The 72,089-nt window shown below is 36.6% G+C and overlaps 2 protein-coding genes and 2 pseudogenes across 2 annotated transcripts in view; 1 reads left to right on the forward strand and 3 right to left on the reverse strand.

The window, feature by feature from the left end:
- Positions 1 to 5,623: 5,623 nt before the first annotated feature.
- Positions 5,624 to 9,095, forward strand: LOC131399235 (olfactory receptor 2L13-like; annotated as a pseudogene).
- A 7,149-nt stretch (positions 9,096 to 16,244) lies between these two features.
- On the reverse strand, positions 16,245 to 17,183 carry LOC131398982 (olfactory receptor 2L8-like). Its single transcript, XM_058532873.1, has one exon. It carries the CDS (start codon positions 17,181 to 17,183, stop codon positions 16,245 to 16,247), a length of 939 nt encoding a protein of 312 aa, XP_058388856.1.
- Positions 17,184 to 34,784: 17,601 nt separating this feature from the next.
- Positions 34,785 to 39,368, reverse strand: LOC131399236 (olfactory receptor 2L5-like; annotated as a pseudogene).
- A 32,281-nt stretch (positions 39,369 to 71,649) lies between these two features.
- The window catches only part of LOC131399292 (olfactory receptor 2T8-like), a 938-nt gene continuing 498 nt past the window's right edge, over positions 71,650 to 72,089 (reverse strand). The window contains 1 exon segment of the mRNA XM_058533462.1: positions 71,650 to 72,089. This exon segment is cut by the window's right edge and continues 225 nt beyond it. Coding sequence (XP_058389445.1) covers positions 71,650 to 72,089 — 440 coding nt within the window.

Here is a 72,089-nt window from a genome sequence, read left to right on the forward strand (position 1 = left end):
ACAAGTGGTGCGTCAGTGCATGCCCAGGATCCAAATCCAGGCCGCCAGTAGTGGAGCGCACGCACTTAACCGCTAAGCCACGGGGCTTGGCCCAGGATCGCCTTTCTAAAGCAGGTTTGGAATCATGGCTGTGTGGAGCCTTGAGACAGGACCACTCTCAAATGCCTTAGAGAACACACTTTCTTATCCTGGCTTGTAAGAAACATCTTTGTTTCTTAGAGGCAATCATTACTACAGCTGAGTTAAAATTTGTGTAACACACATTCCTGGAAGTAACTTCATGCCCAGTCTTCCTTATTTCCAGCTCCTAAGGATTGCCTTCCCAAAGTGGGTTTTGCACAGGGCCATTTAGGGCCTTGAGAGAGAATCTCACGCACATGTCTTAGAGAAATCACTTTCTTATCCCAGCTTATAAGTAGAGGGTTAGCAACATCTTTGTTTCTGAGTGGCATGATATCCAATGTCTGTCAAGCATATAAAAATGTGGGTACAGATCAGTCACCTTCTGAGAAAGAGAAATTAAATCTACAATGGAAAACTTCACATGGTAATAGCTAAAATTAAAAGGACTGACAATACCAGTGTTGGCAAAGATGTGGAAAAACTGGCATTCTCAATTCTCAACTGAGCATTGCCTATTGGGTGTAAATCAGCATAGAAACTTTGGGAAAAACTTTGGTGTTATGTGGTACAGCTCAACATTCTTGTAACTTATGAGGTAATAATTCCACTAGGGTCTACTTACCAGGCAGAAACAAAAGTTGAGTCCATTAAATGACAAGTATAGAAATGTTATAGCAGTTTAATTCATAGTAGCCACAAACTGAAAACAATCCAAATGCCCAACAAGAACAGAATTAATAAAGAAGTGTAGCATATCAATACAATGAAACATGACATTATAGAGAACAGGACTATATAAGCGACAAACCCAACATATAAATGAATGGAAATAATGAGATTTCCATGACTGCATTTACTTATGTCAATTTCATCAATCTTAAGAGAAGAAAACATTCTTGATGGTGTAATTGGCAGAATATTAGCAATTATGTTCCTTCTTTTCATCCTAACACTAGGTGAGGAGAATAGTAAACAGTTTTACAAAGGTTATTCTGCAACTCAAAATTCACGTGCAAAATACCAAACACATAATAAATATAACTAATTTGAAATGACTTCCTAACATAATGGAAAAATAATTCTGAAACAAATTGAACTCGTCTTCATAGTAGAGAGTCATAATCCATGAGACATAATCCATGAGACATAGTACTGGATCTTGCCAATGGTTTGGGTACAAATGTTTGCTTACATCAGTGTTGAGGGTACTGCTGTCTGCTCCGGGCCTTGTGCTGCATTTATTGAGAAGTCCTATAGGACCACTTAAAGTTTCCTACACCTACAAAATACCTGTCCCGGAGGAATGACACTTTCAAAGGCAAATCACCTTTGGCAAAGGAACATGGATTTAAACATTTCTTAACAGTAAATGGTGCTTACCTAATTTACCTCCCAGGTTTTGCTAAAAGCAAAAGAACCCTGAATGGGAAAGTGAATAGATGTGTCACTATTAAGGATAACAGCAAATGAATGGATTTATCAGAGGCAGTAACTGGAATCCCACTCCTTGAACTGAACAAATGTGACTTAATTGCCTGAAATAGACAGATTGTCCATTTTTCCTAATTGTGTGATAATAATAATAGTAGATTTTATTTATTAGGCATTTCTACATGCTAGCAAATATGCTCAGCTTTCTAAATGCATTTACATGCATTATACTTAAACTTCAAAACAGCCCATCAGTCTATGAGCTTTTACATTCTACAGGAATGCAAACAATGTTAATGTTTTAAAGAAAGATTTAACTGTCCTGTTGTAGCACAGTGGAAGAATTTTTGTCTAAATCACCTTAGATTTCAGGTTCTTAAACTTTAGGGAACATCTGAATCCCTCAAAGGGCTTGTTAATTACACTTTGAAAAATACTTCCTTAAATAAACCATCTGAAGAATTTTTACTCCACCCAGAACTGGATGTCAATACTCTGATAGCTATAAACTCACCAATTCCCAATTTTGTGTGTGTGTGTTTTAATCCTGTTTCTACTCCTTACCCATGTTGTGATATTGGATTACCATTATCAACAAGCTTCATGTCCCTCTTCTATAAAATGTGCATAATAACATTGCTTATTTTATAGCATTATTGGAATAATTCAATGAAATATTTGTAAACTACCTGGAAGAGTATCTGTCCCGTTGAAGCGCTGTATCAATGCTCATTGTTATCATCATCACAATTGTTTCTAACAGAAAAAGTCTCTAACTGAGATTTTATGTTGATTCTAGTCCAAGTGTAATGAAAAATTAACTACAAGAGAAAATAAGGCAAAGGGAGAGCAGTCTGTCCTTTCAGTGTTATTTTGGAGCGTTGTTTAACAGGCCTGCTCAAAGGTCACTTAGTTTTTGAGTAAACACATCTGTGTTTGACTTACTATTTACCACTAATCAGAGCACAGAATCTGTGAAGTTGCATGTTAACATGTATATTTGTGTCCAGTAATGAAGTAAGAAATCAACCAGTTTTACTGTAGCTGAAAACAAAAACCCAAGCAATAAGAAGTTTGTTTTTTTCTTTCTCCTGACACCAAATGTTTGGCATCTTCTCAGGCTTCCAGCTGTGGGAGAGGAAAAAAAAAAATTTGAAATGCACCAGAGAATTCTGTTCTGCTTAACAAGCCTGCCTTCAGCGAAAACTATTAACCAGAACCTAACCAGGTGGGGGTAGTATCAGAGCCTCACTTACCTGGGAAAGGGAAATACCCAATTCCAGATAGCAATAGCCTTCCATGGGTTAGAAAAGAAATATACAACTCCAGCCCAAATATTTTTCATATTAAGCAACAAAGAGAAAAATTATAAATAAAAATCAATAACATTTATTTAAGTGTGGCTTTCTCAAAAGTTTATAAAAAGCCCTGTTCAACTCAAATGCTTTTTGAACCAGTTCTAACACCCATTTGTTCCCTCATGGGTAAGTTAAATAAGCCTTTGATAGATGTTCATTCATTCCATATCTGTGTAAGAGTCACGTATTTAACTTTGGGAAAATTATACTTTTGCAGAACATTCATCTAATCACGTCTCAAAATGCCTCATTGATTTATAAATTAACATAACCCTATTTACATATATTAAGATAAACCTATTGAAATTATATGAACCTATACAAAAATTTGAACTCAAAGAAATAGAGAAAGAAAATACTATGTGAATACTATTTTCTTTTCTAGATTTCTGTACTCATTAAAATACCAGGACACAAGTGGTCCCTGGAGGACCAAAGGAAAAAGTGAACTTGTCTCTCTTTACTAAACATGGAATACATAGACTTAGAGCCAGCTCTCTCCATTCAGCGCTTGTTCTGGGAAACACTCCTCCTGGGATGACTGGTTGATATCTTTCTTCCCCTGAATTTAAATCTAGATTAAACAAAGGAATTAGGAAAATACTCCAAGAGGCTCTTCTCGTGTATTTGCAGGACACCTATGCTAAAGACTGATTTTTATTTTTATTTTATTATATTTTTTTGTGAGGAAGATCAGCCCTGAGCTAACATCCATGCCAATCCTCCTCTCTTTGCTGAGGAAGACTGGCCCTGGGCTAACATCCATGCTGAGCTTCCTCCGCTTTATGTGGGATGCCACCACAGCATGGCCTGACAAGTGGTGTGTTGGTGCACACCCGGGATCTGAACCTGGGCTGCCAGCAGTGGAGCATGCGTACTTAACCGCTATGCCACAGGGACGGTCCCTAAAGACTGATTTTTAGACTAAACTGGCCACATTTTATCAGTATGAATTATCATATTTATTTTGCTTTTTAAGGCAAAACTTTGGTTCATTTTGTCAGGCAGATAAAATGCTGAGAACCACTATGTGACTATATTTGTTACCAGACACAAACACAGTTTCTTCAACCTGTCGCACAAGGGGAGCCAAAAAAAAAAAAAAAAAAAGGAACTCCAAGCTTATGGCAAGGAAAGGGTTTTTTATTATTGAAAGGCAGCCAGATGAGGAGATGGGAGCTAAAATTCAAATCCATCTCCTCAAAGGGAAAAAAGGTAGTTGTTTGTACTAGGGGTTTAGGCGGGGGGGAGGAACGTGTGGCCTTACAGGTGGGCACCTTCCCACCAGCCTGCATTTGGCTTTGTGAGGCTGCTTGCAGGGAGAGGAAAGGCATGATGAGGGAATCTGCAGGTGGGTCTCCTGGGTTGTCTGCCTCCGTGATGGATGGTAGATTCCAGAGCCAGGAAGCCAAGAAGTTGGGGTCTGGGAAGCTTCAGATTCTTGATATTCTCTGAACATCAGTTTCTTTGTAATAAACTTCAAGGACCCATAATTAGCCAAAGTTTTAGTGTGAGCCCAGCATGAGGCCACCTGGGCTTTTATAGTTTGTAAGTTCTATTTTCTTCCTGAAGCTCAGGGATACAAAGGTTTAAGAAACTGATATTTTCATATGAATTTAACTTAGAGAAACAGGGAAAGGGCATGGATGCTTTTGATTTTAACCCCATAAATATTGAGTTTAATGTAGGGGAACCAATACCAGAGCTGGGATCAATAGTCACTGCAAAAGGCCACAGAGAATGAACGTTTCATCAGGTATTACCCTATCTGTGAGTGGGTGACCAACCATCCTGATTTGCCTAGGCTTTAGGGCTTTCTGTTTTAAAATCAGGACAATACCCAACAAAAATGGACAAACTCTAAAGTCAGGTGAGAGAGCCAGACATGAACAAATAATGAGATGTGCAACTATTTCATAGATGTCCCTATATCAGCACCCTAGCAAAGGTCATAATAGGTTAGAATAATGATTTCTAGGCGCACTGCAATCACAGCCATGGTCTATGCTAAGGGATGTGCATTTATTATCGAACTTTATTCTCACAAAAAGAAACATCAACATTAAATGAGTACAGAGTATATCCCCCATGAATAACTCTGATGCCCCCGCTTAGACACACTGCTGTAATCTCTGTCCAGGGCTGTTTTGATTCCTTCCTAACTAGTACCCTACACTCTCCTCCTTGCAACTCTCTACTCACCCAGAGCATCTTGTGTGAGTTCCAGACATATACCTAAAATTGTGGCACTCTCACTGTCTTTTTGTCTTACCCATAACAAAATCCAAGTCCTTCTCATGGTCTGGTATTTCCTACACAAGTGCCCTAATGCGCTGTGCCTCACAAACACCGGTCTCGTTGTTGTCCTGAGAAACTAAATAGGTTTTACTTTTTATTTGCTTTTCAATCTTAGGTGATAGTTCTTTAACAAGAACTGCTTGAATATTGCCTCTGCATAGTGGCTTCTTTTGAGTGCTCTTATCCACCTGTCTCTTAATCCCTTTATTCTACTTTTTTTCTAAAGCAGTAATCACAATATGACATCAGATTTCAAGTTAGAGTTTGTTGGTCTATTGTTTGCACACTCACTAAACTTTAACTACATAGTTGTAGAATCTTCTGTTTTAATCATCAAAGCATTTTAATACCCAGCTGCACTGCCATTAAATAGAAGCTTAGTGAACATGATTTGATGGAATGATTGTGTTACGATGATGGTGACTACATGTTTTATTTTTATCTGTTAAGTCATCAGTTTTTATTTCTAGAAAGCTATGAAAAGCAGAGGATGTCTACAATCCCATCTACCATCCATGTCCAGTGATATTGTGCACATTTATTTCTGACTACGCATTTTTTGTTGTTAGCATTTGTCAACTAAACACCTACAAAAGTGAGTTTCCATTTCTCCATGGTAAGTTCTTTTTCACAGTTTTATTCATGCTTACAAAAGTTACATGATATAACAGTTGATGTTAACGTATTAAATATGGATAATTTCAACAAATCATAAATTTTTATTTACTATAGAAAAATAAGTAACCTAAGATTATTACTCAAATCAATATCTTGGACATAATATGGCATCAAGTGCTTCCCTCAGAGAGATGTGCACAAAAAAAGCAGGAAATCCCATATGGAGATGGAGTAAATGAAGAAATCAAACATATATTTGAAATGTAAGAAGTGTCAGAGTCACAGTTTTTGCTTGTTTGGGAGAGTGAGTGAAGGAAAGAACAAATTGCTAGAATTGAGGTGAGAAAGAGAAAAGGCTATAAAAAATTGAGTTATACATAAAAATTCCAAGGAAAGATGTAGGCATAAAAGCTAACAAATACCATATGATTTCACTCATTAAGTAGTAGATAATAACAACAACAAACAAACATATAGAGATAGAGATTAGATTGGTGGTTACCAGAGGGGAAGGAGGAGGAAGGAGGGCAAAAGGGATAATTAGGCACATGTGTGTGGTGATTGACTGTAATTAGTATTTGGGTGGTGAACATGAGAATATGATGTAATCCATGCAGAAATAGTATAATGACATACCTGAAATTTATACAATGTTATAAACCAATGTTACTGCAATAAACAACAACAAAAAAAGCTAGAAAAATTCTCAAGAAAGGAAAATTTATTCATTTTTACCTCTTTTTGATTTTTTTATTCTAAACTTAGTGTATGATTTTAGTTTTGCTGCTCTACTTAAGCAATTAAGTCTGAAGAAGATAAGTACACTCGTATCAGCTATAAATCAGGAGCCTCCTCTTGCTCACACCTGATTTTCTAGTGGACCATCTCTGCACTTGCTTTATTCTGCTGCCATCTATTGTAAAAAAAAAACAACAAAACAACAAGACACTGAACCACAAGCGGAAGAAATAGACGTCCCCTCTAATCTCAGTATGATTTGACCTACTCGGAAATATGAAATTAAGCCTGATCTTTTGCAAAAGAGTAATAATTACACTATTTCATTTGAATAAGGCATGGTACACAGAGCAAGATATTTACCAAAAAATTAGCAAACTTGGAATATTGTCATAACTAGAAATTTGAAGCAGTCACACAGGCCTCAAATCTGACCCCATCACTAACTGCTTGAGAAGGTTATTCTCTACATCTATGAAAACTACTTTTCATATTGGAAAAATGGAGATGTTAATGCCTAAATTAACAGAATTTTGGTTGGGGAAAATTATAATAAATGATGTAATATGAAGAAAACCTCATGTAATTGATGGCATCTCAAATATAGATGAGTGAGATGGGTAAATATAGATAGATAGATGATAGATGATAGATAGATAGATAGATAGATAGATAGATAGATAGATAGATAGATAGGGACAGTAGATATAGAGTGAGAGCAATGGCTATACCCCTATTATATATTCATTATCATACTAGTTATTGCTTGAAGCAGTGGAAAATGTGATGCAAAAATAGATACTATGTAATCTGTGAACTTTATCATGTGGAATTTACCTAACGAATAAAAGAAAATAGTGTATTAAAATCTGTCCATTTGATTTTGAGTTCTGTAGGGATTCAGAAAATGGAAGCATCATTATAGAAGAGAGAATTTTCAAGTAATATTTTATAATTAAGGTAGATCTTGTAGGGCATGCAATACATACCTTTATAGTTCAAGGATATTGATTTTGGATGATGGGCATATTTTTAGGAAATGCATGGAAGTTATAAAAAGCATGAGAGAGAGAGAATTGAGGTTTGTCTGGCTGGAGTAGTAGGGGAGACATCAGGAATTAAAAATATAGAAGAGGGCTAGCTAGTAAAGGACTTAGAATTTAAGCATGCAAAATTTCTGAGTCATGTATGCCAGTTGCTGTTGTCAAATTACCTTGTTGCATTGACAGATGTTAGGGAATACAGGGATTCCTGTGACTTGTTGATAAATCATGAGTGATGTGCCTGGCCAGTTGTTATCTGAAGAGGAATACTTTAGTTATCCTGTTTATATTTACTGGCTATGATGCAAGACTTTATACTTAAAGATCACTTGCTGAAATGCTCGCCAGGGAAATTAGAAGGGGAGCTGCAATTCAGATATTGAAATCAATTGAGTGAAAGCTGCAGTATCGAGGGAAAAACAATTCATTCTAAACAAATATTAATAAAGTCAGAGTTCCTTTTTATGCACCTGTTTTGCTTAATTTAATGTTCTGTGCTTTGTTTTTGTTTTTATTTTTCTTTCAAGGAAGTTAAAGCAGTGAGTTTTCCTGGAGAAATGGAATCTAACTTCAAATGATTTCATTTTACTGGGGTTATTTCCCACAAATCAAACTGGACTGCTTCTCTTGTTCTTTATCACCCTCATATTCTTTCTCACCTTGGTGGGTCCTCAGCCATGGTTCACCCCTATGCTTGGATCCTCAGCTCCACACAGTGAGGTACTTTCTCCTAGGTCAGCTCTATCTAATGGATCTGGTGTACATCTGCATTACCATCTCCAAGATGGTATTCAACTTCTTCTCTGGACAGAAAGCCATCTCCTACCTGAGATGTGGGGTGCAAAGTTTCTTCTTCTTGATCATGGTATGTTCTGAAAGCTTACTACTGGCCGCCATGGTCTACAACTTTTATGTGGCTATTTGCCACCCTCTCCATTATCCGACCCACATGAGTAAAAGAATTTGTGTAAAGATGATCATAGGATCTTGGATTTTGGAGTCTATCAACTCTTTGGCACACTCAGTCTACACCCTCCATATTCCTCATTGCCAGTCCAGGGCCATTGATCAATTCTTCTGTGATGACCCAGTCACGTTGCCTCTGGCCTGTATGGACACCTGAATCTATGATTACGTGGATTTTGTCAGCGCAAGCCTCTTTCTCCCTCTGTCTTTTCCTTGGCATCACTAGTTTCTAAAGCCAGGTCCCTATTGCTGGCTACCACATGCACTCAAAAGAGGGAAGAAAAAATGCCTTCCCTCCTGTTCTACACATTTAACTATAATGACCTTTTACTATGCGCCTTTTGTCTATTCCTATCTTTGGCCCAGAAATCTCTGCTGACCAGCAAAAGGTAAGATTTTGGCAGTCTTCTTCACCATCATCACCCTCATGCTCAATCCCATTATCTACAACCTGAAAAATAAGGAAGTCCTGGGAGCCATAACAAGAGTATTTGGGATATTCTCTTCCATAAAAGAATAATCATGGGTGCCTTACTTTCCTTTATTTCCCCTTTCCATGTTGATTAGAACACCCTAGAGCAGTACTCTCTGATAGAAATATACTGTGACCCCCATGTAACTTAAAATTTCCTAGTAGCCACATCGGAAAAGTGAAATTGATTTAAATAATATATTGATTGTTTGGCCACATGCGGCCAATGGCTACTGTGTTGGACAGGACACCCTTGGAGCATCTAATAAAATGTTTTAAAAATTATATGTGGTATATAAAATATACTTGTGGTTTATAAAATATAGATAGTGGAATGTGAAGTAACAAACAAAACTAACATGCAAATGTGATGTTTATAAGTTTGTTTACCTGTTCTAGTTTATCTTGATGGTAATTAACATCTGGAGTCCATGCTATCCCAACATCCTTTTATAAAACTACTTTGAGGGGGCTTATTTGATTTAGAGTTTTCTGGTATCAATAAAAATATTCAGATGAAGTGACCCAAAAAATGATGTGAGAATAATCAACAATTTATTCTACATTTAAATTAAGAAAATTGCATAATCAAATGACTGAAGAACTTATTTGTATTTAAAGGAATTATTTACTTAAAGGCATGGAGACGAATGACTAGGTAGCTACAGAAAGTGACATATGAAGTAAAAACAGAAACTTCATGTTTTAACTACAACATGTAAAATACAAATACAACTTTCCACAGGTTGAAATTCTATGCTAATGTAGGGGAGGAAGAAATTTTCCTCTACCCTTCTAGGTTCTTCTGGATGGTCTAAGAATAAAATTGACATGAGGCAGAATAACAGGAGGAAATTAAACTAGTTTAATAAAATATCTACATGGGAGAAACCAAGAAAAATTGAGTAACTTGCTGAAGTGTCCAAAGCCACCACCTTAAATACCATCTTCAGGTAAAGACAAGAGGATGCTGAGGGTAGTGGTTTGGGACTTCAAAGGGGTAATTCCATGGAGGTAGAAGAGCAGATGTTTGGTGAACAAATGTTTGGGGTGCCTGGCAAAGAGAATGGGACATGGAGAGGACTTTGATCAAATGGGCCTTGCTGGTTTCCTCCCTGTCTACCACACTTCATTCATATTATACTATAGTTGTTTATAGTGATATCTCCTTCTCGGAACAGGCCTTCTATCTTAAATTCTTTTAGACAGTTAGGAGGCAGGTCAAAGTTTCTGAGTCTTTTATTCTTAAAAATAATCAAGCCAGGGCCAGCCCCATGGCTTAGCGGTTAAGTGCACACGCTCCACTACCGGCGGCCCAGGTTCGGATCCCAGGCACGCACTGACGCACTGCTTCTCCAGCCATGCTGAGGCCGCATCCCACATACAGCAACTAGAAGGATGTGCAACTATGACATACAACTATCTACTGGGGCTTTGGGGAAAAACAAAGAGGAGGAGGATTGGCGATAGATGTTAGCTCAGAGCTGGTCTTCCTCAGCAAAAAGAGGAGGATTAGCACGGATGTTAGCTCAGGGCTGATCTTCCTCACAAAAAAAATAAGTAAATAATAATCAAGCCAAAGAGACGCATTTTGGGGTAGCAAATTCTGCTCCCCTATACTAATGTACCATAAAGATTTTTTTAACAAAATTTTGCTACTGTTATTTTACTAATATACTTAAAGTTACTTCGAGCCATAAAGGGGGTTATGAAGAAGTTTTAAAAATTGTAGGAAAAAACAAAGGCTCAGAGGAGTCCGTCCCCCACAACTCTATATTGATTGCCCAAGTTCATGCTCCCAGTATTTATTCCTAGCCTTTTTAATACCTTCTTAAGCATTTTTGTGACTAGAGTCCATTTGAAACTTAAAATATATACTACACATTGCTATCTCACTTTTCTCTAAAATATAAATATGATATTTTCATTTCACAATCTATAATTTCCTATTGAATTTACAAAACTTTCCAAACTTAAATTCACATTCAAGTGCTTCTAAAATGTACCTTATGTCTACATTTACCTGTTTCTACCACCTAATCCAAAAACAGTGCTGTGGTTACCGTAGATCTCTAGCTTTCCCCTGAAGCCCTCCACTCCACTGCACATCTGAAACTCAGCTCAGGCCATTTCCCACTTTTAGAAAGTTGAGCTACACATTTTTTAAGACTGCCAATTTGAGTCATACCATTTTATCAAGACATAGGTTAGAATTCACCTCCCATCTTTTAACAACTATAGCCAATATTGCCCTCCCCCACACCTCTACTCCTCTAAGTGCGTATGATAACAAATTTTATTGAGACATTTTCATGTCTTGTCAGTGTGTCCTTTTAAATTGAAGCTCATGGAAGCAATAATTAGGATTGTAATGTTAGGTAACATTTAGTAAGTGTAAAGGCTTCAGCTGCATTATAACTTAGCCTTCACTACACTGCTACTGTTGTAATATTTGCTCCACTTTGAGTAAGTGCATGAAAGATTTGGACGATGAAAAATTCTGCCTTAGTCAGAGAACCAGTGAGAATAGTTCTCTATAGAGAAGATAATTTTTTAATTCAAGCTGAAGTGCTTAGTCTCCGCAGTACCCTGCTTCTGCATGGATTGAAACCTCACCCTTTTGATCTGAGTTTCTGTGATATTGTGATTTATAGTAAGAAATTTGAATTTTGTCTTGATCATTCCCCATTTCTGACACAGAGTTCCTAAAACTCTTGGGATTTCCTCAGTGATTAGAGCTATAAAGATGTCTTTTGTTACGTAAATGAGGTGACATTTAGAAAGTACCCAGTTTATCTAAGGAGGAAGGATGGTTGCCTGGGGAACCAACCATGTAATGAGAGGTTTGAAACTTTCAGTCTCAATCCCCAGACGTCCAGGATGAGGAGAGGGGTTGGAGATTAAGTTCAATCACCAACGGCTAATTATTTAATCAATCATGCCTATGCAATGGAGCCTCCATAAAAACCCCAAAGCACTGGGTTCAGAGAGCTTTCAGATAGGAGAATGAGAATGCATTCCAGATGCAGAGCCACAAACTCCATGGGGACAGAAACTGTTCTGTTCAGCACCCTTCCAGAACTCACCCTATGCATCTCTTCATCTGGCTGTTCAGTCATATTCTTTAATATTATTTGTAATAAACAGGTAATCTACTAAGAAAACCAGTTTTCTGAGCCTCTCTAGCAGATTAATCAAACCTGAGGAGGAGCTTGTGGGAACCTCAGATTTATAGCCCACAAATCAGAAGCAATTCCATGCAACCTTCCAAGACTGAATCACGAAGAAATAGCTATGAACAGACCAAATACTAGTAAGGAGATTAAAACAGTAATCAAAAACCTCCTAGAAAACAAAAGTCCAGGACCTGATGGCATTACTGGTAAATTGTACCAAACGTTGAAAGATGATTTAATATGTATTCTTCTCAAACTCTTTCAAAATTTGAAGAGGAGGGATTATTTCCTAATTCATTTTATAAGGCCAACATTACCCTAATACTAAAACCAGACAAGGACAACACAAAAAATGGAAATTACGGGACAATATATCTAAAGAACAAAAATGCAAATACTCTCATTCAAATATTAGCAAAACTGAAGAAAACAAATTGTTAAAAGGATCATATACCATGATCAAGTGGGACTTGTTCTAGGGATCCAAGGATGTTCTACATCCACAAATCAACCAATGTGACACACTATATTAAAAAATAAAAGATAAAAATTATATGATCATCTCAATAGATGCAGAACAAGCATTTGACACATTTAAAATCAATTTGTAAGAAAAATTCTCAACACAATGGGTATAGAAGGAACATACCTCACAATAATAAAGGCCATATATCACAAATCACCTGATAATATTTCACTCCACAGTGAAAACCTGAAAGCTATCCCTCTAAGATCAGGAAAAAGACAAGGATGCCCACTGTCACCACTATTATTCAACATACTATTGGATGTCCTCACCAGAGCAATTAGGCAAGAAAAAGAAATAAAAGGCATTCAAAGTGGAAAGAAAGAAGTAAAACTGTTGCTACTTGTGGAGGACATGATTGGTTTTTTTTGAGGGAGATTAGCCCTGAGCTCACATCTGTTACCAATCCTCCTCTTTTTGCTGAGGAAGATTGGCCCTGGGCTAACATCTGTGCCCATCTTCCTCTACTCTATATGTGGGATGCCTGCCATGGCATGTCTTGATGAGCAGTTTGTAGGTCCATGCCCGGAATCCAAACCGTTGAACCCCAGGCCACCAAAGAGGAGCCTGCAAACTTAACCCCTATGCCACTGGGCCAGCCCCGAGGACGTGATTTAGTATAGAGAAAATCCTAAATACTCCACAAATATAATTATAAATAATAAAAGAATATAGTACAGTTGCAGAGTACAAAATCAATATACAAAAATCTCTTGGTGCATTTCTATACACTAACAATGAACTAGCAGAAAGAGAAATTAAGAAAAGAATCTCATTTACATACACAGCAAAAAGAATAAAATACTTAGAAATATGTTTAACCAAGGAGATGAAAGCCCTGTTCACTGGAAACTATAAGACATTGTTGAAAGAAACTGAAGAAGACACAAAGAAATGCAAGTATTTCATGCTCATGGATTGAAAGAATTAACATTGATAAAATATCCATATTACCTAAAGTAATTTACAGACTAAATGCAATGTCTATGAAAATCCCAAAGACATTGTTCACAGAAATAGAACAAAGAATTCTAAAATTTCTATGGAACCACAAAACACCTTGAATAGACACAACAAACTTGAGAAAAAAGAACAAAACTGGAGGAAACACACTCCCTGATTTCAAAGTATATTACAAAGCTATAGGAATCAAAACAGCATGTTATTGGCAGAAAAACAGACATACAGTCCAATAACACAGACCTGAGAACCCAGAAATAAACCCACACATATGTAGACAAGCTATGATAAACGAAGCAAGAACGTACAATAGGGAAATGAAAGTCTCTTCAATAAATGGTGTTGGGAAAACTGAACAGCCACATGCAAAAGAGTGAAACTAGCCATTATCGTACACCATGCAAAAAAAAAATAACTCAAAATGCATTAAAAGCTTGAATGTGAGACCCAAAATCATAAAACTTCTGGAAGAAAACATAGGCAATATGCTCTTTGACATTGGTCTTAGCAGTATCTTTTTGAATCTCATGTCTCCACAGGCAAGGGATGCAAAAGCAATAATAAACAAATGGGACTACAAGAAACTACAAAGCTGCACAGCACAAGAAACCATCAACAAAGTGAAAACATAACCTACTGAATGGGAGAAAATACTCTTGTTGTATATCCAGTGAGGAGTTAATATCTGAAATATATAAATAATTCATACAACTCAACAACAAAAACAAACTGATGAAAAAATGGGGAGAGAATCTGAATGATGTTTTTCCAAAGAAGACACAAGATGTTGAACAGGCGCATAAAAATATATTCAACATCACTAATTATTAAGAAAATGCAAATCAAATCACAATGAGATATCATCTCACGCCTGTTAGAATGGCTATTATCAAAAAGACAAGAAATAACAAGTGTTGGAGAAGATGTGCAGAAAAGGGAACTCTTGGACACTGTCGGTTAAAATGTAATTTTGTGCAGCCACTATGGAAAACAGTAAGGAGATTCCTCAAAAAATTAAGAATAAAACATATGTCCAGCTCTTCCACTTCTGAGTATCTTTACAAAGAATACAAAAACACTAATTTGAAAACATATATGCACCCCTATGTTCAGAGCAGCCTTATTTACAATAGCCAAGCTATGGAAACAACCTAAGTGTCCACCAATGGAGGAATGGATAAAGAAGATATGGTATGTATATACACACAGTGGCATACTACTCAGCCGTAAAAAACATGAAATGTTACCATTTGCTACAACATGGCTGGACCTTGAGGGTAATATGTAACAAGAGATTTTCAGATATTGAGGTACATGGGGTAATTATTCAGGTTCAAAACTGATTCAGCATGGGTGTGTGGCCTGTGTGCTTGCATGAGGTCTCACACTCAGAAAGAATTATCACTTGCTTTAATATTCTGTAGTTGAAATCTTAAAATTCATAGTAATGTTATCTTTGAGTATGCATGTGAGCAGAAGAACTAGGGAGATGGCGGCATTAGCGGGGAGTTTTGGTCCAGCAACAGCACCCACACATGGGGGCTCAGGCAGCATGTACATGGAGAAATTGGCCTGGCCTACCCATATGCACACACACATCTTTATTCAAAGCATGACAGGACCCCAAAGGCACTGGCTGGGTTGGGACATGGAACTAAATTGGTGGTGGTGATGTCAACAGCAGCTGCAGATGGAGAACAGTGGTGGAAGTGGCCACTCCCTAGAAGAGAGAAGGATCTCTGCCTGGCAGCACTAATAAGCCACGATGGGGGCAGGGGATGACTTATCCTTCCATCCCAGAGACCATCTCTGTGTCCTCTACAAAATTATTAACTATCTCACCTGATTGCCAGGACAGGAAATGCTAGGGAAATTAGGTAGTAAACTTTGTCACAAAATTATTTTAAATAAAAGTGTACACACAGTCATTGCAATAAAGCATATCAGGGAGTCATTAGAACTCGTCTGCAACATTGCAAAGAAAATATTCACAGACAGAAATACAAATAAAAGTTAAAGATAATAATTTAACAATTTAAAAATTAATATGAAAGATAATTAATGGAAAAAAGCATTCTTTTCATATGAAGTTTCAGAAACCCTTTATTAATGAAAGAGAAAAAAATTAAAATCATTTTAACATGTAATTGAAAATATGATGATAAAATGAATAAACAGGCTTTTGAAAAATGAAGCCACTTCCTGTTTCTCATACAAAGTCCACAAATGACCTGAAATTTGAGAGGAATCATTAAAATGCCATTGATTAAATTTATATTTAAAATTAAATTCAGATTTACAAGAAATTGATAGGTTGAAATTTAGTCATAAGAGAAATCTTTTTAATTAATCTCCTTGAGAATTATTAGCTTTACATATATTTACAAAGTAATTTTGTCCAGACATTAGTGATTTTCTTCTCCTCTTGGTTGATTTTAGTCCTTGCACTCTAAGCATAAAATAATATTTTTAATTACTACATACTGATTAATAAATTTATAACCAAGTCCTGGGTACACATGCAGAAAGCTTTGTCTACATTTTCACAGCACAGATTCTCCGAATCACTCTTCTCAGGGCCCCCATCACCTCTCTGTTTCTCAGGCTGTAGATGATGGGGTTGAGCATTGGGGTCAAGATGGTGTAGAAGACAGCCAGAACCTTGTCCTCTGTTGGAGATCGGAGGAATCTTGGGCGTAGATAAGTGTAAACAAAGGGAGCATAATAGAAAGTCACCACAGTCAGGTGGGTGCTACAGGTCGAATAGGCCTTCTTCCTCCCTTCTGCTGACTGCGTGTGGTAGACAGCAAGGAGAACCCGGCCATAGGAACATGCAATACCAATAAAAGGAAACACAAGGAAGAGAGTGGTGCTCATAAACACTGTGTACTCATAAACCCAGGTATCCACGCAGGCCGGGGTCAACATGGCTGGGACATCACAGAAGAAATGGTTAATGGCCCTGGATCGACAGTAAGGGATTTGGAGGGCATAAGCAGTGTGGGCACAGGAGTTGATAGAGGCCATTGTCCAAGATCCTGTTATCATCAGCACACACACTCTTTTGCTTATACGAATGGGATAGTGGAGAGAAAAGCAAATAGCCCCATAACGATCATAGGCCATAGAGGTCAAAAGAAGTGCTTCCGCAACTGCTAAAGTCAAGAAGAAGAAGCTCTGTACCCAACACCCAATGAAGGAGATAGATTTATTTCCAAACAGAAAACTGCAAATCATTTTGGGGACAATGGTGGAGATGTAGTTCAGGTCCACAAGGGAGAGCTGACTAAGTAGGAAATAAATGGGTGTGTGCAGATGAGTGTCCTGCAGGATGAGGAGGATCATGGACAGATTGCCAAACAGAGCCATTAGGAAAATGAAAACAATGAGAATGAAGAGGAACAGGCCAACGCTTGATGGTGGAAACAATCCCAATAAGATGAAATCAGTTGATGTTTGATTATAATTTTCCATGCGGCATTGATGTGTTTTTTCCTAGAGGCAAACACAACAGTAAATTAAATATAAAACTATAAGCTATTTTCAATGTTATTTTAGTCAGATTATGTATTATTTAAAATTTTATAACTCTTAAATGAAGAACTGAACTTATCAATTTTGGAAAAAAGAACCTTATTTTCTGACCCAGAGATTAAAATTTGAATATGCAAACACTTATGGCCAAAGTGTTTTCTAAGAAATCTTTAAAGTTATTAAAAAACAAAAACAGTTTTCAGATGGAGAAGGTCAAACACCATATGACCGCACTGATTAAGTAATAGATAATAACAACAAGAAACAAACACATAGAGACAGAGATTGGATTGGTGGTTACCAGAGAGGAAGTGGGGAGGGAGGAGGGTGAAAGGGATGATTAGGCACATGTGTGAGGTGATGGATTGTAATTAGTAACACTGGAAAACTTAATTTTATTAAGATGTCAATACTACCATAAGCAAATTTCAGATTCAATGAAATGCCTATCATAATACCAATGATGTTTTTTGCAGAGATAGAAAAATACATCCTAAAATTCATATGGAATCTTAAGGTACCCCGAATAGCCAAAGCAATCTTAAAAAAGAATTAGAGAACTCACTCTTTCTGATTCAAAACTTACCATAAAGCTACATTAATAAAAACTCTGTAGTATTGGCATAAAGACAAACATAAACTGACAAAATAGAATAGAGACACTAGAAAAAAAACTTCACATATGTGATCAAATGACTTTTGACAAATGTCTCAAAACCATTCAATGCAGAAATACTAGTGAGAAAACTGGACATCTACATGCAAATAATCAAATTGTACCATTACTTTACACCATACACATAAAGCAACTTAAACGGTTCAAAGAGCTAAATATAGAGCTAAAATTATAAACTTTTAGAATAAAATATAGGGGAAATGTTTCATGACACTGGATTTAGCTGTGCTTTACTAGATATGACATCAAAGCATGTGCAACAACAATAAAAATAAGGGTTAATTGGACTTCATCAAAATTAAAAAATTTGTGCATCAAAGAACTTTATCAGCAGAGTAAATCAGCAACCCACAGAATGGAAAAATATTTGCAAAATTTATATCAGATAAGGGATTGACATAAGGAATATGTAAAGGACTCCTTTAACTCCACAACAACAGAAAAACTAATTTAAAAATGCAGGAAGCACTTCAATAAACATTTCTCCAAAGAAGATATACAAATGCCCAATAAACACAGGAAGAGATGCTCAACATCACTAATTATTAGGGAATTTCAAGTCAAAACTACAATAAGATACCAACTCTCACCCTACTATTGAAAAAAGAAAGAAAATTACAAGTTTTGGCAAGGTTGCAAAAAAATTTATAACACTGGTGCAATACTGGTGGGAATGCAAAATGATGCAACCACTGTGAAATATGCTATGGCAATTTCTCAAAAAACAACAACAACAGAGAACCACCATATGATTCAGCAATTACTCTTTTGAGTATATGTCCAAAAGAAAGGAAACCATAGTCTAGAACAGATATTTGGACATCCATGTTAATAGCAGCTTTATTTGCAATAGGTGAAAGGCAGAAGCAACACAAGTGTCCATTGACAGATTAATGGATAAACAAAATATGGTATACATATATGATGGACTATTGATCAGTCTTAAAAGTGAAGGAAATTTTGCTACATGTTACAGCATGGATGACACTTGCAGATATTATGCTAAGTGAAATAAGCCCAGTCATGAAAAGCCATACACATAAGTCCACATATATGAGTTACTCAGAATAGTCAAATTCATAGAGATGAAAGTGGAATGGTGGTTGTAGGGGATGGGAGTTGGAAGAAATGGGGAGTTAGTGTTTAACGGGTGGAGTTTCAGTTGGGTAAGCTGAAAATGTTCTGTGGTGATTATAGTCATGGTTGCACAATAATGTGAATGTATTTAATGTTATTGAACTGCACACTTCAAAATGAATAAAATGGTAAATTTTACAGTATGTATATTTACCACAATAAAAATTCAAAAATGGTATTTAAATATAACTTAAATTATTCCATATTTTGAACTGCAAGTATATTGTACCAAACCTATGGCAGCATCCTAAACGTGTGCAGATCAAAATAATGCGTGCCCTCTGACAACTTGCAAAGGAAAAAGTGGGAGAGTAAATATTTTTAATAAATGTAGTTTGGATTCAATATATTGTATCATATCATACTGGTTGCACAGTATACAATTTACATTGTTAATTTAATTATTGACAAGTTAAAAAATGTAATATTTGAAATTACCAATGAAATTATACTCGATCTTATCACGTGTATTTTACATAGGGATGTTTATGACAAAGTTTACATGAGGTAGTTAATATTATCCCCCTCTAAAGGTAAAAAAAAATCAGCACAGAACAGAAATAATGACGGGCACATCAGATCTGATATTTGATGTCATGTATCATGATAGCCAGTGGAGCATGTTTTTGATTTTTCGTGTTGTACTCTTCTAAAATCCTGTCATCTGATACTATTTAAAGGACCTTTGCATCTGAAAGCAAAATAATCTCAACTGTTGAATATCAGCCTTGAATATTCCAAGGTCAAAGGCGAAGAGGACATTTTTCTTAGGTAAAAATATAACAAAACAGCTTATTTTTGTGCCTTTTACTTTGTATTTATCCACTAGAAGAACAATAAACAAACTATTTCCTGCCCACTTACAAAAATTTTCAATCTCTTTGATTTTTTAAATTTCCCTAAATTCTTTGCAATCTAGGCTTCAGCATTAATGACATTCTTTATGGGAGGAAAGAGCTGGCAGAAAAAAATTTGATGCTGGTTTCACAGTGAACAAAAAAGAAACAAGCCTTGAATCTGGACCACGTCACCTATGGAAGAGAAGATAAATGTTAAACTTGTGTTGACCGTTCCCACAGGTTGGTGTGTATAATGTGTCAGAATAAGTTCCAGGACTACATTGTATTTACTAGTGACCACATGTTCTTGAGCTTGATAAGAACACTGACATTTTATAGAAGATAAAATTGAGATTCAGAGATTTTAAGTGACTCTACCTTTAAATAGACAGTTGGAAAGCAAGATTTTTAGATCTATCATCTATCTATCTCTATAAATGCATCTCTAATCTCATCCTTCAAATATTTAATGTTTGTAGGTAATGAATCTGAAATCAGGCTATGTCACTTTTTATCCACCTACACAGAAAAGAACTGAAAAGAAAGAAAAAAAGAAATAGAAGTTAATAAAATAGAAATTCTATATATGTGGCAGAAAGACAATGATGTATGTGAAAACTTCCTTAAAACACAAATAAAATTATTTTAATATTTACAGTTTATTCATTTCAACATATTCTTCTATTTTCTCATGTATACTGGCTTTACTATATTTTGACTTGAGCTCACAATGACCACATACATTATCTTACAAAAATGGTTTCTGAAAGCCTCTAAATGAAATCCAATTCATGTCTTGCCCCCAATACAAAAGCATCCCTCCCTATCAGAGTTTGCTTGCAAAGGAACACCTCTATTATCTCCTGCATAATTTACATCATAGGTTTACATATTCTATATGATGTGTAGTGCCATCCATATGCTGTCCAAGTTTCAAAGTGAATTACTGATTACCATTTTTGAAGGCAATATGCATCAATTTTATTGCAGACCTTTTTTCCTATACTTCTATTTTGAGTTGAAAAATGCTTATTTTAGTGATTAATATATTTATAGAACATATAGTTTTTAAAAATATAGTAGTCTAATTATTAAGAGATTAAAAATTGAATCAGAGATATGAAATGATTCACTCAAGACTGTACCACGACCTAGTGATAGAGTTTGGAAACGCGGAAGAGTGTCCTCCAGAGTATAGATATTGCAGAATTTTCCGTGGATGCATGATTCTTACACCATACACGCCCCTCACTTTTGATAAAAACTATTCCTAAAGAAAGATCATTCTTGATCACAATTTAAGGCTGGTGTGATCATTTACAGAGGTGCAGCAAGAGTGAGGATTTACCTAGGAAGCCTCTTGAAGCTTCTTTGCAGGAAGGGTTATAAGAAATCTCAGATTAGACTTTTAAAAGTCTCTATAGTACAAGGGTATCTCCCCAAGCTTTCATAGAAATTTGGATCACTTCTTCTCTTCTCAAGATGTCTGAAATATCCTAAAATGCTGGACCTTTCCTAAAAGGACCTTCCTTACTCATCTGTAGGGCTGGGAAACCAGTAAACCAGGTCACTGGGTCACTTTTACTGGGAGATCTTTGAACTCATTAACTACGTAAAGTCAAGCTTGGTTCCTAAAAGTTGGCGGATAATACCTCAATCAGCATGTCTACAGTAAGAAGTATTTTACAGTGCCATCAGTGATGTAGTATTTACAGCATCATAAAATGGCTGTAAGAGAATCAGAATCAGATGAGTGTCCCCTGGAGTTAAGACAAGAATAGTTCTCCACAGTGGAGCCCTACATGAGATTCCATGTCCCTTCCAATTTTTCAACACTTTCTACTAAAGAAGAGACAAAGAGTATGTAATGGTCTGTGTTAGTTTACTGTCTTAGGAATTTTAATGATAGTATTCAACATTCAAGCAATATGTATTTCAATTTTTAGAATGTATACAGTTTGAGAACCATAAATTTTTATAGTATAAAGAGATCCATAATACACAGTGAATATCAGTGTGTGTGAATGTTTGTATGCTTCTAATTTATGCATTTCCATGAAATTCCACAATGGAGAATCAGCATTAATAGATAAATAGGTAATTAGCTAGACAGATATTTTCAAAGAGAGAAACTGATTATAAGAATACTTCCTTCAAATTTTGTTTTCCAGTGGGAACGGGTTTATTCTGCCTCATTGCACAAGCACACTGGAGAGAGTTTAGGTTTAAAACTAGGTCTAATTCTAGCTCACATACTTACTATAAATGTAAAGAACTAAAGAATTTAGCTGCCAGAGCCTGTATCTTTATGTAGAACAGATATAAAGAAACATGAATATTCCAAGCTATCTATGAGATAAAACGTAATGAAAATTTAGTGCGCGACTGGGTATAAATTATCATTGAAGTGTAGGTGTAAATTTTAGCATCTTCATCATCATTGTTGTCACTGTCATTTACATTCATCTCACTTGTCATTCACTATAATTGTATGATGATATAGTTTTCAAATCTTTTCTGTAGGCTACATTCATTCGATTCTCACAAAAACTCTGCAAGGTCGTGAATGCAAGTACTATTATTATTATTAGTTCACTGGAAATGTATTGATGTGTATAAGAAACAAAAAGTGAATAAACTTCATTGGTTAAAAGCATAAGACACTTCAATTTCACATAGTATATGTTTAAAAACAAAAAAAGAAAGAAACAAAAATGGGGACCTGTAACTGAACATGTGGTTACCTAGATTATTTCAAAACATTGTCCTTCAAATTATATATATATATATATATACAGACAGGTATTATTAACCATTCTTTCTCTTTAACCTTCACCATATGTTACATTTTATATTTTCATATAAAATCTAGACAAGTCATTTATAGGTTTTAGTTAAAAAGAGTGAATTTGTGTAGGGTTAAAAAAGGAAGTAGGAGGCAGCATTACAAGTATCATGGATGCCATGAAACCAGTATTCATTCACGGAAAAAAATAATAATAAAAAAGCAGAAACTAAGAAAGGCTGTCCTTTACAATCCTTATTGAGGATTTGGATCCTTAAATGTTAGGTTTATTCTTCAAGTATCACTTGAGCACATCCAAAGCAACTCCAATATGATTAGGCCCTATCTCTTCCAGTCACCCTCATCTTTCTTCCCATCCAGAGAGCACATTTATGAACCAGCTTCAGAGCTACTTTCTGTTGCCTATTTCATACTCTACAATTTCTTCTGAACAGTATTGAAAAAATGCAGCCACTCGCTCGACCTTAAACTCAATTTCAAATCTTTTATTTCTTAACTTAACCAACTTTTACATAGATTACATCACTCATTTCTTAAACTGATCACCTTAGTTCCTGCATGATTTCAGTCCCAACAGTAACCAACATTGCCGAAAGGGTTAACACAATGGAATGAACACCTCTGTGATCACATCATATGCTTGCATGAAAACACCTCTACTCCTGAATAACATAATTCACTCTACCTGTGCTGTTTGAAAGCATTCTCAACTTAGCTGCAATCTTCCCCATTTCCAGAGGATACAAAGCAATCTCTTTTCTTTAATGATTATTATTTGTCCTTCAACTTCCCTTTTTTCTATAAATATCTTGGTTCAATTATGACCAAATAAATTCTTCTTGCATTTGAAGTACCGTTTAAATTCATATAAACTTTTATCATATATTTTATCAGCAGGTCATAACCATATTCAATTATATTCCAGGATATGGTATAGTTGAGGTAGGCCCAGGAATTACTCGTCATAAATCCAGAACAGTTCATAGACAATATCAGCACTTGCCTTCATCAATTTTACTGTTTTATTATCATTTCAAATGATACTCACAATCATTTATAAATAGATGAATTCTCAGAATGGTATAATATCACATTTTAGGTTTAAAAAGAGCTTCGTGTCTTAAAAAATGTAAACAAGTGTTCAAGCAGCCCATTCATTTTCTATTTTTAAGGATATATATATTAATATAAATTATTTATATATCTTATTTAAACCTACTTTATTCAAATGAAATTTTCTTTTTGGAGTTCCCTAGTTAATAAGATGCCTGAATGTAGCCATAGTTTATTATAAGCAGAATCACTGAATTCTGAATAGAGTTCGCTTAAGCACTTGCTAAAAAGTTCTTCTTATGTGGTGAATAAAAATAAATATACAATTATGATTAGTACCTTTCATTATCTCCACACTTTCACAAACTTGCTGGCTTGGTTAGCTGACAGCGGTCCAACTTTCATCATATGAACAAAGTTACTTTATGTAAATTTCCTTGACTATTTTCCAAACAAATGTATGTATTAAATTTTAATCCCTAGGCTTGGCATTTTAGATACCTCCAATGAAACTCAGCAGCAACATTGACCCTACACATTCTTTACCTGGAGATTTAGTCAAAATTTTTTTTTTTTTTTTTGGTATTCCCTTGGGAATATTCCCTGAGCCTTGGGCAACGTAGATTAAGTCACTAATAGTCCAGGATGGCCATAAGCCAAGATTGGGGGAGTTCTGATAATTTCTTTAGATGTTTTCACAGGTGTGTTAAGGGTCAGTTCAGTGGAGAAAGAAACAAATATATTTATTCAGATTCTACTGGTTTTATCTCTCTTAAATTTTATGGATCATATATATTTATATATTGTTCAGCAAGTGCACAGTAATGGTGTATCTGCATAAATTAATTTATTTTCTGGTTTTGATTACATTGGCCTACAAATTTAATAAATTAAATAGGATGTAGTTAACTTAATAAAAGCATATAACAGAAATTCTTAAAATATCACACATAACGGGAGTTATCTTTAATTTATTTTAGTGATTATATATTTTCAAGTTGTTCCCATTCTGTTGGAAAAATCCATTAAACTGTAAAACAATTTTCGCTTATTAAACTAAATAATGAAAATAATGATGCCACTCACTTTGATTCAATTATACTTACCAAATATTTAACAATGCATTGTTATTGCAGATAATACCTTAATTGTTCTTATATTTCTCATGGTTTCCAGTAACTGAATTAATTACACCTTTTACTTTGGAAGCGGTTATATTAATTCATTTTAAATTTTTTAAAAAGATTTTTAGCATATTTGAATTTTTTATTATAATATGTCTCAGTGAAGACTTCTTTATATTCAATCTATTTTGCATTCTTTGGGCTTCATGGACCTGGATGTTCATTTCCTTCCCCAGATTTGGAAGATTTTCTGTCACGATTTCTTTATATAAGCTTTCAGCTCCTTTATTTTTCTGTCTTCCTTCTGGGATTCCCACAATTCCACTGGTTTGCTTATGGAATCCCGTGAGTCCTGTAGCCTTTTATTCACTCTTTTTCATTCTATTTTCTTTTTGTTCTTCTGACTGGGTAATTTCAAATTATCTGTCTTTGAGCTCACTGATTCTTTCATCTGCTTATTCAAGTCTACTGTTGAGACTCTGTAATGATGTTTTCACTTCAGTCGTTTTCTCCTTCAGTTCTAGAATTTCTGTTTGGTTTTCTTTCTTCTTTTTTTTTTTTAAGGTTTTCATCTCTTTGTTGAACATCTAATTTCATTTAAATATTGTTTTCCTGATTTTGTTTAGTTGTCTATATGTGTTCTCTTTTAGTTCACTAAACTATTTTAAAATAAATATTCTGAATTCTTTGTCAGGCAGTGTTTAGATCTCCATTTCTTTAGGGTCAGTTGTTTGTGCTTTATTTTGTTCCTTTGGTGGTGTTAGGTCTCTCTGAACCCTTGTGAACCTTGTAGTCTGGTTTTGGTGTTTGCATATTTGAAGTAATTCTTTCTTTATAGACTCGATTTGACAGGGAAAGACTTTCACCACTCAGCCCAGCCAGAGATTTTGGGCAGGCTAGCAGGCAAGCACCATGGGGGAGCTTACTTAGAGAGTTCGTGGGTGAGTGGGTTTGATGCCTGACTCCTCAGTGGTACTGGATGCTTACTTGACACTCTTTTCCCCATGGGAGAGCTCTAAAGCAGAGAAAATCTTTCTCTGCCCTGTGCCACACAGTATTGGGGAAGGGTGACTCAGGTAGGGTGAACTGTCCTTCCCACTCCCTTCAGTGCAGCTTCTTCCATTTCTGCTCTTCACCTGAGTTTTCTAATCTCTCCTCTGGAATCCAGAGCTCTCAGGAAGGTATGTTCATGCATGAAAGGTTATTTATATCTATGTTTCTGTGAAGGGATGCAGGCTAGAACCTCCAATTCCACCATCTTCCTGACACAATGAACAGGTGTGGGCAGGTCGAGATAGCTCTGCGTTCAGTCAGAGAATTACTGAGTGAATCTCTCACAGCCCTATCATGCCCTTGCGCATCCAGGAAATGAAGTGATACTGAAATATCTCTCTACTCCCCAAGAGTACACTGGAGGGAGCGGGGGATTGAGTGCTGCACACCTCCCCACGAGACACCACAAAACCAAGCATGGCATGGGGCCAGGGCATTTGGTTTATCCTAAGAGAAGAAAGAAGAGTATGAAATTTAAATAAAATCCTGAGTTATTTTTTAATGTCTCTGTTCAGTCCTGTTGAATTATTCATAAGGTCACAGAGCTCTTAACTGAATAATCACATTTACTTTTGAGAATAAGTCTAAAAAATGCAAGATTCAATTGATACACACTGTTATATATATTTTTTAAATATCCATGAAATCATAAAAGAAAAACATTTTAATGCTAATTTAATAGAATATGGATGTGTTCTAGCCTTTATAAATTGACATATATGTGGTGAGATATGTTTTGTTAATAAATATAGAGTCAACATGGAAAATATTTTCTCTCCCACAAATTATTATCCACATTCTATGCAATCACATTCAAAATCTCAAATTTTTGGTGGAAATTTCGCAAGCTAATTCTAACAATTATGCTAAGAATAACCAAGACATGCTTTGACGTACCATTATTTTGGAGATAGAACAAGTGCTTAATAATCAAGATCTGGGCATATCAAGAAGAAAAAAGTAAGTCACTCATGGTTAACAGTTAATAGTTCATACATATATCAAATCATCATGTTGTACATCTTAAAAATAACAATTTTTATTTGTAAATTATACTTCATTAAAGTTGAGCGAAAAAAGATAAACATAAATGTGTCCAATGACCCAGAACTTCCACTCCAAGGTCACTTCCAACAGAAATTCTTTCATATGTTCTCCAAAATACATGTACTAAAACATTAATAGCTGTAGCATTTGTGATAGTCAAACCCTATAATATTCACATATGCCTATTAACAAAAATGATTAAGTAAATTGAAGATAGTTACCAAATGGAGTATTCAGTAGCAATGCGAATTAATGATCCAAATGTACAAATAACTGGAGTGAATCTCACAGAGAATGTGCAGGAAAAGAAGTCAGAAACAAAAGGCACGTGATCTACAAATAAAACATGTAAACAACAAAATGAATCTATGCTATCGGTAGTTGTAAAAAGGGCCACTTTGGGGATGATAGATGATGACAGGGAGCACAGGGTTAGTTTGTGAGGCACTGTTCATGTCTACTACCCAATCAAGGTGCCAGTTGCAGTGGTTTCAATTTGTGAAAATCTATCAAATGTTTGTACATTTCAAGAGTGTTTTTTTAAAAGAGGAAAAATACAGTTAATGGTCCGTGAAATGATAAGAAAAAAGATGACTACAATACAGTGAGTATATGTTTCATTAGTAGGAATATTGGGATCTATGAGAGCAGAGAAGAAAGATATAGCTTCCAGAGGCATCATTCCAGAAAGTTTGAAAGATGTAGGCCCAAGAGAGTGATAGAATTTCCTGCATTGCTGCCACCATATTACATTGCATTCATTAATGAATTGTAGATATAGCCTTTCTACACAGTGCTGGGTCACATTAGATCACCAGGACCTAGAGCCACCAATGCTCGTAGACTAATTTCACAAACTTCATGATAGGCACTCTCGCTCTGCTTCCTTTTACTGTCTCCATCCAAATAGGGTCATAGGAAGTCTATGTGGGCTAATCATGAAATAGAGACCAAATAATTTCTATTTTTTCCATTTCTCATGTCTCTTTCTCTGGACATTGTACCTAAAACAAACTTCTCACATATTCCTATATCTCACTCATAATGGCTCATGTAAACAGATAAAGGAAAGAGTGGCATAATATCGGACTTTGCCTACTACTAAAACATTGGGGAGTACTCTTAAAGGGCCCACGCGCAAACTCACCCATTTCAGAAAGCAACATAAAATCACCGGAAAGAAAGGTGCACAGTGCTTTGGTGAAAAGAGACTCACCTAATAGGCCCTGAGTGCATCTCCGTGAAAGGTGAGACCTCTCCAGGGACTGGGACATTTGCGGCGGCAATTGTTGTGGCCTGGGGTGGGCGTGCTGACACAGACACCATTGGAGTTCTCCCTGAGGCCTGCTAGCCCAGGGTCTGCCCCAGCTGCTAGAGCACGGATTTAATCCAGCTCAGCTAGAGGAGGCAGCCCACTCTAGAGACTAGCTCCACCCAACAACAGGCCCTCAGGCAACTTGTGGGCCTGCATAGATTGGTGACTGGATTCTCTGCAGCCTGGCAACTGAGCTGACTTCAGTGGGGCAGGGCATGCACAAGGAGCGGGTGGAGAGTGTGGGGCAGTGGTGGAGTGTGTGGGGCTCCCGCTGTGGAGAGACTGGGTCTGCTTTGGGAGGTTGGGGCGCACACATGGGGCAGGACTGTGTTGACTGTGTGTGTGTGTGTACCTGTGGGTGGCAGGGCTTGTTGGCTGCAGAAGACGTGTGCTTCTCAAAGACCCACATAGGGACTGTGCCCCACCTTCCAAAGCCTGAAACAATTGGGTGCTCCCGTGCCTGAGGCCAGCCCCACCCAGCTGCAATCCTCAGAGAGCTGACAAGAGACCTAAAGGATGGAGGCTTATAGCAATTGTAAGTCCCTGAGCCTAACAACCTGCCGTGCTGGGGGACTACTCACTTAAAAGAAAGACTGCAACACAAATGTGGTATTAGAACTTGCATCCACCTATGCTGGGGCTCCCCACAACTGATAAAGAGACTGATGGGCCCACAAAAACTACAAGCAGATAGCATTACAGCAGCTGGCCAGGAGCATAACTCAGCCTCCCTGGGTACCTACAGGGAGGGCAAACAGGCCACAATAGAAGGACACACGTAGCCCACATAGGGGTCATCCCTGGAATATTAAGAACTGAGGGAAGCACACTGCAGGCCTCCTAAGCCATCACTTACAGAAGGTCAGCTATCCAAGAGCAGGAGACGTAGCTGACCTACCTTAATATGTAGACACAAGTACAGGGAAAGAGGCAAAATGAAGAGGCAAAGGAATACATTCCAAGTAAGGGAACAGGACAAAACCCCAGTAAAGGAACTAAGTGAAACAGAAATGAGCAACCTACCTGACAGAGAGTTCAAACAAAGAGTGTTAAGGATGCTCACTGATGTGGGGAGAAGAATAGATGAACTCAGTGAGAATGTCAACAAAGAAATGGAAGATATAAAAAAGAACCAATCAGAAATGAAGAATACAATACTGGAAATGAAAAATTCACTAGAGGGACTCAAAAGCAGAGTAGAGGATACAGAAGAACAGATCTGTGAGCTGGACAAAAGACTAAAAGAAATTACACAAGCTGAACAGGTAAAAGAGAAAAGAATTAAAAAGAGTGAGGACAGTCTAAGGGACCTCTGGGACAAGATCAAGCACACTAACATCCGTGTTATAGGTGTCCCGGAAGGAGAAGAGCAAAACAAAGGGGTAGAGAATCTATTTCAAGAAATAATAGATGAAAACTTCCCTAACCTAAGGAAGGAAGCAGACATCCAGGTACAGGAATCACAGAGAGCCCCAAACAAGATAAACCCAAAGAGGCCCACACCAAGACACATCATAATCAAAATGTCCAGAATTAAAGATAAAGAGAGAATCATAAAAGCTGCCAGAGAAAGACAAGTGACATACAAAGAAAACCCCATTAGGCTATCAGCTGACTTCCCAGCAGAAATCTTACAGGCTAGAAGAGAATGGCATGATATATTTAAAGTGCTAAAAGGAAAAAACTTACAGCCAAGAATACTCTAACCAGCAAGATTATCATTCAAAATGGAAGGAGAGATCATAAATTTCCCAGACAAGCAAAAATTAAAGGAGTTTGTCACCAAGAAAGCAGTGCTACAAGAAATGTTAAAGGGACTGATTTAAGGGGAAAAGAGAAGACCACAAATAGGAAAAATTATCTATTTCCATGATAAGAGGGTAATGGATACAAATACACAAAAAAGAGGTTAGATATGATAGCAAAAACATAAAAGGAGGGAGGAGGGGAGTTAAAGAGTAGAGCTTTCAAAGAGAGGTCAAACTAAAGAGACCATCAATTCTGTATAGAAGAAGAAAGGAACAGAGAAGGACTACTAAAACACTGAGAAGAAAAAAAGTTAAAAAATGACAGTAAGTACATACTTATCAATAGCTACTTTAATCGTCAATGGACTAAATGCCCCAATTAAAAGCCATAGGGTGGCTGATTGGATAAAAAAACAAGACCCATATATATGCTGCATACAAGAGACACACTTCAGACCTAAAGACACTCACAAACTGAAAATGAAGGGATGGAAAAGGATACTCCACGCAAAGGGCAATGAGAAGTACTCATATCAGAAAAAATAGACTTTAAAACAAAAACTGTAAAAAGAGACAAAGAAGGGCATTACATAATGATCAAGGGAACAATCCAACAAGAGGATATAACACTTGTAAATATCTATGCACCCAATGTAGGTGCACCAAAATATATAAAGCAATTATTAACAGATATAAAAAGAGAAATAGACAGTTACACAGTAATAGTAGGGGACTTTAACACTCCACTTACACCAACGGATAGATTATCCAAACAGAAGATCAATAAGGAAACATTGGCCTTAAGTGATACACTAGAACAGAAGGACCTAGTAGATATATACAGAGCATTCTATCAAAAAACCGAAGAATACATGTTCTTTTCAAATGCACGTGGAACATTCTCCAGGACTGATCACATATTAGGCTACAAAACAAGTCTCCATAAATTTAAGAAGATTGAAATAATACCAAGCATCTTTTCTGACCACAACGGTATGAAACTAGAAATCAACCATAGGAAGAAAATCAAAAAAGCCACAAATACGTGGAGATTAAGCAAAATGCTACTGAACAATGACTGGGTCAACGAAGAAATCAAAGAAGAAATCAAAAAATACCTAGAGACAAATGACAATGAAAATGAAAATACGACATGACAGAATTTATGGGATACAGCAAAAGCGGTTCTAAGAGGGAAGTTTATAGCAATACAAGCCTATCTCAACAAACAAGAAAAATCTCAAATAAACAATCTAACAATGCACCTAAAGGAACTGGAAAAAGAAGAACAAACAAAGCCCAAAATCAGTAGAAGAGGGGAAATAATAAAAATCAGAGCAGAAATAAACGAAATAGAGACTAAAAAAACGATAGAAAAAGTTAATAAAACCAAGAGCTGGTTCTCTGAAAAGATCAACAAAATTGACAAACCTTTAGCTAGACTCACCAAGAAATAAAGAGAGAAGGTACAAATAAGTAAAATCAGAAATGAAAGAGGAGGAATTACAACAGACACCTCAGAAATACAAAAGATTATAAGAGAATACTATGAAAAGCTATGCCAACCAATTCGACAATCTGGAAGAAATGGATAAATTCTTAGAATCATACACCCTTCCAAAACTGGATCAAGAAGAAGTAGAGAATTTGAATAGACCAATCACCAGTAAGGATATCTAAACTGTAGTCAAAAACCTCCCCAAAAATAAAAGTCCAGGACCAGACGGTTTCCCTGGTGAATTCTACCAAACATTCAAAGAAGACTTAATACCTATCCTTCTCAAACTCTTCCAAAAAATTGAGGAGTGGGGGAAGCTCCCTAACTCATTCTACGAAGCCGACATTACCCTGATACCAAAACCAGACAAGGACAACACAAAAAAAGAAAAGTACAGGCCAATATCACTGATGAACATCGATGCAAAAATCCTCAACAAAATACTAGCAAATCGCATACAACAATACCTTAAAAAGATTATACACCATGATCAAGTGGGGTTTATTCTAGGTATGCAGGGATAGTTTAACATTTGCAAATCAATCAACGTGATACACCACATTAATAAAATGAAGAATAAAAATCACATGATCATCTCAATAGATGCAGAGAAAGCATTTGACAAGATACAGCATCCATTTATGAAAAAATTCTGAATAAAATGGGTATAGAAGTAAAGTACCTCAACATAATAAAGACCATATATGAGAAACCCACAGCTAATATCATCCTCAATGGTGAAAAACTGAAAGCTATCCCTCTAAGAACAGGAACCAGACAAGGATGCCCACTGTCACCACTCCTATTTAACATAGTACTGGAAGTCCTAGCCAGAACAATCAGGCAAGAGAAAGAAATAAAAGGGATCCAAATTGGAAAGGAACAAATGAAACTGTCACTATTTGCAGATGACATGATTTTATATATAGAAAACCCAAAAGAATCCACCAGAAAACTTTTAGAAGTAATAAACGAATATGGTAAATTTGCAGGATACAAAATCAACGTACAAAAATCAGTTGCATTTCTTTACACTAACAACAAAGTACCAGAAAGAGAAATTAAGAATATCATTTCATTTACAATTGCAACAAAAAGAATAAAATACCTAGGAATAAACTGAACCAAAGAGGTGAAAGATCTTTACATGGAAAACTATAAAACATTGTTGAAAGAAATTGAAGAAGACACAAAGAAATGGAAAGATATCCGCGCTCTTGGATTGGAAGAATTAACATAGTTAAGATGTCCATACTTCCTAAAGCAATCTATAGATTCAATGCAATCCCTACCAAAGTTCCAACAACAGTTTTCACAGAAATACAACAAAGAATCCTAAAATTTATATGGAAAAACAAAAGACCCCGAATACCTGAAGGAATCCTGAGAAAAAAGAACAAAGCTGGAGGTATCACTCTCCCTGATTTCAAAATATACTACAAAGCTATAGTAACCAAAACAGCATGGTACTGGCACAAAAACAGACACACAGATCAATGGAATAGAATCGAAAGCCCAGAAATAAACCCACACATCTATGGACAGCTAATCTTTGACAAAGGAGCCAAGAACATACAATGGAGAAAAGAAATTCTCTTCAACAAATGGTGCTGGGAAAACTGGATAGCCACATGCAAAGAAAATGAAAGTAGACCCTTACCTTACACCATACACAAAAATGAAATCCAAATGGATTAAAGACTTGAATGTAAGACTTGAAACTATGAAACTTCTAGAAGAAAATATAGGCAGTACGCTCTTCGACATCGGTCTTAGCAACATATTTTCAAGCACCATGTCTGACCGGGCAAGAGAAACAATAGAGAAAATAAACAAATGGGACTACATCAAACTAAAAAGCTTCTGCACAGCAAAGGAAACCATCAAGAAAACGAAAAGACAACCTAACTATTGGGAAAATATATTTGCAAACCATACATCTGATAAGGGCTTAATCTCCAAAATACATAAAGAACTCATGCATTTCAACAACAAAAAACTAACAACCCAATTAAAAAATGGGCAAAAGACCTGAACAGACATTTCTCCAAAGAAGATATACAGATGACCAACAGACACATGAAAAGATGTTCAATATCATCAGGGAAATGCAATTCAAAACTACAATGAGATATCACCTCACGCCCGTCAGAATGGCTATAAGTAACAAGACAGGAAACAACATGTGTTGGAGAGGATGTGAAGAGAAGGGAACTCTCATACACTGCTGGTGGGAGTGCAAACTGGTGCAGCCACCGGAAAACAGTATGGAGATTCCTCAAAAAATCAAGGATAGTACTACCATATGACCCAGCTATTCCACTGCTGGGTATTTATCCAAAGACTTGAAAACACCAATGTATAAAGATACATGCACCCCTGTGTTCATTGCAGCGTTATTCACAATAGCCAAGACTTGGAAGCAACCTAAGTGCCCATCAAGGGACGAATGGATAAAGAAGATGTGGTATATATACACAATGGAATACTATTCAGCCATAAGAAACGATGAAATCCAGCCATTTGTGACAAAATAGATGGACATTGAGGATATTATGCAAAGTAAAATAAGTCAGAGGGAGAATGTCAAATACCATATGATTCCCTTCATTAAGTAGTAGATAATAACAACAATAAACAAACACATAGAGACAGAGATTGGATTGGTGGTTACCAGAGGGGAAGCGGGGAGGGAGGAGGGTGAAAGGGATAATTCGGCACATGTGTGCGGTGATGGGTTGTAATTAGTCTTTGGGTGGTGAACATGATGTAATCTATGCAGAAATAGAAGTATAATGATGTACACCTGAAATTTATACAATGTTATAAACCAATGTTACTGCAATAAACAAAACAACAATAAAAAATATTTAAAAAAATAATAAAATAAAAAAATAAGTTCAACTCTTAGAAAGCAAAGAGAATCATGGTGTTTACCAAGGGCTGTGGGGTGAGGGAAAGGGGAAATTTTAGTCAAAGGGTAAATAGTTTCAAATATGAGGGATAAAAAATTCTATAGCTCTAATGTAGAATGGGGTGACTATAGGTAATAGTACTATATAATATGCTTAAATTTTTGTAATTCTTTAGGTCTTAACTGTTCTAATCAAAAAAAGTGACCATGTAAGGTGATGGATATATTAATTAGCTTGATTGTGGTGATCATTTTGCAAAGTATATGTATATGAAATTATCACACTCTACACACTAAACTATACTGTTCTCTGTTGGATATCAGAGAGATCTCAGCATAGATGGGTGTAAGCAAGAAGCATATATTAGAAAGTCACCACAGTGAGGTAGGTGCTGCAAGTTGAATAGGCCTTCTTCACCCCTTCCACTAATTACATGTGATTGAGACCAAGGAGAACCCAGCCATAGGAACACACAATACCAGCAAAAGTCAACACAAGGAGTAGGGTGGGACTCACAAACACTGTATACTCATAGACCCAGGTGTCCATGTAGGCCATAGTCAACATGGCTGGGACATCACAGAAGAAATGATTGATGGCTCTTGATTGGCCTTAAGAGATTTGGAGGGCATACACAATATGGCCACGGGAATTGATAGAGCCCATAACCTAAGATCATATTATCATCAGAACACGCACGTTTCTGCTCATATGAATGAGATAGTAGAAAGAAAAGCAAATAGCCACCTAATGATTATAAGACCATAGATGCCAATAATAAGCCTTCTGAATCTGCTAACGTCAAGAAGAAGCTCTGAACCTAACACCCAATTAAGGAGGTAGATTTGTTTCTAAACAAAAAATTGGGAGCCATTTTGGGCACAATGGTGGAGACGTAGTTCAGGCCATGAGGGAGAGCTGACTAAGTAGGAAATACATGGGTGTGTACAGATGGGTTTCCAGCAGGATGAGGAGGATCATGGACTGGTTGCCAAACAGAGCCGTTAGGAGAATGAGAACAATGAGAATGAAGAGGAACAGACCTATGCTGGATAGTGGCACAACACCAATAATGTGAAAATAGTAGATGTTTGATGGTTTTTTTTCCTGGGGTTTTCATTTAGATTTTCCTGAAGACAGAGGCAACATTACATTAGTATAGAACAACAAGCTATCTTTAATGCATTATTATAGTCACACTGTGATTTACAACATTGCAGCTCATAAATGAAGAACAAAATTAGCTATTTTGAAAAAAATACTTCACTTTTTGCCTCATAGATAAAATCTTGATGAGACAAAAATCTGTGGCCAAAATATTTTATAGAAATCTTTAAATTTGTAGGAATAAAGCATTTCTTTAATGACTTTATTAGGATATACATATTTTATTTCCAAACATAATTCAAGTACTATCAAAGTCGGAATTTATGCTTTAAATATATGCAAAAAATTCAATGTAAATGCATGAAAAATAGATCCATATTCGAATACATTTTTGACCCTTGGAGGATGATTTTTTTCTTTTATATTTAAGCCCTAATACCTCTGACACTGCAATACCCTATCAGCTCTGGCTGCAGATCTATTTTCTCCTTTTGAGTTCTCCTTAAAAAGGTTGCCAAATCAAGCTTCTTAGATGTCAAGTATCATTATTTGCTTCTTCTTTCCAGAAATCTACAATAAACCTTTAATGCTAAATACCATTTATGCCAAGTCATTCTCTTCTGCCTCCTCACTCAACTTCCAAATGCTCAAGTAAAAGTAGATTCTTTTCCTGAGAATCTGTACTCAAATTTCTTTGTAGCCTCCATGACTCTGCTCAAACTCTTCCAAAAGAAGAATGTGTATTTTGACCAACTGATCTCAATGCTTACATAGCATTATACGTTTCTTTATGGCACCTTTTTTTCTCATTCCTTTTTTTTTTCTTTTTTTCATTTATTCAAAACTCTTCCCATTTCTAGATAAGTGTGGGAGTATAGGCACATATATTTATTAGCTCTCTGTCATAAAACTTAACTAACATCATACCAAATAAGCAAATATGTTATAATTTTAAAAAGTGGGGAGGAGAGCAGAGGAGGAGACTCAGGGAGGAAAGATTTCAGGACCTTTTGGATGAAGGAATTTTGAGAAACAGTCAGTCACCTAAATGGAGAATGGAAAATGGCATCCAGTGACTCTCCTTGGTGGGCATGAGTGGGGGGATTCTCCTCCTAGGGAATACCATCAGTGAGCAAACTCAGCATGCTTTGCCCAAAAAGGGGTTGCAGTACTTAGTCTTTTAATATTGCTCTGAGCAAAGGTCACCAGACTTTTGAGGGAGTCGCCAAATGAAAGAGGGACACACACACACACACACACACACACACACACACACAGAGCTAAAAATGACTAGGAAAAGTGCAAGAAAACTTTATAAAATAATTCACATTCAGAGAAATACAAAAAGCTGTTAAATCCACAGTCCAAATATCATGTAGAATATAACAGGAAGTGCCAGGTAACAAAGAAGGACTTCTGGAAATTAAAAAAAGATAATAATTAATGCAATAGATTCAATGAAAGTTTCAAAAGATAAATTGGAGAAAATGGACCAGAAAGAAAAGAACAACCAAATAAAAGTGTAACAAGTAGAAAATAGAGAATTAGAGCATTAATGTAAGATGACCCAACATATACTTATGGACGTTTCTAAAAATGCATATGACATAATAATTATGGAGTGAATATTAACAAAAAAACATTTTCTCATAGCTGTGATATATGAGCTACAATATTCAAATAGCGTGCAAATAACATGGAAAAATAAGTGAGAAATAATTTATGGAAGGATATTTTCTTGAAAACTCTAAATATCTTCTTGAAAACAATTTCTTGACAATTCTCAATATCAGCTATATAGATAAGATCCTAACAACTTCTTCAGAGAAATTATAGTAATATAATGAGAAGAATTGTATGCATTAATAGTAACATGTTTTGCAATAATGTTATATTTTTTGTATACAACCAGTAAACTCTAGAAGATGGAACAATGCCATCAAGTCATGTCCCCAGATCAAGTGGATGTAACTATGTTGAGAGCGTGGAAGGAGAGGAAGAGGGTGAAGGTGGCGATGTAGGGAGGGAGCAGCTCCCCATCCACAGCAGTCTGAGTAACAAATCACAGTCTGGTATTTGTGATTTAGGAATCAAGCATTAAGAGATAAGCATATTGTTTACGATATCACAGCAATATACGGAAAATTATAAAATAATTTGCCTTGGGGGTCAGGAAGAGTGGGTTATGAGATCGTCATTTTACCCTGTGTGTTGTTGATGTCATTTCCATGCATTATTTGAATAAAATAGTAAAGTGGTATAAAATTACTTTAGACTTAATGATTTGCATGTACTCAAATTATTGAATACGTGACTCTCCAAATAAACTGTAAGACATCTATGGCAGGATCCTAGGCCTACATGGAGCAATTGATTTGTGATTATTGTGTGGCTGTTGACAACTTGCAGAGGAAAAACAGGGAAAGCAATTTTTTATAAATTGGCATTTGGATTCAATATGAGACCAGCATACGAGACCACCGTAAATTATAATTTACACTAGTAGTTTCAATTACTGAAAAAATTGAAAATGTAATATTAGTATTTACCAATAAAATTAACATTGCAAGTACTTCTATCATTTGTATTTTGTACATGGCCGAATCCAACAAAGATTCCATGAGGTAGTTAATATCCCAATGTAATAATGAGGAAAAAGCAACACAGAACAGAAATAATAAATGGCAAGCCAGAATTGTCTTTGGTGCCATATCACATAACTGCCAACTCAGCATCATTTTGAATATCTATCTTCCCCTGTTCTTATGTGCTAATAACCTGTCATATGATATCACTTAAAGAAGTATTGTGTCTGAAAGGAAAGCAACGTCAGTCATTAAATATCTGTTTTAAGGTCAAAAGAGATAATTGTTTTCTTATGTAAAAAAAATAATAGATCATTTCTCTTTTATTTTGCTTTCATCCAATGAAATAACATTAAGTAATCAATTTGTAGGTCCTTTACAAAATATTTTCACCTGTCTTGATTTTTTAACATTCTCATGAAACTTTGTGGTTTGGGCATCAGCATTAATGACAATACACCCAGCAGAAAAGAGCAACCAGATCGTTTCTTAGTGAGTTGGAGAAACAAACCTTGAACCTGGAGAAGGTCCATACATGAAAGACAAGACACAGATGTAAACTTTTAGTGACCATCTCCACTGAGTAAAACCCGATACGTGTCAAGATTCATGCCATGATTAAATCAAATTTAATGCTGATAAACTTATTTTGAGGTTGATATAATCACTTACGGTTATAGATGATAATCCAAGTTTCAGAGATTGAAGTGACTCTCCCTGAATCCCCATAGAAATTTAATGCTAGATGGAGAGTTACAAATATCTACATCTTAAAGTTTTCTTTAAAGAGATATCTTTTCTTACCCTTCAAACAGTTTTTGGCAATTATGAAAAGAGTGTTATCTTTTTAACTGCTCAAAATTAAAGACATAAGATAAGAGAGAAGTGACATCAGCATCATGGTGGATTGATTGTTCTTTCTCTCCCTTCTAAGTTACAACCAGTAGGACATCCATTAACCAACAAAACACTCTTTGCACAGCACACCAGAATGCCTGAGAGATTCACACATCTACGCATCTGATAGTAGGTGGAATGATTATCCTGGGGGCACTGGAATGAGAGAGGGCATCAGCAGTATCTCCCAGGAGTGGAAGTTCCAAGATATGTGGCCCCGTCTGTGTACAGTGTCCCCAGAAACTGAGGTAATGCCCATGACCGGAGGCCCCAGAAATCCAGGCAACTCACACTCCCAGAGGTGCCAGGAATCAGCGTGGGCCATTACTGGACACTCCAGGCACCATGAGATACCTGTGACACAGCCTTCTCACCCTTCGCTGGTGCAAAGCCTCCAAATCCAGCCCTTTCAGCAGTGAGTGCTGCATCCAAAACACAGAATATACCTAGATTTGGTGGTGATTCACATGACCTGAGGTTTCAAAATGTGCACTGGCACTGGAGACCAAGGCTGCGGGAGAGGCACAGGTGCTCATGGTTCAGCCTCTACCCTTTCCCAGGCAGTGGTTGAGTGCACCTGTGACCTGAAGCTTCAGGAAACACAGCTACTCTCACGGCTTAGAGCATAACTCTCCCCAATCATGTCATGTGGGGCCTGAAACCTGAGGCTTCAGGAGCTGCAGCAATAACTATGACCAACCACCAGTGGTGAAACCCCCACCACCAACCCTACCAGCAGCAGGGATGGCACACAAAACCCTAGGCCTCTGGCAGTGGCAGCCAAACATGTGGACGTAGAACCCCTGGCAGAAACATGTCAGTGCCCTCAGATAACCTGGAAGCAGCAGTGCAGGTGGTACCTGTGGAAGCAGCATCTGAGCACATGGAGAGCCCACAGAGCCTGTGGGAGATAACAGGACCCAGACAACCCCAGAAACAACAGAGGTGCTCACAGCCTGGTGACCACAGTGGTGATACCCACAACTACACTGACATTGTAACCAGTAAGACACCAACGACCTGGGAGGTACAAGGAGGGCACAGATGATGCCTCTCCTCGGGCAGAGGCCTTGGAGGGTAGAAAGTGCAGACTTTCAACTGCAAGCAGAAGCAGCTCAGAATGAAAGTAACCAGAGCCTTAAACAAATAGGAAATGTGTTTACTACCATAAATGTGTTTGCAGAGGAAAAACTCATCAAGCACCATGAAGATATAGAGTAACACAGTAGCACATACACACACACGAACAAATGACAACTCACCAAAAACCAAACTAGAAGTACGAGAAGATTGCAATCTAACTAGCAGAGAATTCAAAATAGCTGTCATGAAGAAACTCAAGTTACAAGTAAACTCAGAAAGAAGTTCAATGAGCTCGGGAATAAAATTAATGACCAGAAGGAGTACTTCACCAAAAAGATTGAAATTCTTTTTTTTTTTTTAAGGAGTTATTATTAATTTTCTTTTATTTTTTTATGTCATATTTTTTTTGTTGTTTGTTTATTGCAGTAACATTGGTTTATAACATTGTATAAACTTCAGGTGAACATCATTATACTTCTATTTCTGCATAGATTACATCATGTTCACCACCCAAAGACTAATTACAACCCATCACCACACACATGTGCCGAATAATCCCTTTCGCCCTCCTCCCTCCCCCCTTCCCCTCTGGTAACCACCAATCCAATCTCTGTCTCTATGTGTTTGTTTATTGTTGTTATTATCTACCACTCAATGAAGGAAATCATACGATATTTGACCTTCTCCCTCTGACTTATTTCACTTTGCATTATACCCTCAATGTCCATCCATGTTGTCACAAATGGCTGGATTTCATCATTTCGTATGATTGAGTAGTATTCCATTGCGTATATATACCACATCTTATTTATCCATTCATCCCTTTATGGGCACTTAGGTTGCTTCCAAGTCTTGGCTATTGTGAATAACGCTGCAATGAACACAGGGGTGCCTGTATCTTTACGCATTGGTGTTTTCAAGTTCTTTGGATAAATACCCAGCAGTGGAATAGCTGGATCATATGGTAGTTATATCCTTGATTTTTTGAGGAATCTCCATACTGTTTTCCATAGTGGCTGCACCAGTTTGCACTCTCACCAGCAGTGTATGAGAGTTCCCTTCTCTCCACATCCTCTCCAACACATGTTGTTTCCTGTCTTGTTACTTATAGTCATTCTGACGGGCGTGAGGTGATATCTCATTGTAGTTTTGATTTGCATTTCCCTAATAGTTAATGATTTTGAACATGTTTTCATGTGTCTGTTGGCCATCTGTATATCTTCTTTGGAGAACTGTCTGTTCAGGTCTTTTGCCCATTTTTTAATTGGGTTGTTAGTTTTTTTGTTGTTGAGATGCATTAGTTCTTATATATTTTGGAGATTAACCCCTTATCAAATGTATGGTTTGCAAATATCTTCTCCCAATTGTTAGGTTGTCTTTTTGTTTTGTTGATGGTTTCCTTTGCTGTGCAGAAGCTTTTTAGTTTGATGTAGTCCCATCTGTTTATTTTTTCTATTGTTTCTCTTGCCCAGTCAGACATGGTGCTTGAAAATATGTTGCTAAGACCGATGTCAAAGAGGGTACTGCCTATGTTTTCTTCCAGAAATTTCATAGTTTCAGGTCTTACATTTAAGTCTTTAATCCATTTGGATTTCATTTTTGTGTATGGTGTAAGGTAAGGGTCTACTTTCATTTTTTTGCATGTGGCTATCCAGTTTTCCCAACACCATTTGTTGAAGAGATTTTCCTTTCTCCATTGTATGTTCTTGGCTCCTTTGTCAAAGATTAGCTGTCCACAGATGTGTGGGTTTATTTCTGGGCTTTCAATTCTATTCCATTGATCTGTGTGTCTGTTTTTGTGCCAGTACCATGCTGTTCTGATTACCATAGCTTTGTATTATATTTTGAAATCAGGGAGAGTGATACCTCCAGCTTTGTTCTTTTTTCTCAGAATTCCTTTAGCTATTCGGGGTCTTTTGTTTTTCCATATAAATTTTAGGATTCTTTGTTCTATTTCTGTGAAAAGTGTTGTTGGAACTTTGATAAGGATTGCACTGAATCTATAGATGGCTTTAGGAAGTATGGACATCTTAACTATGTTAATTCTTCCAATCCAAGAGCACGGAATATCTTTCCATTTCTTTGGGTCTTCTTGAATTTCTTTCAGCAATGTTTCATAGTTTTCAGTGTACTGATCTTTCACCTCTTTGGTTCAGTTTATTCCTAGATATTTTATTCTTTTTCTTGCAATTGTAAATGGGATTGTATTCTTAATTTCTCTTTCTGCTACTTCGTTGTTAGTGTATAGAAATGAAACTGATTTTTTATGGTGATTTTGTATCCTGCAACTTTACTGTATTCGTTTATTACTTCTAAAAGTTTTCTGGTGGATTCTTTAGGGTTTTCTACATATAAAATCATGTCATCTGCAAATAGTGACAGTTTCATTTCTTCCTTTCCAATTTGGATCCCTTTTATTTCTTTCTCTTGCCTGATTGCTCTGGCTAGGACTTCCAGTACTATGTTAAATATGAGTAGTGACAGTGGGCATCCTTGTCTGGTTCCTGTTGTTAGAGGGATGGCTTTCAGTTTTTCGCCATTGATGATGATATTAGCCGTGGATTTCTCATATATGGCCTTTATTATGTTGAGGTACTTTCCTTCTATCTCCATTTTATTCAGAGTTTTTATCATAAATGGATGCTGTATCTTGTCAAATGATTTCTCTGCATCTATTGAGATGATCATGTGATTTTTATTCTTCATTTTATTAATGAGGTGTATTACATTCATTGATTTGCGAATGTTAAACCATCCCTGCATACCTGGAATAAACCCCACTTGATCATGGTGTATAATCTTTTTAACGTATTGTTGTATGCGATTTGCCAGTATTTTGTTGAGGATTTTTGCATCGATGTTCATCAGTGATATTGGCCTGTACTTTTCTTTTTTTGTGTTGTCCTTGTCTGGTTTTGGTATCAGGGTAATGCCAGCTTTGCAGAATGAGTTAGGGAGCTTCTCCCCCTCCTCAATTTTTTGGAAGACTTTGAGAAGGATAGGTATTAAGTCTTCTTTGAATGTTTGGTAGAATTCACCAGGGAAGCCGTCTGGTCCTGGACTTTTATTTTTGGGGAGGTTTTTGAGTACTGTTTAGATCTCCTTACTGGTGATTGGTCTATTCAAATTCTCTACTTCTTCTTGATCCAGTTTTGGAAGGTTGTATGATTCTAAGAATTTATCCATTTCTTCCAGATTGTCGAATTGGTTGGCATGTAGCTTTTCATAGACTTCTCTTATAATCTTTTGTATTTCTGAGGTATCTGTTGTAATTTCTCCTTTCATTTCTGATTTTACTTATTTGTGCCTTCTCTCTTTATTTCTTGGTGAGTCTAGCTAAAAGTTTGTCAATTTTGTTGATCTTTTCAAAGAACCAGCTCTTGGTTTTATTAACTTTTTCTATCGTTTTTTTAGTCTCTATTTCGTTTATTTCTGCTCTGATTTTTATTATTTCCCCTCTTCTACTGATTTTGGGCTGTGTTTTTCTTCTTTTTCCAGTTCCTTTAGGTGCATTGTTAGATTGTTTATTTGAGATTTTTCTTGTTTGTTGAGATAGGCCTGTATTGCTATAAACTTCCCTCTTAGAACCGCTTTTGCTGTATCCCATAAATTCTGGCATGTCGTATTTTCATTTTCATTTGTCTCCAGGTATTTTTTATTTCTTCTTTGATTTCCTCATTGACCCAGTCTTTGTTCAGTAACATTTTGTTTAATCTCCATGTATTTGTGGCTTTCTGATTTTCATCCTATAGTTGATTTCTAGTTTCATACCGTTGTGGTCAGAAAAGATGCTTGGTATTATTTCAATCTTCTTAAATGTATGGAGACTCATTTTGTGGCCTAATATGTGATCAATCCTGGAGAATGTTCCATGTGCATTTGAAAAGAACGTGTATTCTTCAGTTTTTGGATGGAATGCTCTGTATATATCTACTGGGTCCATCTGTCCTAGTGTGTCATTTAAGGCCAATGTTTCTTTATTGATCTTCTGTTTGGATGATCTATCCATTGGTGTAAGTGGAGTGTTAAAGTCCCCTACTATTATTGTGTTACTGTCTATTTCTGTTTTTATGTCTGTTAATAATTGCTTTATATATTTAGGTGCACCTATATTGGGTGCATAGATATTTACAAGTGTTATATTCTCTTGTTGGATTGTTCCCTTGATCATTATGTAATGCCCTTCTTTGTCTCTTTTTACAGTTTTTGTTTTAAAGTCTATTTTGTCTGATATAAGTACTGCTACCCCAGCTTTCTTTTCATTGCCATTTGCGTGGAGTATCCTTTTCCATCCCTTCACTTTCAGTTTGTGAGTGTCTTTAGGTCTGAAGTGTGTCTCTTGTATGCAGCATATATATGGGTCTTGTTTTTATATCCATTCAACCACCCTATGCCTTTTAATTGGGGCATTTAGTCCATTGACGATTAAAGTAGCTATTGATAAGTGTACATACTGCCATTTTTTAACTTTTTTTCTCAGTGTTTTAGTAGTCCTTCTCTGTTCCTTTCTCCTTCTATACGGAATTGATGGTCTCTTTAGTTTGACCTCTGTCTGAAAGCTCTACTCTTTAACTCCCCTCCTCCCTCATTTTATGTTTTTGATATTATATCTAACCTCTTTTTTGTGCATTTGTATCCATTGCCCTCTTATCATGGAAATAGATAATTTTTCCTATTTGTGGTCTTCTCTTTTCCCCTTAAATCAGTCCCTTTAACATTTCTCGTAACACTGGTTTCTTGGTGACAAACTCCTTTAATTTTTGCTTGTCTGGGAAATTTATGATCTCTTCTTCCATTTTGAATGATAACCTTGCTGGTTAGAGTATTCTTGGCTGTAAGTTTTTTCCTTTTAGCACTTTAAATATATCATGCCATTCTCTTCTAGCCTGTAAGATTTCTGCTGGGAAGTCAGCTGATAGCCTAATGGGGTTTTCTTTGTATGTCACTTGTCTTTCTCTGGCAGCTTTTATGATTCTCTCTTTATCTTTAATTCTGGACATTTTGATTATGATGTGTCTTGGTGTGGGCCTCTTTGGGTTTATCTTGTTTGGGGCTCTCTGTGCTTCCTGTACTGGATATCTACTTCCTTCCTTAGGTTAGGGAAGTTTTCATCTATTATTTCTTGAAATAGATTCTCTGCCCCTTTGTCTCGTTCTTATCCTTCCAGGACACCTATAACACGGATGTTAGTGCACTTGATGTTGTCCCTGATGTCCCTTAGAGTGTCCTTACTCTTTTTAATTCTTTTCTCTTTACCTGTTCAGCTTGGGTAATTTCTTCTAGTCTTTCGTCCAGCTCGCAGATCCATTCTTCTGTATCCTCTACTCTACTTTTGAGTCCCTCTAGTGAATTTTTCATTTCCAGTATCTTATTCTTCATTTCTGATTGGTTCTTTTTTATATCTTCCATTTCTTTGTTGACATTCTCACTGAGTTCATCTATTCTTCTCCCCACATCAATGAGCATCCTTAACACTCTTAGTTTGAACTCTCTGTCGGGTAGGTTGCTCATTTCTGTTTCTCTTAGTTCCTTTTCTGGAGTTTTGTCCTGTTCCCTTACTTGGAATGTATTCCTTTGCCTCTTCATTTTGCCTCTTTCCCTGTGCTTGTGTCTACTTATTAGGTAGGTCAGCTACGTCTCCTGCTCTTGGATAGGTGACCTTCTGTAAGTGATGGCTTAGGAGGCCTGCAGTGTGCTTCCCTCAGTTCTCAATGTTCCAGGGGTTACCCCTCTGTGGGCTACGTGTGTCCTTCTGTTGTGGCCTGTTTACTCTCCCTCTATGTGCCCAGGTAGGCTGAGTTATGCTCCTGGCCTGCTGTTGTAATGCTCAGCTGTTTATAGTTGTTGTGGGCCCTTTGGTCTCTTTATCAGGTGTGGGGAGCCCCAGCACTGTTGGCTGCAAGTTCTAATACGCCATTTGTGTTGAAGTCTTTCTTTTATGTGAATAGGCCCCCAGCGTGGCAGGTTGTTAGGCTCAGGGGCTTACAATTGCTATAAGCCTCCATCCTTTAGGTCTCTTGTCAGCTCTCTGAAGATTGCAGCTGGGTGTGCCTGGCCTCAGGCACAGGAGCACCCAATTGTTTCAGACTTGGAAATGTGGGGCAAAGCCCCTATGTTGGTCTTTGAGAAGCACAAGTTTTCTGTAGCTGACAAGCCCTGCCACCCATAGGTCCACACACACAGTCAACACAGTCCTGCCCCGTGTGTGCGCCCTGACCTCCCGACGTGGACCCAATCTCTCCATGGCGCGGAAGCCCCACACACTCCACCACTGCCCCACGCTCCCCACCCACTCCTTATGCACGCCCTGCCCCACTGAAGTCGCTCAGTTGCCAGGCTGCAGAGAATCCAGTCATCTATCTAGGCAGGCTCACAAGTTGCCTGAGGGCTAGTTGCTGAGTGGGGCCAGTCTCTAGGGTGGGCTGCCCACCCTGGCTGAGCTGGATTAAGTTGGTGCTCTAGTGGGTGGGGCAGACCTGGGCTAGCAGGCCCCAAGGAGAACTCCCATGGTGTCTGTGTCAGCACACCCAAACCAGGCCACAACAATGGCCTCCGGCAAAGTCCCAGTCCCTGGAGAGGTCTCACCTCTCACCAAGAGGCACTCAAGGCCAATCAGGTGAGTCTCTTCTCACCAAAGCACTATGCATCTTTCTTTCTGGTGATTTTAGGATGCTTTCTGAAACCTGTTGAGTTTGCGCGTGGGTCCTTTAAGAGCCGGTTTTAGTTTCTTTGTGAACCGGGTTTTCTGGGGGTACTCCCCAATGTTTTAGTAGCAGGCAAAGTCAAATATTACGTCACTCGTCTCGACTGTGCTGGGTCCACAAAATGCCCACAGCGGGGGCATTCCCTGGCTCAGGGCCCCACGCCTCCAGGGAGGGCTGCGTACCTGTGGGCTGCTCCCGGGCAGCTGCGAACCTGGCGTTTTTTCTCTCCAGAATGGAGTTTCTGCCTCTTCCACCTCAATTAGGATTGTCCCTTGTTGCAGGAGTTCCTCTTATCCAGTTTTCAGTTCTGTCTCAGGGGTAATTTTTCCATGAGTAGTTGTAAATTGGTTGTGTTCGTGGGAGGAGGTGAGTTCAGAGTCTGCCTACGCCGCCATCTTGACTCCCTCCTATCAACATTGAAATTCTAAATAAAATAAAAACAAAACAGAATTCTGGAGCTGAAGAACACAATTGATGTGATAAAAAACATAGTATAAAGCATTAGAAATAGAGCATACCACATGTAAGAGAGAATTAGTGAGCTTGAAATTAGAAATCCAGAAATGATTCATGTGGAAGAAGAAAGAGAACTAAGATTTTTAAAAAGTGGAGAAATTCTATGAGAAATATCTGACTCCATTAGCAAAAGCAACATAAGAATAGTGGGTATCCCAGAAGGAGAACAGAAGGAGAAAGGAGCAGAAAGCTTACATAAAGAAATAATTATTGAGAACTTCCCAAGCCTGGGGAAGGAACTGGATATACAAAGTACATGAAGCTAATAGTACACTTATTTAGGTCAATCCAAGAAGACCTTCTCATAGGCATACTATTTTAAAGCTATCAAAATTCAGTAAGAAAGAAAGAATATTAAGGGTCGTCAGAGAGAAGAAAATAACTTACAGAGGAACCTCCATTAGGCTATCAGCATATTTCTCAGCAGAAACTCTACAGGCTAGGAGAGAGTGGAGTGACATATTCAAAACATTGTAAGACAAAAACTATCAGCCAAGAATACTCCATCCAGCAAAGTTATCCTTCAGATATGAGGGAGAAATAAAGACAAACAAAAGCTGAGGGAATTCATCACCATTATATGTAACTTACAACAAACGTTGAAAGGAGCTCACCTACTTGAAACAAATAGCAAAGGTATACAAAGCTTTGAGCAAGGTGATAAATATACAGACGGAATCAGAAAATTGGTACTCTATATCAAAATAGGTTATTAAACACTTAATTATAACATCAAGGCTAAAGAGAAAGAAAGCATCAAATATAACTATAATCATTTCAACTTGGTAAGAAACTAATAGTACAAAAAGAGGTAATTTGTGACAAGAAAAACATAGAAGAGGAAGAGAAAAGGACAGAACCTACATAGGCCAATGGGAAAAGATGTTATATAGCATGAAAAAGACTATCTAACCTATGAGATCTTTTACACAAACCTTATGGTAACCATAAAACAAAAAATCAGAGCAGAGTCACAAAACATAAAAAGAAAAAAGAGGAAACTGAGAAACACATCACAGAAAATGACCAAACTGAAATGGCAGACAGAAACACAAGGAAAAAGAATCAATAGATTTACAGAACAGCCAGAAAACAAAAGATAAAATGACAATATCAGCCCTTGTATATCCATAATCACTCTAAATGTAAATGGTTTGAAGTTACCAATCAAAAGACACAGATGGTTGGATGGATTAAAACATAACACCCAACAATATGCTGCCTCCAGGAAACATATCACAGCTACAAAGGCAAACATAAGCGCAGAGTGAAGGGATAGAAGATGCTACTCCAGGAAATGGCAACCAAGAGAAAGCAGGTATAGCCATACTTGTATCAGACAAAATAGACTTCAAGCCAAAAGAGAAAAAGAAACAAAAATGAACATTATACAGTGAAAAAAGAGACATTCTACCAAAATGTCATAAATTTTATTAATACGTATGCACCTGACTTAGGAGCAAATTGCAATAGAGGCAATTTTACTACCTCCTTTCTGATTTTAACACCTTTTATTTATTTTTCTAGCGAAATTGCTCTTGCTATGACTTTGAATTCTGTGTTGAGGAGAAGTAGTGAGAGTGGGCATCCTTGTCTTGTTTCTGATCCTAGCGAGAAATATTTCAGTCTTTCACCATTGAGGCGAAGTCATCTGAGGGCTTTTCATATATGGCATTTATTATGTTGAAGTAATTTTCCTCCAACCCTAGTTTGTTGAGAATATTTATCATGAAAGGCTGTTAAATTTCATGAAACATTTTTGCCTCTATTGAGGTAATCATGATTTTTATCCTTCATTCTATTAATGAGGTGTATCACATTAACTGATTTTTTATTTTAATTTTTTTTAACTTTTACAGCTTCCTTTAGATATAATTGACATTTAACATTGTGTAAGTTTAAGGTTTACAATGTGATGGTTTGACATATGTAAATATTACAAACTTATTACCCCAATAAGTTTAGTTAACACATCCTTCGCCTCACATAGTTACAATTTGTGTGTGTTTCTTAAGAACTTTTCAGATCTACTCCTTAGCAATTTCCATATATACAATACAGTATTGCTATCTATAGCCACCATGCTCTGTGTTACATCCCTAGATGTCATTCATCTTATAATTGGAAGTTTGTGTCCTTTGACCACTTTTACTCCTTTTCCCCACCATCTCCCCTGCCATTGGAAGACATCAATCTAGTCTCTGAGAGGTTTTTTGTTTTTTTAAGATTCCACATATAAGTGAGATCATGCAGTATTTGCCTTTCTCTGTCAGACTTATTTCACTTGGTGTGACACTATCAAGTTTAGTCTAAGTTGTTGCAAACAGCAGGCTTTCCATACTATATCGTGTTAGCTTTATCCATCCATTGGTTGATGGACACTTAGTGATTTCTTTGTGTTGACTATTGTGAATAAAGCTGCATGAACATGGTGGGGGGCAAATATCTCCTTGAGATAGTGATTTTATTTTCTTCAGATATGTACTCAGAAGCAGAATTGTTGGTTCATACAGTACTTCTATTTTTAGTTTTTTGAGGAAACTACACATTGTTTTCCATAGTGATTGCACCACCTGACATTCAGGCATGAAGTGATATCTCATTATGGTTTTTGTTGCATTTCTCTAACAATCAGTGATGTTGCGCATCTTTTCATGTACCTTTTGGCCATTTGAATGTATTTTTTTTTTTAAATATCTGCTGAGATAGTTTGACCATTTTCTTCTGGATTGTTTCTGTTTTTGCAGTTGAGTAGAAAGAGTTCCTTATATATTTTAAATATCAACCTGTTATCAGATACATGATTTGTAATTTTTTTTTTACATTTTATACATTGCCTCTTCATTTTGTTGATGGTTTTTTTTGCTGTGTAGAAATTTTTTAATTTTATGTGGTCCACATAATTATTTTTGCTTTTGTTGCTTGTGCTTTTGCTGTCATATTCAAAAAATTATTGCCAAGACCAATCTCAAGGATGTTTTCCCATGTTTTATTTTGGAACTTTTACAGTTTCAGGTATTACATTTATTTCATTCATCCTTGTTGAGTTAATTTTCATACATGGTATAAAATTGTGGTCCAGTTTCATACGTCTGCATGTGAATACACGGTTTTCACAACCTCTATTATTAGATTATCTTTCTCTATTGAGTAAATTGCCTACTTTGTCAAATATTAGTGGACCATAGATGCATGAGCCTATTTCTGAGACTTGGTTTTTATCCATTGATCTGTGTGTCTGTTTTTACATCAGTATCATAGTGTTTTGATTACTATAGCTTTGTAATATAGTTTGAAATCAGGAATTCTGTTGTCTTCAGCTTTATTCTTCTTCCCCTGTATTGTTTTACCTATCTAGAGTCTTATGTAGCTCCACACAAATTTTAGGAATTTTTTTTCTATTTCTGTAAAAAGTGTTGGAATCTTCATAAGGATTGTATTGAATGTATAAATGGCTTTGGGTAGTATGGACATCTTAACAATACTAATTTTTTTGACCTATAAATAAGAAATATCTTTCCATTTTTTAGTCATCTTCAATTTCTTTGTCTTATAGTTTTCAATGTATAGATCTTTCACCTCCTCCTTGGTTGAATTTATTCCTAAGTATTTTATTATTTTTGATGCTATTGTAAGTGGGATTGCTTTCATTACTTTTTTTGTCAGATAGTTTATTGTTACAATAAAGAAATGCAACTGATTTTTGCTTATAGTTTTCTTTTCTTGTACTGTTCTTATCAGGATTTCACATCAGAGTAGTGCTGGTTTCATAACACAAGTTTAGAAGTGTTCCCTCCTCTTCAATTTTTTTGGAAAAGTATGAGAAAGATTGTCATTAATTCTTCTTTAAATATTTGGTAGAATTCACTAAGGAAAATAATGAACACTGGGATTCTCTTTGTCGGGAGGTATCTTATTATGATTCAAACTCCATATTTAATATTGTCCTAATCCTATTTTCTATTTCTTCATGATTCAGTGTTTATAGGTTGTATGATTCTAAGAATTTATGCATTTATTCTAGATTGTCCAATTTATTGGTGTATAATTATTTCTAGTAGTCTCCTGATCCTTTGTATTTCTGAGGTGTCAGTTGCAATATTTCCTTTTTTATTTATAATTGTATTTATTTAGGCCTCTCTCTTTTCTTGATTAGACTATCTAAAGTCTTGTCAATTTTGTTTCTATGTTCCAAGAACTAATGCTTAGTGTTGTTAATCTGTTATACTGTTTTCCTCTTCTCTATGTCATTTATTTCTGTTCTAATCTTTGTTATTTCCTTCCTTTGCTAACTATGGGCCAAGTTTGTTCTTCTTTTCTAGTTTTTCAGGTGTAATATTAAGTTGTTTATTTGAGATCTTTCAATTTTCTTGACGTATCAGTTTATCAGTGTAAACATTTTTCTTATAACTGGTTTTACAGTATCCCATATGTTTTGTATGGTTTTTTCCACTTTATTTGTCTGAAGACATATATTTCTTATTTCCCCTTTGTTTTCTTCTTTCATTCATTGGTCTTTCAACAATGCGTTGTTAAATTTCCACATATTTGTGGACTTTTCACCTTTCTTCCTGTATTGATTTTTAGTTTTATACCATAGTGGGATCATAAAAACCTAGATATAAATTCTGTCCTCTTCAATTTGTTTAGACTTGTTTTATGGCCTAATAAAAGACCTATCCTGCATGTTCCGTGTGTGCTTGAGAAGAATTTGTATTCTGCTTCTTTTGGATGGAATGTTCTGTGTATTTCCATTATGTCCATTTGGTCTTTTGTGATGGGCAAATCTGCAGTTTCTTTATTGATATTTTGTCTAGCTGATCTATCCATTGTTGAGAGGGGGTACTAAAATCCCCATTATTATTGCATTATTGTTTACTTTTCTTTTAGTTCTATTAGTATTAGCTTTATATTTTTAAGTCCTATGATGTTGAGGGCATAAGTAATTACAATTGTTATATTTTCTCAATGAATTCACACCTTTGCACTTATATAATGACATTCTTTGTCTTTTTTGATCATTTTTTAATTTAAAAACTATTTTGCTGATATAAGTTTAGCTACTCCTGCTTGCTTTTGGTTTCCATTTGCTGGAAATATCTTTTTATTCCCCTTCACTCTCAGTCTATGTGTATCTTTATAATTACAGTGAGTCTCTTGTAGACAGCATATTATTTGACCTTGTTTTTTTTTAATTCATTCATACATTCTATATGTTTTTATTGTAGTTTTTCTTTTCCTTGGTGAGGGAGATTGCCCTTGAGCTAACATCCATTGCCAATCCTCCTCTTTTTGACTGAGGAAGATTGTCTCTGAGATAATATCTGTGTCAGTCTTCCTCTATTTTGTGTGTGGGACACCACCACAGCATTGCTTGATGAGTGGTGTGTAGGTCTGCACTTCAGATCTGAACCCATGAACCCCGGGCTGCCAAAGTGGAGTGCGTGAACTTAACCACTACTCCACCACGATTATAGATTTTAAACCACTTAGTTTTAAAGTTATTATTGATAGGTCAAGCTGACTACTGCCTTTTAAAAAATTGTTTTAGGACTATTTTGTAGATCCTTTGTTCCTTGCTTTCTCTCTTACTAAAATCCATTGTGCTATGATGACTTTTTGTAGTGGTAATCTTTGACTCCTTTATCATAATCACTTGTGTATTTACAAGGAGTTTTTCCTTCTTTGCTTACCATGAGGCTTACATAAAATATTTCATAGTTATAAAATCATATTTTAAGCTTATAACATCATAACTTCAATATCATTTTTATGTGCATCCAGTAACAAATTATTGTAGATATTGTTATTTTAAATATGCTTTTTAACTTGTTACTAGAGTTGTAAATGAATTATGCACCACCATTGCAATATTAAAGAATCTAACTTTAACTGCATATTTACCATTACCAGTGAGTTTTATACATTCATATGTTTTTATGATATTATTATTCTTGTATTTCAGCATAAAGAATGTCCTTTAGAATATTTTGTAGGGCAGGTCTAGTCTGGTAAAATCCCTCAGAATTTGCGTGATTGGAAAAGTCTGCTGAGGAGCAGAGCCCAGCCTACACACCACCAAGATACTGAGCCCAGAATACAACCCCACAGAACAGCAAAGCCCAGCCCATAGTCCTGCCCAATTGATGAACATAACATGCCTCATCACCCAGACAGGGAGCTAGGCCAGTGACCCCAACGAATTTCAGGAAATAGCCTTTGTCCCAGCCCAATGAAAGGCCCAAGGGATTTTCCCTGCCTGAACAAAATACACCACCTCTAGGCACACATAACTTTGGGATACAACTAGAGGCCCCGCTGACCAGAGATTCTGACCAGAAATATTGCCAAACAGTGGCACAAAGCAAAGGTCTACCTGATGGTGAAGTCCAGACAGTGACCTACTCAACAGGGACGCATGACCTATGGCCCCACCAATCACAGAGCACAGCTTGAGGCCTCATTCAACCATGAATCCCTGCCTATGGCGACCAGAAATCTAAAGTATGCTAAGTCTTATCAGTGCCACAAGGCAGGTGAATTGTTAGACTCTCAGGCAGAAGCCAGAAAGGTCAGGGCAGAGATATGTAGTATCACTCCTTCTAGGCAGAAGCTGGGAGTTTGGCATTTTCCCTTGCTTTCTATACACTGAGCTGGGGGGAAAAGCTATGGGAACGTCATGTACACACATTCAAATCTGTCACTTTTTTCTCTTAGTCCCCAGTGGTCTTGTGAATGCTGCTCTTGCAAGCTTCTAGAGATAGGTGACTTAGAAGCCATACTGTTGGTTAGAAAACATAAAAATTGAGGTGCTAGATTTTTGGTTCCAAACCATTTTTCTTCAAGGGAGGCTGGTGTTTGAGGGAACCCTCTAGATATATGATTCTTTTTCTTGTGTGAGGTTTATGGAAAGAGTGTACCTGAACATTATCCTACAGTTTTGATATGGGTTGTTTCTCATCACCCAGGGTGAGGAAGCCAACATCAGGTTTAATTTCAAAAAGAATTGATCTGTGTGTTATCGTTTAATCAAAGTTTTCATGGCAGAAGAGAGCCCAGAGCCTCTAATGTGCCATCTTAACGATGTCAATCTCTACATCAGAACTATTACATTGACTTTTGGAGAACATGTCATCATTGAGGTATCATCTATTCCTCTTATGTGTAAATGGGCAGGACCATTTTAGAAAAACCTTGGCATTATATTTTCATGAATATTTTTATACACTATGACTCAGCCATTCATAATATAAACCCTATAATAACTAATCTACATGGGAAACACTGGAGACATGTAGGACAACGCTCAGAGCAGCACTATACGTAATAGCAGAAAATGGAAATTAATTCAGGCACTCATTGACAAAAAAATGAATATGTATGTGGTAGAGTCATAAAATAGAATGTCACTCAAGAGGAAAATTGAATGGGCCACAGGCATTCTTCTACTCTAGAAAAAAATTTCTATTCTGGAAAAAAATAGTGTTGAGTAAAAAAAACAAGTTCTCTGGGGCTGTGCCAGTGGCATAGTGGTTAAGTTCATGCACTCTGCTTCAGCAGCCCAAAGTTCAGAGCTTCAGATCCTGGGCATGGCCCTACATACTGCTTATCAAGCCATGCTGTGGCAGGCATCCCACATATAAAGTAGAAGATGATGGACATGGATGTCAGGGCCAATCTTCCTCAGTAAAAAGAGGAGGATTGGCAACAAATGTTAGCTCAGGGCTAATCTTATTCATCAAAAAAAAAAAATGAGTTCTCAAAATGATCACTTACAGGATGTGATTTTATGAATAAATTTCAAAACAACTAAAAGTAAATATTTTGTAACTGTTCATTAAAATATATTTGGGGATATTATAAATATAAATAGTGATAACCTCACAATTCATAATAATGGGAGAAATATGACAATAGCATCTGAAACAGTACTAAATATACTTCATTAATTTTAGTGTTTTAGTTCTTGTGTTGGGTCATGTGCTTATAACTGCACTTTATATTATAAACAAATATACTCATTAAAGTAAGACATTTATGAATCAATAAAGGCATTTGATCTTGAACCAAGAATGAGTGCTCTAAAAGACCATTAAAAATTGTCATTATTATAATTATTGAGAATAAATATAACTGTCATCAATGAGAGTCATCAATGAATCTCTAAAATATTTCAAATATATTCTTTCTTCCACTATCATAGTTCATTCACAGAGAGAACACCACTATTTGGTTTATTAGCTGAATGATTATGTTCAACTTCATCAACAGTTCGACTTTATGTGCATCACCTCTCCCCCAGGGCGGCACAGCTTAGTGCCATGAGAGCGATTTTTGGCCCAAGAGTTTTTCTGCAGGGAATATGAGAGTGTATAAAAGAGAAACTGACTTACACAGCTGTTTGGGATGCTATTGAAGAGATTCCTTTCTCCCTTATTCTCTCCAGAGTACTGATCTGTGAGCTGTACAATTGGGGGTGGTGAGTAGCTACACAACTTTGGGACAGTGACCAGCTGTGAGAACAGCAGGCAGGGCTCAGACTAGAACATATCAACGGTTGTGGAACCTATTATCATTTATATGGACTCCATTGGGAGTCCCATGCTCAAGCCACTGTGGATTCCTTCAACTGATCCAAGGGCACCTCCCGTGCTCTGGGTACCTCAGTGACACAAACTCCCACCCTGAGTCCAATTCCCAGTGCACATGCCAGACAGCAGGAAAAGTGAACATTTGTGAAGGCTAGTGAGCATATGTGGAAACCTGGCCTGAATATTTGGGCCTGAGAGAAATTACAAACTTGAGCACTCAACAAGCTAATGGAAGATGTCAGCACCCTGTCTAATTTTTTTAGGATCAAGAAAAAACATGCAAGCTTAAGAATTCCACCATAAGAGGAATCCAGAAGTGTGGACCAGGTGTTCCAAGAGAAAAATTCTAAGGAAGACTTAAAATCCCTTGCAGAACAGACAGAAAGTATTTCTTTCCAAAATTCAGTAAGGAAAGACTGCAGGATATGTCTGCTTCTTGAAATATAAAACAGCAACGTAAGATTTTAGATCACATTAAAATTAAAGTACATATAACACCACGAAAGCAACTCAATGATTTTCCATTAACTGACTCCAACTAAATCTAAATCTGCACTTAACATAACAAATAATTTAAACTAAATATTTTAAGGAAGCAATGATCTGCAAAAAATACAGTAGGACAATTTAACAAAATCAGAAAAATAAAACACAAACAAAATGAGGATTTCAACAAAGAGATAGAAAATATAGCAAAGAATACAATGAGTAACCTGATGAATTTAATAGAGAGCTATAATAGAACACTAGACCAAGTGGGAGAAAGGCTCAGTGAGCTCTAAGACAGATAATTTGAAAACATCCAGTCAGAGGAGCAAAAAAAAAAAAAAAAAACAGAATGATAATAAATCAATAAAATCTACAAGGGCTGGCCCTGTGGCATAGTGGTTAAGTTTGTGTGCTTGACTTCAGCAGTCTGGGGTTTGAAGGTTTGAAGCAGAACATCCAGGCAGCTATGTAGCTCATCCTACAGCCCTGCTTATAGTGTTACATGAGCATAGATTCCAGCAAACCACCTGCTTGTCTGTGAAACAAAGCTGCTGGCCTCACCTGGCCGTTGAACTTGGTGCACATTACAGCGAAATTAAGACCCCAAAATAAGTACTGTGTTGTCAGCGGAGCACATGTGTCACCCTGCCCAGGCAGTGAAGCTGATTTATAGCACCACCTAGTGTTGAGGATAGTACCTAGTCATGCCCAACAAGAAAGCCTGACCAGACAAACAGGCAAATGCAGAGCCTCTACTACAAGACTCAAATCAATATAAAAACACAATAACTGAATTAGGAAGAAATAAAAAAATTGAAATATCTGAACAGACCAATAACATGTAAAGGGATTTATTCAGTAATCAAAAATCTCCCAACAATGAAAAACCCTAGTGGGTTGTATGTTTCTAGGAATTTATCCATTTCTACTAGGTTGTCCAGTTTGGTGACATACAGTCATTCATAATAGCTGACAACACTTTTTATCTCTGTGGTGTTAGTTGTAATGTCTACTCTTTCATTTATAATTTTATTTATTTTGATCCTCTCTTTTTTTTCTTGGTTAGTCTAGGCAGAGGTTTGTCAATTTTGTTTATCTTTTCAGAGAACCATCTCTTAGTTATGTTAACGTTTTCTTTTTTTACTGTTCTCTATTACATGTATTTATGGTCTCATCTTTATTATTTCTTGTCTTCTGCTAACTTTGGCTTAGTTTTTTTCTTCTTTTTCTAGGTCATTTAGCTGTGAAGATTGGTTATTTATTTAAGATCTTCCCTTTTTCTTGAATTATGTATTTATAGGTATACTTTTCCCTCTTTAAACTGCTTAGGCTGCATCCCATACTTTTTGATATGTTGTATTTCCATTTTATTTTTTGTGGTCTCAAGATACTTTTTTATTTCCCTTTTAATTTCTTTATTGATCCATTGGTTGTATAGCATTGTGTTGTTTAATTTTGATGTATTTGTGGATATTGCACCTTCCTCTTATATTGATTTCTAGTTTTGTGACATAGTGGGCTGAAAAGACACTTGATGTAAATTCTATCTTCTTGAATTTGTTTATAGTTGTTTTGTGGCATAAAAATGACCTATCCTACAAAATGTTCTATGTTTGCTTCAGAAAATTTTGTATATTGTTTTTGCTGGATGGACTGTTCTGTATATGACTGTTAGGTCCATTTGGTCTATAATGTTGTTCAAGTCTGCTATTTCCTTATTGATTCTCTGTCTAGATGGTCTATCTATTGCAGACTGTGAGGTATTAAAGTCCCCAAGTATAATTGTGTTGTTGTTCATTCCTCAGTTTTTACATTTAGTGTTTGCTTTAAATATTTAGGTGCTCTGATGTTGGATGCGTAAATATTTACCGTTACATTTTTTTGAAGGATTGAGCCCATTATCATTATATAATGACCTTATTTGTCTCTTTTGACAATTTTTAGCTTAAAGTCCATTGCATCTCTTATAAGCATAGCTACCCCAGCTTTTTTCTTTAAGACTATTTGCATCAAATATATTTTTATTTCCCTTCACTGTCAGTCTATCTGCCTCTTTAAAACTAAAGTAAATCTCCTGTAGGCAACACATCATTTGATCTTGTTTGTTTTTTTTCATTTAGCCATTCAGTCTTTTGATTGGAGAATTTAATCCACTTACATTTAGTGTAATTGTTGATAGGTAAGTACATAGTATTGCCATTTTGTTGTTGTTTGGCTGTTCGTAGATGCATCATTTCTTGCTTCTTCTCTTTTGTCTTCTTTTGTGATTTGATAAATTTTTGTAGTAGTATGCATTGCCTCCTTTATTATAGCCTTTTGTGTAACTACTACAAGTTTTTCTTTTTTTTTTATTTTGGTTACCAGGAGGCTTACAAAAAAATATCTCTATAGCATTCTATTTTAAGCTGATGACAACTTAAATTTGATAGCATTTCTAAAATTTGCACTTTATTTCCTCCCTCACATATTAGGTTATTGATGTTAAAACTTTAATATATTTTTATGTTTTGTATCCAATAACAAATTATTGTACTTTTTTTATGTTTGATTTTTAACTTTTAAATAGAGTTTTTAGCGAATTATGTATCACGATTACAAATTAGAGAATCTAACTTTGACTATATGTTTATCCTTAATAGTGACTTTTACACTTACTTTCATACGATTTTACAATTTTGGCATCCATTTATTTCTATGTGACAAACACTCTTTACCATTTCTTGTAAGGCAGGTGTATAGTGGCAAAAAATTTCCTGAGATTCTGTTTGTGGGGGAAGTCTTTATCTCTCCTTTATTTCTGCAGGATGTTTTGCAGAATATATTATCTGTAATTGACTTCTTAAAAATATATTGACTATATCATCCCATTGTCTGCTTGCTTGAAAAAATTCTGTTTAGAAATCCACCAACAGTCTTATGGGGGTTCCCTTGTATGTGACATGAAAATTTTTCTTGCAGCTTTCAAAATTCTCTCTTTATCCTGAATTTGACAATTTAATCATAATGTGTCTAGGTGTAGCCCTTTTTGGGTCAACCATATGTGAGCTCCTTTGGACATCATGAATGTGGATGTACATTTCTCTCTCCAAGCTTGGAGAGCTGTCAGTCTTTATTGATTTAAATATATTTTCGGTCACTTTCTCTTTCTCTTCTCCTTCTGGAATTCTCATAACGTGAATATTGTTTCTATTTTTGGTATCCTATAACTCTAGGAGACTTTCTTTACTGTTTTCCTTTTTTTTTTTTTCTCCTCTGACTGGATAATTTTGATGCCCTGTCTCCTAGATCATTGAGTCTTTCTTCTGCATGGCCAAGTTGGTTGTTGAAGCTCTCTGTTGAATTCTTCAGTTTAATCATTGTGCTCTTAAGCTGTAAGATTTCTGTGGTTTCTTCTTTGTAGGACTTATCATTTGTTCATGAAATTTTTAATAATATTGTTTAGCTGTCTGTGTATTCTTATAGTTCACCCAACTTCTTGAAGAGTGTTATTCTCAACACTTTGTCAGACAGTTCATAGATCTCTATTTCTTCTGAGTCAGTTATTGGAGTTTTATTAGTTTCCTTTGGTGGTGTCATGTTTACTTGATTTTTTTTAATGATCTTTGATTCCTGACATTTGTATCTGCACATTTTAGTAGCCATTTCTTCATCCACATTTACTGGATCACTTTGGAAGAGACAGTCCTTCACTAGTCAGTTCAGCTAGAAGTGCTGGATGAGTCTGCTGGTGGCAACCTTGGGTCACTGAGCTTGCTATCAGGGTCTATTTTTGGGTGAGGCCACTGTCTAAGCTTTTACTTGGGGTTATGCTGCTGGCTGGGAATGATTGGATAGGACTTCTGGCCTGGTTCCCTGTCCAAACGTGGCTGTAGTATAGGTGCCACAGTTTCCTGAATTCTCTGGCCAGGTTATCTTGTCGGGGCATGCTGGTATACATTCAGCGGTAGGCATGACTGAGTTAGCGTCTCTGCTTCAGTGAGGGGTCCTCAACAGGCTCCAAATGCCAACAAGACTTACTCTTTGAGCTTTCTAATTAGGCAGGACTGTGCACTGAGCATCCTGGGGAAACAGCGCCCCCAGACTCACTCTGCAGATGGACATAGCCAACAGCCTGCTCTCTGCTTAAGTGCAGCTGGGCCATGCTTCATTTTTGGTGCTCTGTCCAGCTTTCCTGGTTGGAAGAAGGATTGAAAGTTGCACCCTACATTAGGCAGAGTTACCTTCTGATCCTGTGTGCATGACAGAACAGGATCCAAAGCCAGAAAGATTTATTCATGATCTCAAATCAGGCAGAACTACACACTGACTTTCTTTGATAGACTGGACCTCCATTCTGGTTCTTTCTCCAGACAGTGCTGCAGGCTGGTCTCTTTGCTTGAGTGCTTCAGGACTGCACAGCATCCCAGGTGCTCCAACCAGGTTTCCTGGTCATGCAGGGACAGGGGGATACACTCCACAGTAGACAGGGTTATGAATTAGTTTCTCTCCCCAGGCAGGTGACAGAACAGGCTCCAGGGCTGGCAAGGCTCACTATTCACTGACTGAAATATGGTAGAAATGCCCACCAAGTTGTCTGGCCATACAGAGACACCATATAGCTCTGCAGAAGAGCAAAGCCATTGGGTAGGATTTTGATTTAGGCACCTCTGTGAGTCGAAACTCAGTCTGCCAAGATCCAAGTGCTGGTTTCTATAAGTTCCACCTCCCTTCTCCCTCATAACCTCACATCTAGTGGTCAAACTCTGTGGATTGCCCACATAATTCTCATGAGGTAAGATTGAGTGGGCCTGATGAAAAGAGACCCACAGTACTGGGGGAGATGCACATCCACTCTGGGCTTTCTTTATCCCACTGTGGAAACTATAGGCCCATGAGGTCCTCTCAGTGTGGCACTGTGCCAACCTGGGGAGGGGCAATGTGGTCAGAGTGTAGACTTTCCTCTTATCCTTTTGTGCAGGCCTTTTCAGTCTGTGTGGTCCAGGGCGGTGCTTTACTCTCACCCTCAAGTTCTGGGATTCTCACAAGGATTTGTTGTCTATAGATAGTTGTCAGTTGGTCTTGTGAGGTGGCCAGAAGACAGGGACAACCTGTGTCACAATTTTGATGCTATCAGGTCCCCCTTAGAGTCCTTAAAAAAAGATGGGAAAAGTGATATAGGTTAGAGTTCAGAGGAAAGATACAAGTACTTATTCTAGCCTGTACTTACTGAGATATAAGATGCATCAGTAAGTTCCTATCAAATGATTAAATATATTTTATTTTCATTTTCCAGATGATAATATATGTTATTATATAGTTTAGAAAATTTTTTCTAAATTTCCTCTCACCCACCTTATAATCTCTTCTTTAGGAAAAAAAACCCACAAAACCCAGCATTGAGAAAATAATTGAATGTCAGTTTTAGATGGGATACAGATTTTGGAATCCAAATGTCCAATTTTAAATAAAAATTAAATCATATTGATGGTTCACACTCACCTCATATTCAACCACTGATGGAAGTATTTCTACAATATGAAAACGACAAATCCAAGTTTTGAGTAGTCTGAACTTGCACAGTTTAAATAGTTTTCCTAAGAAAAAGAAAACAAAAGAAAAACCCACAATTAAGATATGGCCTAGGAATGATCTTATGCAAGTTGAAAGCATTGAAACTGAAGTTTTCTCACATTCAACGCTGCATTTGAGATTAGTTCTAATATCTTACAGTGGTATTTATCATTTTATTTTTTTTTCATTTCTCTTGACATTGTATGAGATAAATATTTTAACTGTATTATGCACTACCAAAAATAAAACACATAAGGTATTTTCAAGAAAATTAAAATTCAAACACTGCCTGTGGTACAAAAGTGGGGGTATGTTCTTAGTGTTCCATACGTTGATCCAGGGAGTAGAGGTGGAGTGCAGAGGTGGAGGGGATTTGGAGGATGGTGGCTTACACTTTCCCAGCAGAAGAAGGAACATACTATTTGTTTTCTTATTCTGAGGTTTACTCTTACCTTTCTGTTGGTACTCATGAAGGCACCCACCACTGAGGGTAATATTCAATAATTAGAGCAGTTAATGCAGGTGAGCAATCCACATTGTTGCCTGGCACACAACAAGCACTCAATAACCATTAGTTTTAATGATGATTATTATTGTGCTTGTTGTTGTTATTATTATTTTTTTTATTATCATTCTCTATAAACTAAGATGGATTCAGAGATGGAGGCATCTCCTTGACTGCTTTGCTCCAAAGTGGACAAAAACCTTTTCAATATTTATTCATATCCTTGTAAGATTTAGTTCTATTAAAGACTTAAAAAGAAATGAACAAAAACAGAACAAACTATCCAGGCTGAGAATAACTTTAAATCAACACCTTGATACAACCAGTCTCTGCCCACATGTCCATACCAACCTGACCACATGGTCACTGATCAGGGCTGAACTCTTCCCAGCAAGAAAAGAGCCTCCCTGCCCTCAGCTCACCATTACACACAGGGAAAATGCTTGTTTTCCCACCACTTGAGAAGAACCTGAGTCTACACACATGGATGTCTGGATCCAAATGAGGACTGAGAGAGATTCAAGAGGTCTCCTTACCTACAGATTTCAACTCTTTTGTTCCACAAAATGAGGAAAACACACATAAGAGATTGTCATGTTACACTTGATCAAATGTAAAATGGTAGTTTAAAAAAATATGTCATAAGAAAATGAATTAGAAGAATAAATATGTCAGATAGCTTTTCATAAAGCATATAATGACTGTGTTAGAACATTTGTCCCTTAAAGTTCAGGACAATTTGAATGTTAGTATTTAATCAAATTGACACTCAAGAGCCAAACAGTACTATCATGATGCAAAAATAATTCAAAACAATGATTTCAAGTTTGGTTTTGCAGAAGTGGTCTAAACATCAAGTTTTGCATTATAGTTCACTTATTTTTTCAGAGAAAATCTTCTTACTCATTTACCCACTCATTCATTCACTAATTTATTCATAATAATTTACTAAATACCAAATAAGTACTATAAAGAATGCTAAGCCTCTGAAATACAGAGATGTACATGTAGTCCCTTCCCTCAAGAAGTCCATCAGGAGAAAGACAAACAGTGCAATAATTATAACATGGTTACAGACCTCTGCATGGTGCACTGTGTTCAACAGCAAGGGCGTTTAATCTTGCCGGGGCTGGCTACAGAGGTAAAGGGGAAGGGAAGTGAGCAGATATCAGGGGACAGTACTATGGAAGATGTAAAATCTAAGTGGAGACCTTGGGGACGACTCAATTTTAGAGTCATGCAAATACACGAGAATATCCCAGGCAAGTTAATATGATGGAGGCCCTCAATCCAACATTGTAAGTATTCCATCTTTATTTAAAGGAAAAATGAGAAACTACCATAGGCTAAATATAGAGAAATAGGTTACTAGGGTGCAACAAACATTCTATTAAAGATAAACCTAGCTCTGCCATCATATTTCCATTTCTCACTAAAAAACAGAACAAAATAATACAAACAACAACAACAACAACAATGTCATAAATTAATTAAAACAATGTTCCTTGGAAAACATCTTTAACATGTTTACTCCAGTGGATGGCCCCCCTCTGACATTACACTACTCCCTACTTGCCCACCTCACCAAGTGAACTTTTTGAACCACATTCAGCAGTGTTCATGGAAGACATCCTGATGAATACAGTATTCTCTCCATTATAAAATAATTATGATCATATTATTATGGCTAGTTATGTTGACATTCTACATACCTGCCCAGCTCTTCAGCATCCTTAAGTATAATTTTACATTTCATAAAAATACAGTAATTTATAAAAACATGTTTGTTCTATGTGTGTGTGATTGTATTGTAAAAGATAATACTTATAAATTCCTAAAATTGCAGTGGGAAAAAGCTGGAAGTCTTGAGTCATCCTTACTTTCTATAAGTATCTTGAGTAATTATAATTAGGACCGCAGAGGTAATGTTACATTATATGAGGTATGTATTTACAAAATCTTCACATTTGATAACTTTATCAGGATTTTGGAAATATCCACTTCTTTTTAGACCTAGAAAGTGAGAAACCTTAATTTTTTTTTCAGAGAAACCAATAATGGATTTCTTCTAGGTACTGAATATGGAAATACATACTACATTCACGTCTAGCAATTTTCCTACTATTTTAATGTGGAAAGTTACTTTGCAGCATATTTTCATTGCCACCCAAATCTCTTTATTCCTAAAGCTGTAGATGATATTGTTGAGTGTGGGTATGAGGATGATATAGAAAATGGCCAGGAACTTATCCTGGCTGGAAATGTGGTAAGACTGAGCTCTTATGTATATAAAAATAAATGCTTCATAGTATACTATTGCTACAACCATGTAGAGAAACAGGTGGAAAGTGACTTTTTTCACGACTCAGATGATTTTGTGTGGAGGATAGTAAGGAGAATTGGGACAGTTCACATCTCCCAGATCTCTTATTACACAAATAAATAATATAGAATATTTTTTTTAATTTAGATTTTACTAGAGGCCAATTGGTTAGTAATGTTGGTAAGACTATCCATTCATAGGTTAAACAATTATTGACATGCTTCTACATTATGTCTTTACATTAAAGTTTTGATTGTAAGATAAACAAAAGACCAAAAAAAACATCAAATCAATTCTGCCTAAACCATATTTATTTTGAAGAGTGTTTGTATGGAAATCCTGGAGAATATTAAGTTTGGTGTATGCCCATATTTTATATTATATGACAACACTCTTTTTATTTTCTGAGCTTTTGTAAAATACCTGTGATATAAGTGACTCATTTGATATAATAATTATAAGTTGTATCATAAAAACTTCAAGTATCAGTCTTGCTGGGTTGGTTACCAACTGACTAAAAGTAACTGGTTGTTGGGGCTGGCCCGGTGGCATAGTGATTAAGTTCATGTGCTCTGTTTCGGTGGCTGGGGTTTGCAGGTTCGGATCCTGGGTGAAGATTGATGCACCGCTTGTCGACCCACGCCGTGGTGACTTCCCATATAAAGTAGAGGATGTCAGCCCAGGGCCAATCTTCCTCAGCAAGAAAAAGAGGAAGACTGGCATCGGATTTTAGCTTAGGGTTATCTTGCTCACAAAAAAATAAAAATAAAATAACTGGTTGTCACTGATAATCCACTCAACTGCAATGGAATTTCATAGGAGAGGCAAAGGTCAATCTTAAATTGTCATAAACACAGAATAAATAATATAATTACTTATTTGGAGGAGTTGATATGTATATGGGTATAACTGATGTATGTTGGATGTTAACTAACCTAGGAATGGGTGTACTATTGACTTAAATAATTATATTCAGAAAATAGCAATATATGCTAAAATTTTCCTAATGATTTGAAAAGAATTTAATGCAAATACAATATCCTGAATATAATTTTTCTCTTATCTGTATACAAAACAGCAATTAGACATGAAATTATATCTGAAATGGATTTCTATAAAATCAAAATGATAACCCTATCTGCCTCATAGAGTTTTTTGAAGATTAAATAAGACATATTAAATTGCACACCTGCACATAAACCCACATGCATACATGCACGTGTACACACACACACACACACACGCACAAACAGAGCCTGGCATACAGTTAGTACACAGAGACTATTATAATTATTGTTTTTTGATTATTATTGTTTCTATTTTTACTCTATTATATCTATCACTACTGTACTATTATTAATAATGTTTCTTTATGTGTTAAATATGCATTTAAGCCATTACATACTAGTGAGACAGAGAGAGAGAGAGATAAAGGGAGAGAAAAAAGAGAGAGAGAAAGAAAAAAGATTCAGGATATGACAGAATATGACTGAGTAAAGTGAAATGCAAGTCAATGAGGTAAAACAGGAGGATAGTTGTACTCACTTTCTGGTAAAATAAAATTGGTCCATGTGGCGGGAAGTAAGCAACTCAGCATGTCGAATGAGAATGTGTGAGTGGCCTTATCCCCTATATGTGCACATACAGATGCGTGTGAGAGAGCAAAACAACACTTTTATTCTGAACACAATCAGCTGAGCTGCATATAATCCCATATTATACTGACCGTTTCATGTTTTCATTACCATTTTTTGCCTTTCTGACTTTTCGGGGAACTGCATCATACCCAAAAGAATCATTGCAGGGTGATCTTACATATGCACTTTGTTTTTGCCACTCCAATTTAAGGGACTCTTGTAATTTGTACCTCAGAGTGACATCCATTTCGTCATGCCCAACCCTGAACTTCCCAAGTAGGTCTCTCTAAATAGTGAATGGCACCACCAAGTACAATCACACAAGCTAGAAATCAGAAAATCATCCTGACTTTCTTTATCTCTGCCTTTTTCCATCCACAACCCACCATCTCCTACCTACTCTATCTATGTCAGTGTCTCTTGTTGGGTATTTGCTCTCTTGACCTACATACCCTGTGTGGCCATGGCAACTCTAAAGCATCAGTTCTATGCTCCTCTTTAAGTGAAAAGAGCTGTATTGGCTCAGCACCACCCACATTCAATCACACATTTCTTGTGTCTCCTTGAAGCCAATGGAGTGTGGCCAATTCACTCAATTTTGAACAATGATGACAGAAGAGTGGTGGAACGGGAGTCATACACCCCTCTTATTCTTTCATCCTACTAGTTAACACGTGCATGTGGTGATGTGTGGTCCTGTGTTCTTCCCGCAAGAATTGCACAGGGAACGAACTCCAGGGATTCTGGAGCAGGAGGCAGTGAGCCACAGGGCAATGTCTTTTTGACCTTGACAATGTAGAATTATTAATGAGAAATAACTCATCAAATTGTTCAAAAAAATTGATCTGGGATAGGAAAGAGTAGGAGGTTGCTCTGTGATAATGGTTTGCTATCTTCAACATTCCTATTGGATTTTTAAATTTTAGGGCTATGGATATAGTATAATTCCAGTATGTTTTATTCAAAATACTTAGCACTGATCTTATGAGATAGAACCCCAAAGTATTATAATATTATAATGATAATTCAAGTAATCAACCTCCAATTTCTCCCAACATAAATACACTTTTTCTGAATTCTCGATCATTCTTCCAAGAACACAGTTTTGAGTATGCAAATACTCTTGGGTTATAGTCCATGTACATTCCATTACTATTACATTTTTTAAAAATTCTAAAATCTTCCTATCTCTATTTCCCATTTTTAGTGAAACTGAAATGTTTATGTTTACATAACCTTGTCTTCCTTGCATTTTTGCCCTAACCTGTGTTCTTTCTTCCATGTAAACAGTCTTCTCCCAATCTCTATGATTTTGGTTAAAATCCTCCCTCCAAGGAGACTCTCTTCCTTTCTTTATATCTTTCTTCCTTGCTTCTCTTTCTTGCACAGAAATGGACAGCTCTGCCAGAACTACATGTTTGACCTACAGCTTCACTGTGTTTAGTTGCGCTTTCTGGACCCTGACTATAGCCTATGCATCTCTTCTTGATCTGGAAATGACACTCAGCCAAGGTCTTCTCTCATCCTACTAAACTTCACAGACCATTCTTGTTTGGTCCTTTCACATTTGAGACATTCGCCTCACAGTTCCTCAGAGGCTGCAAGCAACCCCTTCTCAATGCTGCCTGGCCATTGCTCACACCATTCAAGTGTCTGCCTCAATGTTACTTCCCCCAGACTGAGAGCTGTGGGGTCATGCCCCCTCTAGGTATTTGCTTCAAATTAACTGAAAATGTGCAGGGAGAAGGGGGACAAATGGTTTGGGAGGAGCAAGGAGAAGCAAGAAGGATTCTTACCTCCTTGAAGTCCAGCAGAGTGTTACTTCTGAGAGAGAAAAGACCCACCCTTTAATAGGAAAACATGAGAAGCTGTGTCCAATTGGGAGAGCCAGAGAAAAAACTGAAGGGAACATGCTCAAACAGCTTCTGTGAAGGGAGGTGGGGGCGCTGAGACAAACTAGGCTTTCCTCAGGGTTTAACAAGAGTCCTGGTGTCAGAGAGAGAAGGTACATAGTCTGTATCAACACTGGCTGAACAAGGTGAGATTCAGCCTTCATTGAAGGAAAAAAACCTGCATCTCTGACCCCTTTTACATCATTCCCTCTTTTTGTAGCATATTTTATTTCCACTTTTCAGGGCCTGAGAGTACTCTGCCTGTTAAGAGATCTGCTTCAGGTCTGTCCCTTACATTAGATAGAAGCTCCAGGGAAGAGTCTACTGGGTGTTTGTGGAGTCAATGGATGAACCTAATTATTCCACAGACTGCGTATTACAGAGAGGCAGACAAAAAACATGGACTTGCTTTATCTAAGTGATTCTGCATATTTTCATTTCTCCTGGTTTGTGAGTCAATTAAATGATCACCAAATAATCTGAATATGTAAGATAATGTAGCAAAAGGCACTCAGCTAGTTTATCTGTTTATTACAACAGCTAAACCTTACTGAGTATTTCTAAATGCCAGGCAAGATTTTAAGTATCTTACATGTATTAGCATCTTACAGTTATTATTTTATTTAATCATCCAAGAGCTCTATGGGGCCCACACATATTAGACAACTTTTCCAAAGTTATGTGATTTAACCATGGCTTCAAGTCCTGAAGTTCTTGTCTCAGAACTGACATTCTGAAGTAAACACCATTTTCCTCACAAACTTTTATCTATTTCACCCAGCACTGGGACTCAATTTGGCAAAACGCTGTTGTTTAGTAAGGGGAAAGATGGCTATTTCACATGGGCATGTGTATTGTGTGTGAGGGGTTTCCAGTCCTACATTTAACACTGGCCAGTTCCTGAGTGCAAACTTTTTAAAATCAAATAACTGAGTTCAGATCTTGTGAAGGTTGACCATTAATTTTCCCTTGATAAGCATGTCTCCATTTTTTAAAAATGAGAACTTACAAATAAGGATTAAAATGCAACAAAATGGCTGAGCTCCACTGGAGACTCTGAAGCATGGCATTCAGGTTTAAGACAAATTCTTCAGCTAGTCTTTCTTCTAAATCTCTAGGTGTCACTTCCAAAATACCCAAGCCCTGCAAACTGGTTCAGTCCCACGCTCCCTGATATTGTGTTCTTTAGGTCATTCTTCTCTTTAAGTCATATGAGTTATAAAAAACAATTCTCACTAAAATGGTATTCCAAAAAAAGAAAAAGTTATGAAAGACAGAATTCAGATCAAGCAAAAATGGCAAAAGTTAAAAAAAGAAAATTCAAAATGTTATTTTAAACTATTGTCTTACAATTGTTTTTATATTTAATTGAATTGTCTCTGGAGAGCACATAAACACATTGTAAACATAAAGATATAGGGGGCCAGCCCTGTGGCTTAGCGGTCAAGTGCACACACTCCGCTACTGGTGGTCTGGGTTCGGATCCCGGGCAGGTACCGACACACCACTTGTCTGGCCATGATAAGGCGGCGTCCCACACACAGCAACCAGAAGGATATGCAGCTATGACATACAACTATCTACTGGGGCTTTGGGGAGAAAGACAGGAAAAAAAAAAGAGGAGGATTGGCAATAGATGTTAGCTCAGGGCCAGTCTTCCTCAACTAGAAGAGGAGGATTGGCATGGATGTTAGCTCAGGGCTGATCTTCCTCAAAGAAAAAAAAAAATACAGATATATTAATAAATATATATTTATAACTATTTCTTTTGCAAAACCAACCACATCTATAAATACGTCAATTATTTTGCTAAAAATGATTGTTAAGTATATACTTATTTACCAGAAAAAGATAAGAAATATACCCTGAACAAGCAAACCTTAAATAATGTGACCTATTTTTTATTCTTCTTCTTTGGGCAAAGGGAACCTGCTAGAAAACATTGTTTCCCATTTTCAATGACATGATTCCACCAATGGAATTAGAATATTTTGTGCATAATTAAAAAATGCATAATCAGAAAAGCAAACTTACAGTTTCAAGCCCAGGGGAGATGGTGGATGAGATGTATTATATAAATACTCACTTCAGTGACAAAAGTTAATCATCAAGGATTGAATGAAAGCAAAGTTGTCAGAGAATATATAATAAGCAACCCAATATAATTTTGTTTAAAAACTCCACATGGTCCTATGACTGCAATTCATTGTCTTTAGTAAACCACTAAGTTGTGTTTCCTTTGGAAGCATCTAAATTTTTTTCCAAAATCTAAATGGATCATCCACAAAGAAAGACACACAAATAGACAATAAGCTAATACAAAAGTCTTCAGCGTCATTATAGTTGAGGGAAATGCAAATTAAAACCAAAATGAGTTGCTACATCAGATAGAATAGATAAAATGGAAAAAGTTGAAAATATTCACAATTGCTGCCAATTTGGAGCAACTGGTACTTTGCTGGTGGCAGTGTAAAATAGAACATCCACTTTGAAAAGTCCTTTACTAAAAAGTTAATCATGCATCTACCGAGAGAAGTGAAAACATATGATCACGAAAAGGAGATTAGTGACATCTTTAGGCATAACAGTTCAGGCTGAAAAGAGCTCAGATTTCTATCCACAAAATAGTAGGTAAACAAATCATGATATATTCATACAAAGGAATATTACTTAGCAACAAAAAAAGAAAAAACTGCCAATAAATGTAAAATAGTGGAGGAATCTTTGAAAAGATATTAAGTTGAGAGAAAGATACAAGATATAAAAAAGATACCTACTGTATGTTTTCATCTATGTGAAAATCTATAATAGGCCTAACTAAAAAATAAAGATAAAAATCAGGCCAGTAATTGTATCTGGGCTGAGATGTTTCAGTGATAAAGGGCACAGGGACCTTTCTAATGTAGTGAAAGTTGTGTATCTTGCTATTGGGTATAAGTTACAGGTTCATGCATTATAGAAACTGGTTGACAGGTCCCCTTCAGATGTGAGCATTCTAATGTTTGCAAATTATATCTCAATTTGAAAAAATCAACAATTAATCTTCAAAATTGTTTACTTTATTTTTGGAAGAAATATTTATTGTGAAGTGTGCTGTATAAACATTTTAGTAAGCATTTGTGACTAACAGATTTCAACAATCCAGTTTGATTTCTTGATGACATTTTAGTAAAAAATTCCAAAGTGAGGAGGTTTGTCTGCATTTCAAAGTAAAATAGAAATTCAGTGATAGATATAACGCATACATAACTTTTCTCTAGGACACCTTGCACAATCACTTGTACAGCCTTAAGCTTTGGGTCAAATCAACATAATCTTAGTCATGACTTAAGGAGGCACACTGACCCATACACTTTCTCAGGGCCCCCTTGACCTCACTGTTCCTCAGACTGTAGATGAGGGGATTCAGCACAGGGGTGAAGATAGTATAGAACGCTGACACAATCTTATCGCGGTTAGCTGACCTGTAGGAGTTGGGTCTCATATAGATAAAGATGGCAGCTCCAAAAAAGAGTCCCACCACAGACATATGTGAGGAGCAGGTGCCAAAAGCCTTCTTGCGGGCCTCTCTAGAACCCATCTGGAGCACAGCAGTGAGGATGAGACCGTACGAGGTCAGGATGAGGGATAAGGGGACCACGAGCATCAACACACAGCAGATGTACATGACATACTCAAAGACAGAGGTGTCAGCACAGGCCAAACGCACCAGAGTGGGGGCCTCACAGAAGAAATGATCAGTCTCGTGTGTGCTGC

The sequence above is a fragment of the Diceros bicornis genome, chromosome 37 (genome assembly GCF_020826845.1).
Source record: "Diceros bicornis minor isolate mBicDic1 chromosome 37, mDicBic1.mat.cur, whole genome shotgun sequence".
NCBI classification, from domain to species: domain Eukaryota; kingdom Metazoa; phylum Chordata; class Mammalia; order Perissodactyla; family Rhinocerotidae; genus Diceros; species Diceros bicornis.

Coding starts and splice junctions, on each gene's coding strand:
- LOC131398982 (XM_058532873.1), bottom strand. CDS start 17,183: ATGGAAAATTATAATCAAACATCAACTGATTTCATCTTATTGGGATTG.